This window comes from Jaculus jaculus, chromosome X (assembly GCF_020740685.1).
Source record: "Jaculus jaculus isolate mJacJac1 chromosome X, mJacJac1.mat.Y.cur, whole genome shotgun sequence".
Classification (NCBI taxonomy): domain Eukaryota; kingdom Metazoa; phylum Chordata; class Mammalia; order Rodentia; family Dipodidae; genus Jaculus; species Jaculus jaculus.
Window position 1 is genome coordinate 152,249,895 of NC_059125.1, and position 72,089 is coordinate 152,321,983.

At 43.1% G+C, this 72,089-nt stretch overlaps 1 protein-coding gene across 2 annotated transcripts; it reads left to right on the forward strand.

The window, feature by feature from the left end:
- The first annotated feature begins 2,322 nt into the window (after positions 1 to 2,322).
- On the forward strand, positions 2,323 to 55,050 carry Tktl1 (transketolase like 1). 2 transcript variants are annotated; one of them, XM_004672103.2, is made up of 13 exons: positions 2,323 to 2,456; positions 8,120 to 8,240; positions 10,863 to 10,960; positions 12,749 to 12,931; positions 13,010 to 13,137; positions 21,250 to 21,443; positions 26,658 to 26,822; positions 31,234 to 31,390; positions 33,053 to 33,183; positions 38,159 to 38,242; positions 53,108 to 53,204; positions 53,346 to 53,465; positions 54,807 to 55,050. In XM_004672103.2, exons 1-13 carry the CDS (start codon positions 2,323 to 2,325, stop codon positions 54,977 to 54,979), a joined length of 1,785 nt encoding a protein of 594 aa, XP_004672160.1. In that variant the 3' UTR covers positions 54,980 to 55,050. The 2 variants fall into 2 exon arrangements, with proteins under 2 accessions (XP_004672160.1, XP_004672161.1); XM_004672104.2 differs by having other exon boundaries at positions 8,141 to 8,240.
- Positions 55,051 to 72,089: the final 17,039 nt, after the last annotated feature.

Genomic DNA, 72,089 nt, shown 5'->3' on the forward strand with positions numbered 1-72,089 from the left:
TACTACGCTAATGACAACTAACAGAGAACAAGTAAAACAGGGGCAAGGGGAGTAAAATGTTGTCAGCAAGGAAAACAATAATTGAAAGGAAAACAAATCACACTAATTACTCAGCTATGGCTGGTGTTGCCGTAGACCTGATCATGTAAACACTAAGAAATGACATAGCTGAAGTCATTGTGTGTTGTGAAGGAAGGGTGGAGGAATCTGAAGTTTATGTTGGCTAGGCAGGGGGAGGTGAAAGAGCTACATCATCACCTTTTATAGTGAAAAGTGAACCATCAGTTTCTAAAATATAAAAAATAAAACAGTACTATAAAAAGGCAGAGTAGAAAACTGGGCTGAAGAGGTGGCTTAACAGTTAAGGTGCTTGCCTGCACAGCCTAAGGACCAAGGTTCAATTTTCCAGGTCCCACGTAAGCCAGATGAACATGGTGGCGCATGTGTCTGGAGTTTGTTTGTAGTGGCAGGAGGCCCTGGCGCACCCATTCTCTCTCTCTGTTTCTAATAAATCAATAAAAAATAAATCTTTTACAAAAAGCAGCAAACTCTAGGTAAATGTGAGGAGAAACAGCTAAAAGTGTTGAAAATTGTTGATTCTGGGAAATGGATGGGAGCCTGGGCATTGCTAATGTTTTTGTTTAATCATATTTCTTTCATAAATTTCTTTGTAATAAGCCTTGTAGAAACATGTTGTTCTCAACAAAAAAATTAAGAACTAACAATATTAAAGAATAAGTTGTAGGCGTGGTGGTGCATGCCTTTAATCCCAGCACTTGGGAGGTAGAGGTAGGAGGATTGCTGAGAGTTTGAGGCCAGCCTGAGACTACATAGTTAATTCCAGGTCAGCCTGGGTTAGAGTGAGACCCTACCGTGTGTGTGTGTGTGTGTGTGTGTGTGTGTGTGTGTGTGTACGTACATAGATTGAATGGGTGGACCAAGACCTCCAGCCACTGTAAATGAACTTCAGATGCATGCACCATCTTGTGCATGTGGCATCTGTGGGTAATAGAACATCAAACTTCGGTCCTTAGGCTTTGAAGGCAAGTGCTTTAACTGGCAAGCCATCTCTCCAGCCCCGTAGGACCCATTAAATCAGGCAAGAACACCAGGCAAATGATACTCTGGTGACATTTTAGAGCTTCTACAGAAGAGTTCAGAATATTTGGGTCAATTAATATGTAGCCTTTGAACCCCCAAGTGATTGAACCTCGTCACACCATTGGGCACCATGCTGTAGTAGAAAGACCCTTTCAGAGGCAAGAGCTCTATGAGACTTAACACCGTTACCCAAGATTTCAAACAGAAAGTGAGCACTTTCTGCCACTAGGGAGACTCACCTGAGTCGAGCTCCCAGGTCAAGTGAGTCATACGGGGCTGGACAGAAGGTTCTAGAAAGGGAAATGACTTAGAAACATTATGGTGTGCAGTCTGACCATCCTACGCTATCTGCTGAGACGTGACTGGATTGCTGTTTGTGAGAGATGGCTATCCACAGACTTTGAAGTTCTAGTGTGGACTTTTTAATATGGCGACAAAACGCGCGCATCAACTTTGCTGTTACAACTATTTTAAAGTGCGTGATTCACTTTCTCTAATCCCCACTACCCTCTAGAGAACATTTTCCATCGGCCCTCAAAGGAACCGCTGTACCTGAACATCTGAACATGGAGGAAGTCCCTTGGGGGAAACGGATAACATGAGGAACACTTTAAAAACTGGAATTACACGGAATACTATTGAATACGCACACTACAAATGTTCACCATCCATTAAAACGGGCACACGGAAGAAGCGGAGGGCGTGACGAGGAGGAAAGCGGGGGCGGGGTGGGCAGCGTAGGCTGGGGACCACTGATGGGCAGCAGAGGGGTAGAAGTGAACAGAAGAACAGGCTTGTGAGTGGCGGATGGATACATACACAACAATTAAAAGACACATGTGTGCTCGAAGGATACACGTGCCACAATGGTAGACTACACGTGTGATGCAGGGATAGTCATGTGACTGAGAAATGGATTTGTGGAGGAGGAACTGATATGTGACCAGTGGCCTCATGGTGCAGGGACTAGATGGGCCACAGAGGAGTGGACTTGTGGCGGAGGGATTTGATGGGCCACATAGGTGAAACATCATGGCGGAGGGATTAGATGGGTCACAGAGGAATGGAGGGATTTGATGGGTCATATAGTTTTGAGGAATAAACGTATGTCATTGGGCGGAGGGATCAGCTCGTGCTAAGAGGGGAAAGTGAGGCGTTTTAACAGCCCGCTGCACAGCGGAAGTGACCCCTGAGTCTGTAAACGTCAACGTGGCTGTGATCATGTCGGAGGCTGAGGCGGGTGCTGGGGTGTTTGGCGCGTCCAGGCCAGATGAGATGACCGTGCAGGTGCTGCGGGACATGGCCAACCGCCTGCGCATCCATTCCATCAGGGCCGCATCTACCTCTACCTCAAGGTAAGGTTCCCCGGGAAGCCTTTTAGTCTCTAGGAGGTGGCTTTTTCGTCCCCTCCATGCCTGCGAGGTGTGCTTCTCAGCCCCATTGCCCAGTGCGCCAGCTGCTTGGCTTCCAAGGTTCTGTAGGCCTTCCAGTGTATCACTGTTTGCTAGAGAAAAGTCTAGAAGCCGTCTAGGGTGGGAGGACGGATATTGTTCCGGGATGGGTGTAGCTTGGTGGTAGAGTTCTGGCCCAGTATACATGGAGCTCACTTTCTTAGCCGGTTTGAGTAAGAGTGCATGCATTTGGACCTCGGAGGAGGCACTCCAGAGCGTCAAGGGATGGGGCAAACACTTCCGTTTGGGGCACGAGGTGCCCTGAGGGCGGAGCCAGAGAGCTTTGCACCAAGACTTCCGCTGGGGTGGGGCCAGAGAACTTTGCTCTCGGACACGGTGGGACTCCCCAGTGCACCTTGGGGCGGGGCCAGAGCGCTTTGGGCCAAGACCGCGAATGGGGGCGCTAAGCGCTGGAGGAGCGGGGCGAGAGGTATTGCGTGAAACATCAGTGGGCAGGACCTGGGGGGACCTTCCCAGGTGAGCGCGCACCTAAAAGTGGGTGACAAGTAATAGAACAAACGTGGGTAGTGGGTTTGCTGATATATTGTTGACATGTTATTTGAGATAAATATGTTGACCAAGTTGGTTCCTAACCCCTAGATACAAGCGATTTTCCTGTCTCCCAAGTAGTTGACATTAAAGTGCATAGCACTTCTTGTCGACCATTTTTCAACTACTACTTAAATGCTAGTTGTGCCCATTCAGACTCGGTAGCCAACTGGTGGATGTTGTTGGCTTTTGTTTCTAGAATTGGTTCATTTCTTTTCATTAGCTGGTTGAGAAAGAGGCAAAGAGAGGGAGAGGATGGGGCATGCCAGGGGCTCCAGCCACTTACAAACGAACTCCAGCCACCTTGTGTGCATCTGGTTTACATAAGTCCTGGAGACTTGAACCTGGGTCCTTTGGCTTTACAGGCAACAACCTTAACCACTAAGCCATGTCTCCAGCCCTGTGCTTTTGTTTTCTTTCATCTGTTTTTAACTTGCCTTTTTTTAAAATTACCTTTGGGTTATGTAAGAGTTCATTGTTTAATTTCTACAAATTTGTTGCTTTTTTTTCTTTATCTGTTGACTTCTAATGTCATTTCATTACAGTTGTGCAAAGTATCTGGTATGATTTTTTAAAATCTTGTCCTGGGACTGAGGTGTAGCTCAGTGGCAGCCCATTTGCCTAACATGCACGTGGGTTCCATCCTCAGCACTGCAAAAATAAATAATAAGTCTTGCCCAGACACATTGGCTGACATGAAGATAAGTGTTGTTGCGATGAAGTGCATATATTGTTAGCCAGGCGTGGACACCTTTAGTCCCATCTCTCCAGAGGCTGAAGTAGGAGGGTTGCAATTGGTTTGATGCCAGCCTGAGAGTACAGAATGAGTTACAGGTCAGCCTGAGCTAGAGTGAGACCCTGCCTCCAATATCTTTTTTGTTTGTTTTTTCTTTTTCAAGGTAGGGTTTCACTCTAGGCTGGCCTGGAATTCACTCTGAATTCTCAGGGTGGCCTCAAACTGACAGCGATCCTCCTACCTCTGCCTCCCGAGTGCTGGGATTAAAGGCATGCGCCACCACACCCGACTGAGTATCTTTTTTTTTTGGGGGGGGGGCTGCTTTTTATACCCTTAAACTTCAAAATTTGTAACAGGTTTAGATTTTCTCAAAATACTTCTAATAGCTAATCAATCTTAAGCCATAAATTTAAGGGACTATTTCTTAAGACAAGAAGTTAAGTCCCCACTTTCTGTGTTGTGAAATTTGTAATGACAGATTGTTCATATGGATGACTTGAGCCAAAATTTTCTGACAGTTGGCAAGGCTCCAGGTCATAGAGGTTTATCTTTTTATTAACACATTAATGTTGCTGAGGTTTGTGTTATATTGCTATATGTGCAATGATGAAACCTAGCCTGCCTTAATTTGTCCCTAAAACCTTTCTTTTATTTATTTATTCATTTATTTGAGAGTGACAGACAGAGAAAGAGGAAGATAGAGAGGGACAGAGATTGGGCACGCCAGGGCCTCCAGCTGCTGCAAACGAACTCCAGACCCATGCACCCCCTTGTGCATCTGGCTAATGTGGGTCCTGGGGAATCGAGCCTTGAACTGGCATCCTTAGGCTTCACAGGCAAGAGCTTAACCGCTAAGCCATCTCTCCAGTCCCCCAAAACCTTTCTTAACCTCTATTCTCTTAATCACTAGTCTCTTAACCTTCTGAGAAAGAATATGTTGTATTTGTCCATTTTGCTACAAATGATGAGATACTTGTGTGTTTGTGTGTGTGTGTGTGTGTGTGTGTATGTGTGTGTGTGTTGTCAATGCTGGGAAGCTAACCCAGGGACTCTTGCATGCTAGGGAAGCACTCTTAACACAGCTGTATCCCCCCATCACTTATTTATTGTTGAAGAATACTACACTACTGTGTATATGTACTACATTTTCTTTATAAATGCATGTCTTAATAGCGATCTGGGCTGAGTCCATAGCATGGGTATTCTGGATAGTGCCACAATAAACAGTGTGCTGATTTCATTTCCTTTTCATTTATGTGTATCCAGAAATGGGATAGCTAGAGTCTATATTTTTTAGTTTTTTATAAATATTTTTATTTATTTTTGAGAGGGGGAAGAAGTGAGAGAGATTGGGTATGCCAGGGCCTCTTGGCACTGCAAACAAACTCCAGATGCATGTGCCACTTTGTGCACCTTGCTTTATGCGGGTACTGGGGTTATCAGGCTTTGCAAGTAAGCACCTTTGAATGGTGAGCTATCTTCCCAGCCTCTAGTAGGGTTGTTTTTTGTTTGTTTGTTTTCTTGGGTTTTTTTTGGAGGGGGTGCTGGCCTGGAAATCACTGTTTCCCAGTATGGTCTCAAACTCATAACTCTCCTGACTCCATCTCCCAAATCGTGGGATTACAGGCCTGTGCCACTACAACAGACTGTTGATAGATTTTTTTTAAGCTTTTTTTAAAATTTTTTTTATTTATTTATTTGAGAGCGACAGACAGAGAGAGAAAGACAGATAGAGAGAGAGAATGGGCGCGCCAGGGCTTCCAGCCTCTGCAAACGAACTCCAGACGCGTGCGCCCCCTTGTGCATCTGGCTAACGTGGGACCTGGGGAACCGAGCCTCGAACCAGGGTCCTGAGGCTTCACAGGCAAGTGCTTAACCGCTAAGCCATCTCTCCAGCCCTGTTGATAGGTTTTTAATGTGTTTTTATTTATTTATTTGAGAGAAAGGTGCACACACAGAGAGAAAGAGAATGGGCACACCAGGGCCTCCAGCCACTGCAAATGAACACACATGTTCCACCTTGTGCATCTGGCTTACCTGGGTCCTTTAGCTTTGTAGGCAAGCGCCTTAACTGCTAAGCCATCTCTCCAGGTCTGCTTTTAGTTTTTTGGGTTTTTTTTTTTTTTGTTTAAGACAGGGTCTTTTGTGCAGCCTGGGCTGTCCTCTGGTATCATACTCTCCCTAGCCTTGGCTTTTATAATTTGTTGAAGAGCCAGTGGTTCTCCAATATGATTGTACTAATTTACATTTGCACCAGCAGTTCCTTTCCCATGATATCTTTGCCAGCATTTTGTGGTGGTTGTTTTGATTTCTTGAAGCAGTCTTGTTCTAGCCCAGGTTGACCTGTAACTCAGTCTGTATCTCAGGCTGGCCTTGAATTCATGAGGATCCTCCTACCTCAGCCTCCCTGGCTGCCAGCATTTAAAAATATTTTTATAATTTAGTTGAATATGAATGGTTCCTTGCCAACATTGTTCCCAATCTTGAAGGGAAAGCATTTCATTTCTGCAATGAAGTATCACCTGATATATAAGTATTTTGTAGATTCTCTTATCAACTTGACAGCTTCTTTGTTATTTCTATTTTTAAGATTTGTTTATTATAAATGGTTATTGAAATTTGTCCATTTTTAATGCACCAATTGATATACTGGTGTGGTTTTCCTTCTCTCATCTGTTTATATGGTGAATTATCCTGATTACATTTAGAATATTTCATCCCAGAAATAAACACTACATGGTAAAGTGAAAAAAAATAAATAAAATATTTTTACAATTTATTTGAGAGAGAGTGGGGGGTGCATGTAGGACCTCTTGCCACTGCAAACAAACTCCAGATGCATGTGCCACTTTGTGCATTTGGCTTTATACAGCTACTAGGAAATTGAATTCAGGCTGTCAGGCTTTGTGATAAAGTGCCTTTAATCACTAACCCATCTCTCTGACCAAATTTTTTGAGACAGGGTTTCATGTAACCCAGGCTAGCCTTGAGCCCTCTATGTAGTAGAGGTTGCAGATGATTGATCAGTCTAGCCCAGGCTGACCTGGAATTCACTATGTAGTTCAAGGGTGGCCTCGAACTCAGAGCTGTCCTCCCTCCTCTGCCTCCCAAGTGCTGGGATTAGAGGCATGCACCACCATGTCTGGCCTAATGAGTTCCTTATATTTTCTGGATATTAATGCTTTATCAAATGAATAGTTGGGAGCTGGGGAGATGGCTCAGTGGTTAAAGGCACTTGTTTGCAGCCTTGCAGTGTGGGTTTGATTCCCTAGTAACCATGCAAAGCCAGATGCACAATGTGGCCCATGCATCTAGAGTTTGTTTACAGCAGCAGGAGTCCCTAGAACCCATCCTCCCTCCTGCTTTTTCCCTCCCCCCACCCCTCCCCTCACAAATACATAAATAATTTTTTCAAAATTTTTTTTTGAAATTGAGTATTTGGGAACATTTTCAGATAATACTTTTTGTTCACTGTCCTGGCCTTCTATTTTAAATATTTTTTGTTCATTTTTTATTATTTATTTGAGAGCGACAGACATAGAGAGAAAGACAGATAGAGGGAGAGAGAGAGAATGAGCGCGCCAGGGCTTCCAGCCACTGCAAACGAACTCCAGACGCGTGCGTCCCCTTGTGCATCTGGCTAACGTGGGACCTGGGGAACGGAACCGGGGTCCTTAGGCTTCACAGGCAAGCGCTTAACCGCTAAGCCATGTCTCCAGCCCCCTTTCTTCTATTTTAATTATTTAGAAACTGGCTAGACTCATGTGCAGACCACTTTCTAAGGGTGGCTATTAGTTTGGCATTCACGAAGGACCCAAGTACTTGGTCATGAGAAATTTCTGTCTGTCACCATTACTTGTTATAAAAAGTTCATCTTGGGAAGTAGAATGGAATGTATGTGGCATTTCTGATAAGAGTGATGCTCCTGAAATTTCCTCAGCAAGTGCAAGTACTACAGATGCAACCACGGAAGTAAAAGTATGCTCATCAGGATGACAAGGTGAACCTGGCCCAAGTGCATGGTGCTTTTCTGGGAGGGGCAGCCTCAGAGCATGTTACTATGGAGTTAGGCTGCTGAGCCGTAAAGCGGCCTTCTGAGGCACAAGCTTGGTAGCCTGTGGCTTTGCGGGTTTTGTCCTTGCAGGATTCTTCCAGGGTAGGGGAAGTAACCCGGCTGCTTCTGGTTCAGGAAGATGGGGTAGTGCTGCGCCATCTCTGCACTCCCTGTCCCTTGGGAACCGTTTGCTGGCAAGCACTGACTTGTGTCATGTCGGCCTTTCAGCCTCTCCACGTCCTCGTGCAGCAGCGCTGCTGAAATCATGTCTGTGCTGTTCTTCTACACGATGAGGTACAAGCAGGCAGATCCCGACAACCCAGACAGCGACCGATTTGTCCTGTCAAAGGTGCGTACATGAGGAAATTTGCGAAAGGGGGGGCCGGAAACAATGGCAGAGCCACACATTGGGTCATGATACACAGAGACATTGCCTTCTACTCATAACTGCTGGCTAACCCCACAATGCATGACCCATATTCCCCAACGAGGAGGGTCCCTGAGGAGGGGGGCAGTCAGGGAGGAGGCTAACGATGGCATCAACTTGACTGTAGTCACTGAGTACAAAACTAATAAAAATAAATAAATAAATAAAGGTACAATGGCAGGGGAGACCCGCTGCCTGGTGTTTTGAGGAGGAGATTGTTTTGTTTTGTCTTTTAATTTTTTGGTAATTTCATGTATGTGTATGTATAAAATGTATTTTGATTATATCCATTATCCCATTACCCTTCCTCTTCCCAACTAGTCCTCATACTTTCATGTCTTGTGTGTGTGTGTGTGTGTGTGTGTGGTCCAATGTATTTTAATTAGGGCTGCATACAGTAGCATTTTCTGAGACATGTTCTCATGTAGCCCAGGCAATGTTCCAACTTCCCATGTAGCCAAGACTGACATTGAATTTGCTTATCCTCCTTTCTCCACATCTCAAGTGCTGTGATCACAGGATACCCTGACTTGATGCTTACTTTTTTTTTTTTTTTTTTTTTTGGTTTTTCGAGGTAGGGTCTCACTCTAGCCCAGGCTGACCTGGAATTCACTATGTATTCTCTGGGTGGCCTCGAACTCACAGCAATCCTCCTACCTCTGCCTCCTGAGTGCTGGGATTAAAGGTGTGCACCACCACGCCCAGCTCTGATGCTTACTTTTTAAAAAAAATATTTTATTCTTATTTATTTGAAAAAGAGACAGAAAGAATGGGTGCAACAAGGCTTCTAGCCACCACTAATGAACTCCATACTCATGCACCACCATGAGCATCTGGCTTATTTGGGTACTGGGCAATTGAACCTGGGTCCTTGGGCTTCACAGGCAAGTACCTTAACTGTTAAGCCATCTCTCCAACCCTAGATGCTTACTTCTTAACCCACCTTTTTTTGTAGTAGGTTCTCACTCTAGTCTCTGGAACTCACTTTGTAGTCCCAGTCTGGCCTCGAACTCACAGCAATCCTCCTAACTCTGCCTCCCAAGTGCTGGGATTAAAGGCGAGTGCTACCACGCCTGGATTAACCCACTTTTTAAAGTCACCACGTGGCAACAGGTCTGAAATGAGCTGTCTGTTATTTTGGTTCTTTATTTGTAGCAGAGATCTAAACTGTATTTGAGTAAGGCTGACGTGTGACGGGTGGTACCCTCAGAGATTAAAGGCTCTTGCTCACAGAGCCTATCGGCCTGGGTTCAGTACCCCAGTACCCACATAAAGCCAGACACACAAAGTGTTTCTTGTGTCAAGAGTTTGTAGCAGCAAGAGGCCCTGGCATGCCAGTCAGTTAATTAACAAAGAGTAAATGTGGTGATGCCCTGAAAATTGGTGATGAGTCAAGAAGGATTTGTGGGAGCTTATTATACTAGTCTGAACTTGTTTGTAATAATAATAAGAATTTATAATAAGAATTTTTTTATAATAATAATTATAATTTTTTATAATAATTATAATTTTTATAATAAGAATTGGGTGTATAAATTGGGTGTTCATATTTCTGGTTTTAAAAAGGTAAAAAAAAAAAAGGGGGGGGCTGGAAATATGCCTTAGTGGTTAAGCACTTGCCTGCAAACCTGGTTCGAGGCTCAATTCCCCAGAACCCACGTCCAGATGCACAAGGTGGCACATGCGTCTGGAGTTCGTTTGCAGTAGCTGGAGGCCCTGGTACACCCATTCTCCCTCCTCCCTCTCTCTCTCTCGCTCGCTCGCTCGCTCTCAAATAAAAAATTAAAAGAAAAGTAAATTTAGCCGGGCACATGCCTTTAATCCCAGCACTTGGGAGGCAGAGGTAGGAGGATCACCACGAGTTCGAGGCCACCCTGGAGACTACATAGTGAATTCCAGGTCAGCCTGAGCTAGAGTGAAACCCTACCTCAAAAAACCAAAAAAGAAAAAAAAGAACAGAAAAGTAAATTAAAAAAAAAATAAAAAGGTAAAAAAGCTAGGCATTGTGGCATGCACCTTTAATCCAAGCCCTTGGGAGGCAGAAGTAGGAGGATAGCTGAGAGTTCGAGGCTCGCCTGAGACTATAGGACTACAGAGTGAATTCCAGGTCAGCCTGTGCTACAGCAAGATCCTACCTAAAAAAAAAAGGAAACCAGTATCTACACTACCATATAACTTACTGCTCCTTGAAAGATTGGCCTTCAGAGAATAAAGGGGCTTTCTGGTGTGTGTTCATAAAATTCGAGCAGTAGATAGAAGTGGGAGGAAAAGGAAGAGGAAAGCACACAAGAGCACAGTCTCTTGTTTGGCTGGAAATAAAGGAAATGGTCACACTGGGCAGAGCAGACAGGGCTTTCATTGCTCTCCCTGAAGTGCCATGTCCGTCGACAAGCAATTTTGTCACTATTGGAGTGCATTAAAGGGGCAGTTCCAGTGGGACAATGCCCTGTGGTCAATAGGGATAGCCTGCACTCCATACTGGAAATCTGTCTGACACCCGTGTCCTGGACCGTCTATGTTCATTGGGTCCCTTCTTTCCCACAGAGACTGCCATATATTAATGTGGCAACAGGATGGCCTGGACAAGGACTGGGAGCTGCCTGTGGGATGGCATATACTGGCAAGTACTTTGACAAGGCCAGGTAAGGCACTTACCCAAATTCATTTCATTGCCCTCCCCCGGACTCCGGCTTATTAATTTGAGAAGACTGATGATGGTTACCAAGTATCAAAGCAGTAAATAAATCACATTTCTAGAAACTATTCTAGCGTCTCTGGTTGAGTAGTCTAAGTGATAGCTGCTCTATTAGAATGCTGGGCCGGGTGTGGTAGCACACGCCTTTAATTTCATCACTCAGGAGGCAGAGGTAGGAGGATCGCCATGAGTTCAAGGCCACCCTGAGACTACATAGTGAATGCCAGGTCAGCCTGGACTAGAGTGAGACCCTTCTTTGAAAAACCAAAACCAAAACAAAACAAAAGATTTCCTGAGGCAGCTTCCTGTTCCATCTTTGCTGAGGGTCTCTGGAATGAACAAATGCATGCATTTGCCTTTGCATAGCGGACCCCGAAGTGTTAATTACAAAGGTGGTTTTCCTAGGTTATTTCACCCTTCCTGAAGACAAAATCAATCTCTAGAGCCTTTGCTCAGCTGCTGCTGGTATCAGAATAATAACAAAGTGACATGCCTGCAAGCAAGTGCCTTTAACCACTGAGCCATCTCTCTAGGCCCACATGCCTGCTTTTGACTCTTGAGTTTCTGCTGTATGTAATTGGCCTGAGTCCAGAGGCCCTCCAGTTCAGTTTCTCCAGGGTGTGATGCTTCTCTTTCCTGGGGTCTCAGGAGACAGCCACCTAGATATGTGGAGTAGAAAAGAGCCCTTAAAGGGCCATTCCATGTTTTAGCTCATGGCAGTCCCTTGGGAAGCACTTTGCTATGTATGCTTCTTCCCCTCCTTCAACAGCCTTCCTACTTTATTTTTATTTTTATTTATTTGAGAAAGAGAAAGAGGCAGAGAGAGAGAGAACGGGCGCGTCAGGGCCTCTAGCCACAGCAAATGAATTCCAGATGCATGCGCCACCTTGCACATCTGGCTTATATGGGTCCTGGGGAGTTGAACCCAGGTCCTTTGGCTTTGCAGACAAGTGCCTAAATGCCAAGCCATCTCTCCAGCCCAAGCCATCCTACTCTTGTTTCCCATACATCTGCTGAAATGTTTCACCTACAATTGCCTCTTAGTTCTTTCTTAACCCTATATTATCTAGTGAAGTGTGGGGTGCAGTTATTGGTATTAATGGTCTTTCTGGTTCAGAGTTTGCTGTTTGTGGTAGAGCATAGATCCATAGGTAGAATGTTTCCATTGTTGAAATTGATGAGAAATAAAAAGTGGCAGTACTTAAATATGGGTTTTACTGGGCTGAGAGAGATGGCTTAGTGGTTAATGCATCTGCCTGTGAAGCCAAAGGACCCAGGTTTGGTTCCCCAGGACCCATGTAAGCCAGATACACAAGGTGGCACATGTATCTGGAGTTCATCTACAGTGGCTAAAGGTCCTGGCTTGTCCATTCTCTCTTTCTCTCTCTGAAATAAATAAAATAAATTTTAAAGAAACTTAAAAAATGGATTTTACTGAAAAATGTTATGTGTAACTTGTTTAGGTATTTGGGGAGCTGCTGCTTTCTAGTTCCCCCTCTTGATGGCTGAACAGGAGAAGCGACAGATGTAGCTAACAATAATCTTGCAGCTGTACTGAGAAAGCTAGCCATTTCATCAGCTGTTGAACTTGGGCAGAGTTGAAGAAAATAGTCTTAAGGGACATGAGGGTCTGAAAAGCAGCTTCATAGTCTGCTCTTGTTTCATGCCCTGACGTGTATTTGCCTGAGTGGCCCAGATGAGCCCCAGCAGGGTACTGACTCTTTCTTTGTTCCAGCTACCGGGTGTTCTGTCTGCTGGGAGAAGGCGAGTCCTCAGGAGGCTCTGTCTGGGAGGCATTAGCCTTTGCCTCCTACTACAATCTGGACAATCTCCTGGTGATTTTTGATGTGAGCCGCATTGGACATTGCAGCTCCGAGCACTGCATTGATGTCTATCAGAAACGCTGTGAAGCCTTTGGGTAACGGTGCCTTTTCTTGCTTGACCTTATTTCTGCCCCATCCTCTTCTTCTCTGTAACTTGGCCTCCTCATTGGCAGGTGGAATACTTATGTGGTGGATGGTCGTAATGTGGAGATCCTGTGCCAGGTGTTCTCACAGGCAGCTCAAGTGAGGGGCAAGCCCACTGCTGTAGTTGCCAAGACCTTCAAGGGCCGAGGCATGCCAAGTAAGTGGTTCTTTCCTGTGAGTGTTTAAAACATTTGTATGTGAAGCAGGAGAGGTGAAAGGAATCTCTGACTGACCAGGCAGGTGGCTTCCTTAGCAAACAGTGGTAACTCCAGTAATGCATGCTTAGAGGGCCCACTCTCTTGATCTCACTAGGTAACATGACTAGTTAGAATAGGAGAGAAAGGCTAAAGTCTTAGCAAGTGACTAGTACTTCTCTACATGTGTGAGCGAGTATCTAGGGGAACAGTTCATCAGAGGGTTGACCACGAAGGAACTCTCCATGGTTAGTAGTCAGAAAGCATACCATATTTATGAGCAAGCCTGTGAACAAGGTGGTGCATAAATACATACTTGTCCTACACCCAAACCATCTGGAAGAATGCATGGGGGTCGGGCAGCAGCTGTGGCCAGGAGAAGGAGGGACTTGAAAGAGTAACTCCTGGCACATTTCAGTGCTGCCATCTGGAATTACTCAAGTTTAAATAGTTGCAAAAGGGAGACTTCCGGTTAAGATGGCGGCGTAGGTACCACGCCAAAGCAGCCTAGGGGGGAAAAAGACCACAAAAACTCAGCAAAATACACACTTTTACTAAAAAGTGAGGTGTATAGGAAATTGAAGCTGCAGCAGAGAAGTAGAAGAGTTCCAGAGCATCCAGAGCCTGCACAGGCGGGAAAAGCGGCTCTGGCAGCTTGGCCAACTGCCGCGCTGCACACCAGAAAGCCGCCAGACTCGGCTCGAGCCGCAGGACAAGCCAGGTGCGGGATTTTCCCCTCACACCGCGCTCTCCGCAACTCGGGAAACGTGAGGGGAGAGCGGCAGCGAGCAGCGGAGGAGCAGACCGCGAGGTAGAAGAACGCGTGGAGCAGCGAGAGAACCAGAGCAGCTGCAGCTCCCTCCCCTCCCCCACCGCCTGAGCCCAGCTCCGGTGAACAGAGCAGCGGCCTGGGACCCGGCCACACCAACTTGGGCTGACAGCAGGACCCAAGCAGGAGCAGAGTTCGGCAGCAACATCAGCGGCTCCAGCACTGGTACCAGCGGCCCCAGCAGCAGCAGACCCAGGAGTGGCAGCAGCGGCAGACTCGGCAGCAGCAGCTTCAGGGCGAGCAGCGGCAGTGGACACAGCAGCAGCAGCTTCAGCAGCAGTGGTGGCTCCAGCAGTGGCAGCTACAGCAGCAGCAGAGGCAGCAGCAGCGGCTCAGTTTGCCCCGCAGGAAAAGCAAGTGCCCAGCTCCAGAAATCAGAACAGCAGCCTGACGACCCAGGCAGCAACTTGATTGAGACCAAAATCATCCAAGGTAACTGGGATTGCACTAGGGAAGGGTCTCACTTGGTCACAAGCTGACTTGGATCCCTCAACAGACCAGAAATCTTAACCTCTTTGTTGATAGAGGATCTGGTCGTTATAATAACTACTCTTGCATACATACTCGGGGCTGTTTTTGATTGAATGTGTACAGTGTTTAGTTAAATTTTAGAATCTACCTGTATTTTATTCCACTCAGCCTGCTTGAATACTCCTATAGCAGGGAAACTCAACCCCTAAGAACATCTTTGTAGATACTCTGAGAGTCTTAAGAGCCACACCTAACACCTTAAGGTCCTACCCTGAAAATATATTACATCAAATCAATTGATACAGCTAAGAATACACAGCTAGCTAGAAAATCCAAGCATTAACTTAATCCAAGATGCAAAAATATATACATTATAACACAAGAAACACTAAAAAGCAAGACGATATAAATCCACCTAAAAGTATTAATGCATCAGAAATGTCCTCCAGTGAGAAAGAGTTAGAGGAAATGCCTGAGAAAGAGTTCAAAAGAATAATTATAAATATGTTCAAAGAGGTCAAAGAACACATGAAAACAATCAAAGAGGAAATCAAAGAGGAAATCAAAGGAATCAAAGAAGAGGCAGGACACCAATTTAATGAAATAAAGAAGGCAATACAAGACATAAATAAGGAAATAGAAATAATAAAGAAAAACCAATCAGAATTACTAGCAATGAAGAACACAGTTAATGAAATAAAAAACTCTGTAGAAAATCTCACCAGTAGGATGGATGAGGGAGAGGACAGAGTATCTAAGCTAGAAGACCAGGTGGCAGACCTAATGCAGTCCAACAAAGAGAAAGACAAACTTATAGAAAAGTATGAATGGGAATTTCAAGATATTCGGGACACTATGAAAAGATCCAATATAAGAATTCAGGGCATAGTAGAAGGAGAGGAACTCCACTCCAGAGGCATAGTAGGCGTCTTCAACAAAATCATAGAGGAAAATTTCCCCCAAATTGGGAAAGAGGTGCCAATACAGATACAGGAAGCCTTTAGAACCCCAGCCAGACAAAACCCAGAAAGAACCTCTCCTCACCATATTATAATCAAACTTCCAAACACGCACACCAAAGAAAAAATATTGAAAGCAGTTAGACAGAAAAATCAAGTTACCTACAAAAGCAAGCCCATCAGGATTACAGCAGATTATTCAACACAAACTTTTAAAGCCAGAAGGGCTTGGAGTGATATATTCCAAGTTCTAAAAGATAACAACTGTCAACCAAGGTTACTTTATCCTGCAAAGTTATCCATTCAAATAGATGGAGAAATAAAGACATTCCATAACAAAAGCAGGTTAAAGGAGTATTTGAAGACAAAACCAGCTCTACAGAAAATACTTGATAGAATCCTCCATGCTGAACAAAAGGAAAAGCACACATATAAGGAACCTAGAAAAAACAAGCTATACTCAAATACCAGTTAACAGAAGAGAGCACAGGTAGAACCAGAAACACACACACACAAAAAAATGGCAAACATAAATACACACCTTTCAATAATATCTCTTAATATCAACGGCCTCAATGCCCCAACGAAAAGACATAGATTTGCAGACTGGGTTAAAAAGCAGGATCCTACGATTTGTTGTCTCCAAGAAACTCACCTTTCTACAAAGGATCGACATTATCTTAGGGTGAAAGGTTGGAAGACGGTGTTTCAAGCAAATGGGCCTAGAAAACAAGCAGGGGTTGCTATCCTAATATCAGACAGGGTAGACTTTAGTCCGACGTTAGTCAAGAAAGATAAGGAAGGTCACTTTATATTGATTAAGGGCACACTCCAACAGGAGGACATTACAATCCTAAACATATATGCACCTAACATGGGGGCTCCCAAATTCGTCAAACAAACACTATTAGAACTAAGGTCACAGATAACACCAAACACAGTGGTGGTGGGTGACTTTAACACCCCACTCTCATCAATTGACAGGTCATCCAGGGAAAGAATAAACAGAGAGGCATCTGGACTAAATGAGGTCATAGAAGGAATGGACCTAACAGATATATACAGGACATTTCATCCAAAGGCTGCAGAATATACATTCTTTTCAGCAGCACATGGAACATTCTCTAAAATAGACCATGTATTAGGATACAAAGGAAATCTTAACAAATTCAGGAAAATTGAAATAATTCCTTGCATTCTATCTGACCACAATGGAATTAAACTACAAATCAGTAGCAAGAAAGGCTATAGAGCATACACAAAATCATGGAAACTAAACAATACACTACTAAATGATGAGTGGGTCAATGAAGAAATCAAAAAGGAAATCAAAAAATTTATAGAGTCAAATGATAATGAGAACACAACATACCAAAATCTCTGGGACACAATGAAGGCAGTTCTAAGAGGTAAATTTATAGCCTTAAGTGCCTATATTAAGAAATTAGAAAGGTCGCAAGTAAACGACCTAATTCTTCGCCTTAAAGCCTTGGAAAAAGAAGAACAAGGCAAACCAAAAATCAGTAGACGGGAAGAAATAATAAAGATTAGGGCAGAAATTAATGAAATAGAAACAAAAAGAACAATCCAAAGAATTAATGAAACAAAAAGTTGGTTCTTTGAAAGGATAAACAAGATTGATAAACCCTTAGCAAATCTGTCCAAAAGAAAGAGAGAAGAGACACAAATTAATAAAATCAGAGATGAACAAGGTAACATCACAACAGATTCCAGAGAAATTCAAAAAATCATAGGGACATACTATAAAAGCATATACTCCACAAAGTATGAAAATCTGAAAGAAATGGATGATTTCCTTGATCTATATGACCTACCTAAATTAAATCAAAATGAGATTAATCACGTAAATAGACCTATAACAAACATGGAGATCCGAACAGTTATCAATAATCTCCCAACTAAAAAAAGCCCAGGCCCGGATGGATTCACTGCTGAATTTTACCAGACTTTTAAGGAAGAGCTAACACCATTGCTTCTTAAGATTTTCCAGGAAATAGAAAAAGAAGGAATTCTACCAAACTCCTTCTATGAGGCCAGCATCACCCTGATACCAAAACCAGGCAAAGATAGAACAAAAAAAGAAAATTACAGACCAATCTCCCTCATGAACATAGATGCAAAAATTCTCAACAAAATATTGGCAAACAGAATACAAGAGTATATCAAAAAGATCATTCACCCTGACCAAGTAGGCTTTATCCCAGAGATGCAGGGATGGTTCAACATACGCAAATCTATAAATGTAATACATTACATAAACGGGTTGAAGGACAAAAATCACATGATCATCTCATTAGACGCAGAGAAAGCATTTGACAAAATCCAACATCCCTTCATGATAAAAGTCCTACAGAGACTGAGAATAGAAGGAACATATCTCAATATAATAAAGGCTATTTATGACAAGCCTACAGCCAACATATTACTAAATGGGGAAAAACTGGAAGCTTTTCCACTAAAATCAGGAACAAGACAAGGGTGTCCACTTCCCCACTTTTATTTAATATAGTTTTGGAAGTCTTAGCCATAGCATTAAGGCAAGAGACACACATAAAAGGGATACAAATTGGAAAGGAAGAAATCAAGTTATCATTATTTGCAGACGACATGATTCTATACATAAAGGACCCTAAAGACTCTACTAGCAAGCTGTTAGAGCTGATCAAAACCTACAGCAATGTAGCAGGATACAAAATAAATACACAGAAATCAGTAGCCTTCATATATGCTAACAACAAACACACAGAGGATGAAATCAGAGAATCACTCCCATTCACAATTGCATCAAAAAAAATAAAATACCTTGGAATAAACCTAACCAAGGAAGTAAAGAATCTATACAATGAGAACTTTAAAACACTCAAGTGAGAAATTGCAGAAGACACTAGAAAGTGGAGAAACATCCCTTGTTCCTGGATTGGAAGAATCAATATTGTGAAAATGGCAATCTTACCTAAAGCAATCTACACATTTAATGCAATCCCTATCAAAATTCCAAAGGCTTTCCTCATGGAAATAGAAAAAACAATCCAAAAATTCATTTGGAATCACAAAAAACCTCGAATATCTAAAATAATACTGAGCAACAAAAAAGAGGCTGGTGGTATCACCATACCTGATTTTAACCTATACTACAGAGCCATAGTAACAAAAACAGCATGGTACTGGCACAAAAACAGACATGTAGATCAGTGGAACAGAATAGAGGACCCAGATGTAAACCCAAGTAGCTATAGCCACCTGATATTCGATAAAAATGCCAAAAATACTCATTGGAGAAGAGACAGCCTCTTCAGCAAATGGTGTTTTGAAAACTGGATATATATCTGCAGAAGGATAAAAATAGAATCTTCTCTCTCGCCATGCACAAGAATTAAGTCCAAATGGATTAAAGACCTTAACATCAGACCGGAAACTTTGAAAAAAAGTAGGGGAAACCCTTCAACATATTGGTCTTGGCAAAGAGTTTCTGAATACAACCCCAATTGCTCAGGCAATAAAACCACAGATTAACCACTGGGACCTAATGAAATTACAAAGATTTTGCACCACAAAGGACACAGTGAAAAAAGCAAAGAGGCAACCTACAGAATGGGAAAAAATCTTCGCCAGCTATATATCTGATAGAGGATTAATATCTAGGATATACAAAGAACTCAAAAAGTTAAATAATAAGGAATCAAACAAGCCAATCAAAAAATGGGCTATGGAGCTAAATAGAGAGTTCTCAAAGGAAGAAATACGAATGGCATATAAGCATCTAAAAAAATGTTCTACGTCACTAGTCATCAGGGAAATGCAGATTAAAACTACATTGAGATTCCATCTCACTCCTGTCAGATTGGCCACCATCATGAAAACAAATGATCATAAATGTTGGCGGGGATGTGGAAAAAAAGGAACCCTTCTGCACTGCTGGTGGGAATGCAATCTGGTCCAGCCATTGTGGAAAACAGTGTGGAGGTTCCTAAAACAGCTAGAGATTGATCTGCCATATGACCCAGCTATAGCGCTCCTAGGCATATATCCAAAGGACTCATCTCATTTCCTTAGAAGTACATGCTCAACCATGTTTATTGCTGCTCAATTTATAATAGCTGGGAAATGGAACCAGCCTAGATGTCCCTCAACAGATGAGTGGATAATGAAGATGTGGCACATTTATACAATGGAGTTCTACTCAGCGGTAAAGAAAAATGAAGTTATGAAATTTGCATAAAAATAGATGGACCTGGAAAGTATTATACTAAGTCAGGTAACCCAGGCCCAAAAAGCCAAGCGCCACATGTTCTCTCTCATATGTGGATCCTAGCTACAGCTGACTGGGCTTCTGCGTGAGAATGAAAATACTTAGTAGCAGAGGCCAGTAAGTTAAAAAGGAGACATAAAGGGTAGAGAAAGGAAGGGAGAAGGATACTTAATAGGTTGATATTGTATATATATAATTACAATGATTGTAATGGGGAGGTAATATGATGGAGAATGGAATTTCAAATGGGAAAGTATGGGGGTGGGGAGGGAGGGAATTACCATGGGATATATTTTATAATCATGGAAAGTGTTAATAAAGTGTTAATAAAAATTTAAAAAATAAATAAATAAATTAAAAAAAATAAATTAAAAAAAAATAAATTAAAAAAAAACTAAAAAAAATAAATTAAAAAAAAATAAATTAAAAAAAAAACTAAAAAAAATAGTTGCAAAAGGTATTCCTTGATTTTTAGAAATAACAGACCTGACATTTTAGGATAAAACAGTCCTATGGCTCCTTGCCCAAACATAGTCTTATTCTGGTACCCACCACTATGCCCCTGGCAGAACCCTGCATATTTTTCTTACATCCATTTCTCCCTTACATGCCTCCCACATGCCCATTCCCTAAGGATTTATATCAGATTCATTCCCCGCCCCCCCCATCACTACTACCCTGACTTATCACCAAGCCCCCATTATCCTTGCTAAACTGCAACAACCTCACGAAGAGTCTACCTCCTACCCGCTTTCCTCCAAGCCAGGCTCCACACCTTGCAGTAACGATCTTTTCATAACACATATGATCATTCACTTCCCCATCCAAGCCTTGGAGTGGTTTCCCTTATTGCTTTAGGACTCCTTATTTTTTTTCTATAAGATTCTTTTTTTGTTTGTTTGTTTGTTCATTTTTTATTTATTTGAGAGTGACAGACACAGAGAGAAAGACAGATAGAGGGAGAGAGAGAGAATGGGCACGCCAGGGCTTCCAGCCACTGCAAACAAACTCCAGACGCGTGCGCCCCCTTGTGCATCTGGGGAACCGAGCCTCAAACTGGGGTCCTTAGGCTTCACAGGCAAGTGCTTAACCGCTAAGCCATCTCTCCAGCCCATATTTTTTTATTTATTTTTTGATGTAGGATCTCATTCTAGCCCAGGCTGACCTGGAATTTACTATGGAGTCTCAGGGTGGCCTCGAACTCACTGTGATCCTCCTAACTTTGCCTCCTGAGTGCTGGGATTAAAGGCATGCGCCACCACGCCCGGCTCCAGGACTCCTGATACTCAGGGTCCCACTCACCACACTTTCGGTCTCTCCAGCCTTACCTCCTCTATTCACCAGCATATGCCCCAGTGACCCTCTCAAGAGCCACAGGACCTTTTTTCAGGTTGTTATTTCTGACTAAAATGCTATTTCAGGACCTCTGTATTAGATTCTTGCTCTTGTGAGTCCCACACTGACATTACCTCAGGGTGTCTTTGAGATGGCCTGGTAGGCAGGGCTCATCAGACATTTGCAGTGAATGGTTTTTGTTTGGTTGCAGATGTTGAGGATGCAGAAAATTGGTATGGAAGGCCAATGCCAAAGGAAAAAGCAGATGCAATTATCAAATTAATTGAGAGCCAGATACAGACCAAGAGGAGTCTTGTGCCACTACCCCCTATTGAGGACTCACCTGCAGTCAGCATCATGGATATAAATAGGATCTCTCCATCTGTTTACGAAGTTGGTGACATGGTAGGCAAAAATGTGGCTAGTTGACTTAAGTCATACATCAGCATGCTTTGTTCACTGATTTCTTTAATATGCTGGATCCTTCATTTATTGATTTCTGTGAATATATCAATTATTAGATAGTGTGACACAATTGATTATAAGCAGTGAAGATAAGTTTAATGTCTCTTACTAGTTTGATTTTCATATTTTGGGTGAGTTGTTGGTGTTTTGGAGACAGGGTTTCACTGTAGACTAAACTTGAACTTAATATTTCTACTTCTTATATGGCTGGGATTACGCTTGACTTTTATTCTTTGCCCTCATACTGACCTAGACTGAACTTTCTTACTGATCAGTTGCTGTCATTAACACTTTTTTTGTTTTCTTTTTAAAATTTTTATTATTTATTTGAGAGAGAGGAAGAGAAAGACAGACAGACAAAGAATGGGCATGCCAATGCCTCCAGCCACTGCAAATGAATTCCAGACACATGTGCCACCTTGTGCATCTGACTTATGTGGGTACTTGTGAATTGAACCTGGGTCCTTAGGCTTTGCAGTCAAGTGCCTTTACCACTAAGCCATCTCTCCAGCCCAACTTCCTGGTTTTATTTTATTTATGAGAGAGAGAGAATGGGTGCACCAGGGCCTTCAGCCACTGCAAACGAATTCCAGATACATGTGCCACCTTGTGCATCTGGCTTATGTGGGTTCTAGGAAGTCAAACTTGGGTCCTCACACTTTACAGGCAAGTGCCTTCACTTCTAAGCCATCTGTCCAGCCCAACATCTGGTTTTATATGGCTGTTTCTTGCTTTCTAACTTTAGTTTCTGACCTGACACTGTACACATCATTGTGTGTCTGCTCCAAGAATGGTGACCTGGGTGGCTGATCTTTTGAACTTACTCTTTGGGTTACACAAGAAAGCAGTTCAGTTCCTCAAGAACCTTTTTTTTTTTTTTTCAAGGTAGGGTCTTACTCTAGCCCAGGCTGACCTGGAATTCACTATGTAGTCTCAGGGTGGCCTCAAACTCATGGCAGTCCTCCTACCTTTGCCTCCTGAGTACTGGGATTAAAGGCGTGCACCACCATACCTGGCTAAGAACTTATTTTTTTCTTTTTAAAAACTTTTATTTAGACTTAAATGGAAGAGGGGTCGGAAAGAATGTCAGAGCCACATGTTGGGTCATGACACACAGAGACATTTCCTCCTACCCGAAACTAAAGGCTAACCCCACAATGCACGACCCATATACCCCAACAAGGAGGGTCCCTGTGGAGGGGGGAAGGCAGGGAGGAGGCTAACAATGGTACCAACTTGAATGTATTCACAGACCACAGAAATAATATTAAAAAACTTATCTGGGCTGGGGAGATAGCTTAGAGGTTAAGCGCTTGCCTGTGAAGCCTAAGGACCCTGGTTCAAGGCTTGATTCCCCAGGACTCACATAAACCAGACGCACAAGGTGGCACATGCAATCTAGAGTTCATTTGCAGTGGCTGGAGGCCCTGGCGTGCCCATTCTCTCTCTCTCTCTTCCTCTTTCTCACTCTATCACTCTCAAATAAATAAATAAAAATGAAAAACAAACAAAAAACTTGTGCATGGTAGCACACACCTTTAATCTGAGCACTCGGGAGGCAGAGGTAGGAGGATCTCCGTGAGTTCAAGGGCACCCTGAGACTACATAGTGAATTCCAGGTCAGCCTGAGCTAGAGTAAAACCCTACCTCAAAAAGCAAAACAAACAAAAACCAAAACTTTCATTGGTAACCTCCATACATACACACAATATCATGTTCATAATGGAGGAGGAACAGAAGATATCTTTTAATATATAGGAAGTCAGCCAGGACCCAAAGACAACATAGATGCCACCTTGCCTGCTGTGGCAGGAATAGAACCCATATCTGATTCAGTCTCATCCAGGATGGCTATAAGCAATTCCTCAGCAAGAACAGTCCTGGCTTCTTCCTCAGCTTAGCATACCTGGGTGAGCTCCTGAGTCAGCCCCTTGAGTCAACCAGCCAGTCAAGTCTCTCCCTTACACACCTGGGCCTGAGATGCGACTCATCCTAATTGTATGTTTAATCCATAAATGGGCCTGACATGTATATAACTCTCTTGGACTTTTTTCCATTCTCCTGGCTCAGTCCTCTCTGGTCTCGTAGATGAGGAGGAGCCCTTGGCTTGAGCTCTCATGCTTTGCTTTCCACATGTGCGTATGCCTTCTCTAGAGGCTTTTTTCCTGGGAGATTTCTCTGTGAAAGATTAGCTGCTAGCCCCTGCCAACCTGGCAAGAGGATTAAAGGCATGCCCTACTATGCCCCACTTAATTTATTTATTTACTTAGGAGAGAGGGAGAGAATGGGCATGCCAGGGCCTCCAGCCACTGCAAATGAACTCCAGACTCATGTACCACCTTGTGCATCTGTCTTACATGATTACTGAGGAATTGAACCTGGGTCCTTAGGCTTCATAGGCTAGCATTTCAACCTCTAAGCCACCTCTCCAGCCCACACTTTTTATTAGTATATAAAGAATTGGGTTTAGCTACAGCATTTTTGGCAGTACTGGCAATTGAACTCAGGGCCTTGTGTATGCTAGGCAAGCACTGTCCCACTGAGCTATATATCTGGCCCCTCATTGTGGCTTTTAAATAAATAAATAAATATATAGAGAGAAAGGGCATGCCAGGGCCTCCAGCCACTCCAGATGAACTCCAGATGCATGCGACCCCTTGTGCATCTGGCTTACATGGGTCCTGGAGAGTCAAATCGAGATCCTTTGGCTTTGCAGGCAAATGCCTTAACCCACTAAGCCATCTCTCCAGCCCTCATTGTGGCTTTTTAAAAAATACTTATTCTTTTCGCAAGGGGTAGAGAGAGAGAGAGTGAATATGGTATGCCAAAGCCTCTAGCCACTGCAAATGAAGTCCAGATGCATGCACCACTTTGTGCATCTGGCTTTATGTGGGAACTGGGGAATCCATCCCTTGTCATTAGGCATTGCAGCAAGTACCTTCACTGCTGAGCCATCTCTCCAGCCTCCCATTATGCCTTCTTTAAATGAAAATCATTTTTATTTTTTTATTTTTATTTTTATTTTTTTGGTTTTTTGAGGTAGGGTCTCACTCTAGCCCAGGCTGACCTGGAATTCACTATGGAGTCTCAGGGTGGCCTCAAACTCACGGCGATCCTCCTACCTCTGCCTCCTGAGGGCTGGGATTAAAGGCGTGCGCCACCACGCCCGGCTTTGAAATTCATTTTTAAATTCATGTATGTAATTTATTGTGAGGGGAAAGGCAGGGAAGTATTGGTGTGCCAGGGCCTCTTGCTGCTGAAAACTAACTTGAAGTGTACGTACCATTTTGTGCATTTGGATTTCCATGGGTACTGGAGAATCAAATCCAGGCCAGCAAAGTTTGTAAGCAAGCCCCTTTAACCACTGAACGATCTCCCCAGCACCCAAAATTGAACTTTTAAACTGTCTTTTTTCTCTCCCTCTTTTCCCTTTGTGCTCTCTTCCCACCTCAGCCTCCTGTCTGCACACATTTCCTTATTTAATTCTTTTTTTTGGAGGTAGGGTCTCACTGTAGCCCAGGCTGACCTGGAATTCACTATGTAGTCTCAGGGTGGCCTCAAATTTATGGTGATCCACCTACCGCTGCCTTAAAGGCGTGTGCCACTATACCCGACATCATATTTATTTTTTGGAATAATGCCGCCACATCGCCAGTCAGCATCATTTATAGATCATAAAACTATTTTTAAGAAAAAGTTTCATGGTAGCTTATAATCCCCACATTCAGGAGGCTGAAGCAGGTGGCTCCTCAAGAGTTCCAAGGCCAACCTGGGCTACAATGAGACTCTGCCTTTAAATGCTCAAACACATAAATAAAAGGTTTCTTAGAATGTCTGAAAGAATGAAGACAAATTAAGAGCAAGATTTCTTTTCTGAAATATTTTATTTATTTATTTGTGAGAGAAAGGCAGAGAAAGAGAGGGACTAGACACGCCAGGGACTCCGGCCATTGCAGACTAACTCCAGACGCATGTGCCATGCCCCTTTGTGCATCTGGTCTTATGTGGGTACTAGGGATTCAAACCTGGGTTCTGGCTTTGGAGGAAGCACCTTAACTGCTAAGTCATCTCTCCAGCCTGAAGGCTTTATTTTTAACAGGTTTATTGTTTTATATAATTTGTGTAAAATATAATTCACCCAAGTGGATAGTACATAGCATGTGAAACCCTGGATTCAGTCTGCAGCCCCCAAAGAAAGTAAAGTGTACAAATAAGTGCTTTTTAGCATACTGACAAGGTTGTGTCAGCCATCATCAAAATCAGTTTTATAATGTTTCTATCCAAAAATAAATCCTATACCCAAGCCTGGCATGGTAGCTCATGCCATTAACCCCAGCACTTGGGAGGCTAAGGTAGGAGGACCACTGAGTTCGAGGCCAGCCTGGGCTTACAGAGTGAGTTTCAGGACAGCCTGATTCCATACTGTTCAGCAGTCATTTGCTTTTACTGCCTCTAGTTTCTGGAAGCCACTCATCTGTTTTGATGTCTCTGTGAACTTGCCTTTGGATAGGTCACGAAAATGAGATTGTGTAATCTATGTTCTTTCAAGTAGTACAACTTTTTGAGAGGTTCATGTTACAACATGTACCAGTTCTTCCTTTTTATGGCTGGAAAACCTTTCCTTCTAAGTATAAATCCTGTTTGTCCATTCATTGGTTTGATCAATATTTGGGTGGTTTCTGCTTTCTGGGACTAACACTGCTTTGCATGCTTGTGTGCCAGTTTTGTTGCGTGTGGTACATGCGCATGTTCTTGTGTGTGCTTAGATGCATGTGGAGATCAAGTCAATTGCTCTTCACCTTATTTTTTGAGATGGGGTGGAGGAGGGGTGTCTCAATGAACCTGGAGCTTGCCATTTTGGCCAGACTAACCAGCAAGCCCCCAGGAATCCACCCGTCCTTGCCTTCCTACCTCTGGGATTATGGGTACACACTGCTATCCCTGGCTTTTACATGGATGGTGGGGATCCAAATTCTGGTTTATTGGAGATCAGTCATAATTTGTAGTCTATGGCCATACCGCTCTGAACACATTTGATCTTAAAGCTAAGCAGGGTTTGGGCCTGGTTCGTACTTGAATGGGACAGAACAATTCGTAATTCTAGCAGTTTTCTTCTAAATGTACTTCAGAAAATTTACCACCTGACTCTTGTAGATGTCCACACGGAAGGCATGTGGTTTGGCTCTGGCTAAACTGGGACATGCAAATGACAGAATCATTGTGCTGCATGGTGACACCAAGACCTCTAACTTTGCTGAGGAGTTCAAGAAGGAGCACTCTGAACGTTTCATTGAGTGCTTTGTTGCTGAGCAAAACATGGTGAGTGTGCTGCACTGGTCTCTTGGGTCTCGGCATTAATCAGCAGTTACTCAGTGGACACAGGATGCCCTCCTAGCACATGGCTTTGCTTTCCATTTATAAACTCTTGGGAACTAGAGAAAAAACTCCAAGGAATCAGCAGACAAGTAGTCAGAGAGGAGGTTTCTAGAACTGATAGGAGTATGTTAAGACTGCCTAGCACTCTCTGGGCACCCTGTCTACATAGTGGAGGGCAGCAGCCTGAGCCACCCTAGTACCTCTTTCTGTCCTGTACAGCCCAGTTAGGCAGTCCTAGAGCCCCTCGGGGACATAAGTTGCAGAGCTACCATACATATTTGTCTCTGCACTAAAGCACAGAGCCTAATGCAGATACGCCAATGTTACACTCACTGCAGGCATAAGAATACTGCAATACGAGCCAGCGTGGTATCTCACGCTTTAAATCCAACAGTCAGGAGACAGAGGTAGGAGAATTGCCATGAGTTCAAGGCCAGCCTGGGCTAAAGAATTAAGTTCCAGGTTAGCTTGGGCTACAGTGAATTCCTACCTCAAAAAAAAAATGAAGAGCTGGGCGTGGTGGCGCACGCCTTTAATCCCAGCACTCGGGAGGCAGAGGTAGGAGGATCGCCGTGAGTTCAAGGCCACCCTGAGACTCCATAGTGAACTCCAGGTCAGCCTGAGCCAGAGTGAGACCATACCTTGAAAAACCAAAAAAAAAAAAAAAAAAAAAGAAAGAAAGAAATGAAGAACAAAATAGCGAGCCAGCCTGATGTGGTGATGTACACCTTTAATGCCAATACTTGGGAGACAGAGGTAAGAGGATCACTGCAAGCTCAAGGTCAGTCCAGGACCACAAGTGAGTGACCAGGTCAGTCTTGGCTAGAGTGAGACCTTACCTCAAAAAGAGAGAAAGAAAGAGAGGGAAATACAATAGTAAGCACAAACCTCTACACATAGGAGGTAAAGGCAGAAGGACCAGAAGTTCATGTTCATCCTCTACATAGGGAGTTTGATGTCAGTTTGGGTTACATGAGACCTTGTGTCAAAAAAAATACCAGGGCTGGAGAAATGACTTAGCAGTTAATGTGCTTGCCTGTGAAGCCTAAGGACCCAGGTTCAACTCCCCAGAACCCACGTAAGCCTGATGCACAAGGTGACACATGTACATAATATGGACCAATTCTGTGTCTGTTTCTCATTAAAAAAAGGACTGGGGGAATGGCTTAGCGGTTAAGGCATTTGCCTGTGGAGCCAAAGACCCAGGTTCAATTCCCCAGGACCCATGTTAGCCAGATGCTCAAGGGGACGCACATGTCTGGAGTTCATTTGCAGTGGCTGGAGGCCTTGGTGCACCCATTCTCTGTCTCTCTCTCCCTCCCCCCCTTTCTCTGTTAAATAAATAAATAAAAATAAAATAAAATTTAAAATACCAGGAGCTAGGGAGGTTGCTTTGTAGTTAAAGGTGCTTGCTTATAAAGCCTGCCCATCTGAGTTCAATTCCCCAGTACCCACATAGGGCCAGATGCACAGAGTGGTACATGCATCTGGAGTTTATTTGCAGTGGCAAGAGACCTTGGCACACCCATTCTCTCCACCCATTCTCTCTGCTTGCAAACTAAAAAAAAGAATTTTTAGGACTAGAGTGATGGCTCAGCAGCTAACCCAGGTTTGATTCCCCAGTGCCCCACAGAAAGCCAGATGCACCCAGTGTCACATGTGTCTAGAGTTCATGTGTAGTAGCTGAAGGCCCTGCTGTGCCTATTCTCATATTCTGTTTCATTCCCTCTCTCTCTTTCGCGCACTCTCTGCTTGCACATATTTTTTTTCCCATTTTTTGAGGTAGGGTCTCACTGTAGCCCAGGCTGATCTGGAATTCACTATAGTCTCAGGGTGGCCTCAAACTCACAATGATCCTCCTACCTCTGCCTCCCAAGTGCTAGGATTAAAGGCATGCACCACTATGCCCGGCTTATAAATAAATATTTTTTAAAAAACAAGATTTTTTTTGCTGGTTTTTTTTTTTTTTTTGGCTTTTTCTCCTCTAGGCTGCTTTGGTGTGGTTCCTATGCCACCATCTTAACCGGAAGTCCTAAAAATCAAGAGTTTTTAAACAAAGAATTCCAATAGCTCTAGCACCTTGGGTAAAGCTGCTCTGTTTATCTGTGCCTCCATCTCTGTCCAGAGTAATAACATGCAGGGAGTCTTTTATGTACATGGGCCCCTCTGGAAAGAGAATAAACCCTCCGAATTCCAAAGCTACATGCCAGTGTGCAGTAGGATAACACCTATCTCTTGTCTTTATATTGCAAAGGCTAGAAAGAGCTCTGAGGAGCTAATGATTTTTTTCTAGCCAGAAAACTGACCTAGCAGATCACATGTGAATTCTACAGATACTTGAAACAGACAGTATTTTTTTGTTTTTTTTAATATTTTATTTATTTATTTGATAGATAGATAGAAAGAGGCAGATAGAGAGTAAGAATGGGTGTGCCAGGGTCTCTAGCCACTACAAACAAACTCCAGACACATACACCACTTTGTGCATCTGGCTTATGTGGGAATTGGGAAATAGAACCTGGGTCCTTTGGCTTTGCAGGCAAGAGCCTTAACCACTAAGCCATCTCTCTGGCCCCATTAATGTTTGCTTTTAAATTAGTTGCCAGCATCTAGAAATCAGAAGATCCAAATTTCTAAATTATTTTGAAATTTGGAAAGAGCTGCCAGTGGGACTAGTATTAGCTCATGATGCCATTTGTTTGAAGTCAAGCAGCGGCTTTGTTGAGATGGGCACTCAGCCAACTCTCATGGGTTACTGTGACCTGCCAGCCTGCTTATTTTTTTATACTACCCTGACCTCACCAGTGCTGGATTTAGGCATTCCTGTTCACTAATAGGTCATCATTATTGTAAAAAGCTTGAAAAGGAATTGGAAACCCCTGACTTGGCAGAGTCTGTCATCTTATTTGAATTCTAAACTAAGTGCTGACATGATTTTTTTTTAAAGATTTTATTTATTTATATGAGAGAGAGAGGCAGAGAGAGAGAGAGAGAATGAGCACGCCTGGGCCTCCAGCCACTGCAGATGAACTCCAGATGTGTACGCCCCCTTGTGCATCTGGCTAACGTGGGTCCTGGGGACTCGAGCCTCGAACCGGGGTCCTTAGGCTTCACAGGCAAGTGCTTTAACTGCTAAGCCATCTCTCCAGCCCTGATTTCTTTTTGGTATTTTAAGGAGGGGTCTTGTGTAGCCCAGGACTTGGCCCTATTCTTACTATATAGCCAAAGATGACCTTAACCTCCTGTATCCACCTTCCAAGTACTAGGACCGTAGATTTGTGTTACCACATCCAGCTATCAGAGGTAAGAGGATTGCTGTGAGTTCAAGGCCACCCTGAGACTGCATAGTGAATTCCAGGTCAGCCTGAGCTAGAGGAAGACCCTACCTTGAAAAGCCAAAAAAATAATAATAAGAGGTGCACAATCCAACACCCCTAGTGAGGCAGGAGGACCTATCCTGTGGAAACATCACAGGAAACTATAACAGGCTGTGTCTTGAGGGCTGACTTGTGCTGACTGCTACTGAGATGAGAGGGCAAGTGAGATATCACTCAAGGTCAGGAAACCTCTTATAATTTTTATATTTTTATTTACTTGCAAGCAGAGAGAGAAGGGAAACAGAAAATGGGTATACCAGGCACCAGTGCCTCCAGCCACTGCAAACGAACTCCAGATGCATGCACCCCCTTATGTATCTGTCTTACGTGGGTCCTGGAGAATTGAACCTGGGTCCTTTGGCTTCACAGGCAAATGCTGTAACCACTAAGCAATCCCTCCAGCCCCGTGAAGTCTCTTACAAAAAGCTTGTGTCTTTGATGTTCTTCATGGGGATGGCAGCCTAGACGAAGTAGACTGAGAAGGAAGTGGAAAATGAGAAAGTGGGAGCAGTAACTATAGATGACTTAGAGACGTTTTCTGTAAAAATAGACAAACCTCTGGAAGAACAAAGTGAAATGGGAGAGTAGAGATATAAGGGATTGATGGAGTTGGGTGGTAATAGGATAATTCAAGAGGCATGGAGAGATTGTTTAGTGGGGAGTTATGATAGGATTTGGAGACACCACCTAGAGTAAAAGAAAGTGGTGCACAGTGGGCAGGCCATCCTCAGGAGGGAGGATCAGGCTAGTGGCACAGGTTGGGGCTGGGAATGGGCATGGAGGTGGGTGCTAGTATATTTCTTCAACTCTTGGTCCACAGGAGGTATGAGGTAAGGGCATACTTGAGAGGGGAAGGGCAGGTTAGAGGAAGAGCCCAGAAAAAACAAGGAAGGGTTGTCATGGGCCCAGTGAGGTCTAACCTGAGGAGACCAAGCCAGGGGCCTGCTCATCCATGGTCTTTGTTCTTTGTGTTGTAGGTGAGTGTGGCACTGGGCTGTGCCGCTCGTGATCGGACCATTGCTTTTGCGTGCACATTTGCTGCTTTCTTCACCCGAACATTTGATCAGATCCGCATGGGAGCAAGTTCCCAAATCAACATCAACCTTATTGGTTTCCATTGTGGTGTATCTGTTGGTATGCATTCTCATTACCATCATTTTGATCACTTTCACTTGCACCTTGCATTGTCTTACTGTTCTCTGAAGTTTAGTCAAGATTTTTTTTTTAAGTCCTGTCATTGTTTTAGATGTTTCAGATACTCTGGGTACCATTCTTTGAGACATATCTCTTGTGGGCACTGAGAAATATTTGTCTTGAGGCCGCTTAATTGTTATGTACTGGATATGAATAGGCACAACATAAGATCCCAAAATTATTTTCTGCAATCTTCAGTCACAGGCTAACTGGGATAAGCAGTGCAGGTGGGTAGAGGGAAGGAAGAGGGGAAGGATTCTGTGCAGCTGGACACCCACTCAGATGAAAGGTGGGCTAGGACCACTATGGCACCTTTGTATTTTGTGCAGGAATAGGATTCAGAGAAATATTCTGATGGAAACTCCATTCTAGGAACAACAACCAGCCAGAGAGGATTAGAAGTACACAGCAGGAAATGGGGAACCCTAAGACAGGAATGAATTAAGATAGGAGTTAACAATAAGGTGGAAAGCAGAGGGGCAGCCCTGAGAGTCTAGAAAAAGAAGTAAAGAGCTGTGTAAAACAGCAGAAAGCAAGAATCCAGGCATCTCACTTGGGAACTTTCAGGGAGTCTGTTCACAAATTGCAGAAATTACATGGGGAAGATAAGTGAGTTAACAGCCTGGTGGTAGGACAGGTCATTTAAGTTGTGATGACTTCTATTTGCTGCTAGAGTGCTGCTGGTAGGCATTAGGAAGCCATCTAGGTGACTCCCTGAGAGAAGAAAAATGGATGAGAAGTCTCTGGGTAGAACTGAGAGTCAGGACAGCTAGGTGAGTGGAGCCAGGGCACAGGTGGCTGGCTGGCCCAGGGGAAGGTACAGCTGACAGCCAAGGCATCCCAGGCTCAGCAGCACTGTGAGCTGGGGTAGACAGGGTGAAGAGCCGGAGACAGGACCCAGAGCTTTCCTCCAGAGTGGCCTCAATGTTTATTGGCAGTTCAAGGCAGCTGCAGGGACAAGTGCTTCTAGATCAACGCGGAAAGGAGCTAGGCTTCTGAAATGTGACAATCATAGGCAAGACGGTGTACACAGGGACTGTCCTCTTCCCATCCCTCTGTATGTACCTTGTGATTTCTCTGCATTGATACCTGAAAGGACCCTTAATTACAACCGCATTCTAGGGTGTCCCAAAGGTACATTACAAGATAATTGAAAAGCCTAGTAAAATGAGTAATACTCCTTAACCTGGGAACTCCATTATCTTGAAAGAGAGAAGGTAGAATAGAAACAGGAAGAAAAAGCCTTAGGGGACCCTCCTAAGGCAAGGAGGACAGAGTCGGATGTTTGCTAGGGCTGTGATAAGGCCAATCATGTTCAAGAAAGAGCATTGAGTCAACTTGGACAGTAATACTGAGTGGTCAAGCGATGGGGCTCAGATTATTGTTCTAAAAGGTCATTTGCTAACCTAACGCATGTAGATATGTGAAAGCTCAAGGGAAATTGTAATGAATTTTAGCAACTGTTGGACCATTTTTAGGACTCTGCTGCAGTTTTAGTGTAGCCTGTAACAATGAGGATTTTTCTTCTCAAGAAGGTGGGTGGGTTCCTGCTGGGGTTGTGCTTGTTGTTCTTTGTTTGATTTTGAGCTGTGGCTTTCTCAGGTGATGACAGCTCCTATCATATGGCTCTAGAAGACCTGGCCATGTTCCGAGCAATTCCCAACTGCACTATTTTCTATCCAAGTGATGCCATCTCCACAGAACATGCTGTTTATTTGGCTTCTGATACCAAGGTATATTTAAGGGGTTACCAGGCCAGACAGAAAGTTCTTCTGGGCTCTGCTGCAAGTTTTGGACTGATAAGATGATTTTCTTACATTTTAGCATAAAAGTTAATATCCGAAGTTGGGTGTGATGGTCCATGCCTTGAATCCCAGCACTCAGAGGCTAAGATAGGAGGATAGATACGAGTTCTAGGCCAGCTTGGGCTATAGAGTGAGACCCTGCTTCAAAAATAAAAAAGTTAAGTATTTATTATAGAAAATTTTGGTGATGGGGCTAGGGGTGTAGCTTAGGTGATGAGAGTTTTTGCCTACCATGCATTAGGCCCTGGGTTTAATCCATACCACCACATACACTAGGTGGGAAGAAACACCCCAGTAATCCCAGCACCCAAGAGATTAAAAAGTTCAAGGCCAGCCCAGGATACATGAGATCCTGTCTCAACAAAACCAAGAACCACACAGAAAATTTAGTGATAAAATTATTTTTAAAAAATAGAGATGAGGGAATTACCATGGGATATTTTTTATAATCATGGAAAATGTTTAAAATTTAAAAATTAAAAATAGAGACTTCTGCTGGGCATGGTGGCACATGCCTTTAATCCCAGAACTTGGGAGGCAGAGATAGGAGGATCACCATGAGTTCGAAGCTACCCTGAGACTGCATAGTGAATTCCAGGTCAGTCTGGGCCAGAGTGAGACCCTACCTGGAAAAAAAAATGATTTTAAAAGTAAATAAGAGGGCTGTCTGTCTGTTGCTCTCAAACAAATAAATAAAATACAAAAGAGCTTTTTAAAAAAATTAAAAAATAAGTAAGAGTTGGAGAGATGACTTAGTGATTAAGGTGCTTCATAGCAAAGCCTAAGAACTCAGGCTTGATTCCCCAGGACTCATGTAAGCCAGATGCACAAGGTGGCTCATGTGTCTGGAGTTCATTTGCAATGGCTGGAGGCCCTGGTGTGCCCATTCTCCCTTCCTCCCTCCCTCCCTCTCTCTGTCTCTCTCTCTGACTGACTGTCTTTTTCCTATCTCAAATAAATAAAATAAAATAAAATATAAAATAAAAAGTAAATAAATAGTTGGGTATGGTAGCACACACCTTTAATCCCGGCACTCGGGAGGCAGAGGTAGGAAGATGACTATGAGTTCGAGGCCACCCTGAGACTACATAGTGAATTCCAGGTCAGCCTGGTCTACAGTGAGACCCTACCTCGAAAAAACAAACAAACAAACAAAAAAGTCACATGCATCTGGCATTCATTTACAGCAGGCAAGAAGCCCTGGTGTGCCCAATATATACATATATGTACAAATAAAAAAACGTATTTTTATTGGGCTGGAGAGATGGCTTAGCGGTTAAGGCACCTGTCTGCGAAGCCTAAGGATCCAGGTTTGATTCCCCATTACCCACATAAGCCAGATGCATAAGGTGACACATGTGTCTGGAGTTCATTTGCAGTGGTTAGAGGACCTGATGCACCCATTTTCTTTCCCCCCTCTCATCTCCTTCTCTCTAATGAATAAAATTTTAAAACTTCAAAAATAAATTTTTCTGGAGCTGGAGAGAGGGCTCAGTTTAGGTACTTGCCTGCAATGCCTAATGACTCAGGTTCTATTTCTCAGTTCCCACATAAAGCCAGATGCACAAAATGGTACATGCATCTGGAGCTCATTTGCAGTGGCTGGAGACCCTGGCTCACCCATTCTCCACACCTCCCCCTCTTTCTCTCTCTCCCTCTCCCTCCCTCCCTCCCTCTCTCTCTTCATCTGTCTCTGCTTATAAATCAACAAATAAAATACAAAAATTTCTTTCAAATAAAAACAATTCCATTTCTTTTCAAGCAGAAAGGAGTGGGCAAGAGAGAATGGATGTGCTAAGGCCTCATACTGCATATGAACTTCAGATGCATGCACCACATTGTGTATCTAACTTTACATGGGTACTAGGGAATCAAACCCAGACCAACATCAGGCTTTGCAAAGCAAGTACCTTTACCTGCTGTGCCACCTCCCCAACCCCCTAAAAATGAGTAGATTAATTTATAGCCTTGACAGCAAGTGACTTATACAAGAACACATTGGTGTTATAAAACACTCAAGTAAAAGCCCAGAATACTGATAAATATGCTTGAAGATTATGTGTTCCATGCCAGCCTGGGCTACATGGCAAGATCTTGTCTCCAAAATCGAGAGAGAGAGAGAGAGAGAGAGGGAGAGAGAGAGAGAGAGAGAGAGAGAGAGATTGAAATGATACAGAGTCAAACAACCTGTCTCAGTCAGATCTTTGGGCAAGAAATGGCACTGTGGGTATTCTAAACAGGAAGAGGTTGAACAAAGTGTGGTTACTGAGTCATGAGTAGAGTCACAGACTACAAAGAGTTTACCCACCAGAGGATGCCATTTTGGAAGCCACCAGTGGGTCTGTGGGATTTAAAACACATCCTGTAGACAGGAGGGGAAAAAATGACTGCTACTGGGCTGGAGAGATGGCACTTGCCTGCAAAACTTAAGGACCCAGGTTCAATTCCCCAGGACCCACATAAGCTGGGAGCACAAGGTGGCACATATATCTGGAGTTGGTTTGCAGTGTCTAGAAGCCCTGGCGTGCCAATTCTCTCCCTCTCCCTCCCTCCCTCTCCTCCCTAATAAATAGTGAAAAAAATACTTACTTTAAAAAAAAGGATGAGGCTAGGTATAGTGGTGCCTGCCTTTAATCCCAGCACTCTGGAGGCAGAGTTAGGAGGATCACCGTGAACTTAAGGCCACCCTGAGACTACATAGTGAATTCCAGATCAACCTAGGCTAGAGTGAGACCCTACCTCGAAAAAACAGAAGAAAAAAAGATGACCACTACAGTTGACACCACTGCCTCTTGAAATCCGGAAAGCTACAGAAGGGGACAAAAGGCATGATTGCAGACAAACTCCAGACTACCAGACTGTACTGTACTGTCAAAAATTTCTCAGGAGCTGAAGAGATAGCTCAGAGAATAAGTGTGCTTCCTCTGCAACATGACGGCCTAAGAGTGCCTGAAACTTCATGAGTTTGAATCTCCATATTCCACATAGTTGGCTGGGTATAGCTTCATATGCCTGTAACCCAAGTCCTGCAAAGGGGAGCAAAGACCAGGGAATCACCCAAGATCATGAAAGACAGCAAGTTCTGGTATCACTAAGAGACTGGCTCAAGTAAAAATAGGTGGGGAAAAAAGCAGTGGAGCTAGAGTAGGAAACACAATGTTAGGCCATGGCCACTGCACACTAGTGTTACAAGGGCATGTACATGTGTACACCACATTACACACACAAGCAAAAATAAATACCTCAAAGAGTGGCTTTCGCTTCACCTGCCTGAGACCTCATACAAGGGCATCAGGTCAAATTTTTGTCCAGAGCCCAGCTGCAAGGCACCTGGGAACTGAGGGTTATCTTTCCAGCCTCTTCAGCTGGCCTTCACCGTTGCCCCTGCTGCACAAATAGCTTGGGAACACCGAGGGCAGATCATGCAAGCTCCTTGGGCATTTATAGCACATATGTATAGACAGGCATCTTTGATTGTTCTTATAAGTAGGTACAGGTTTATACATACTGTTCTGTAGTTGGGGTGTAGTTTTTTACTTGTTGTGGGTTTCTTTTTTTTTCTTTTTCTTAATGCTGGGAATGGAACTTAGGGCCTTTCATAAGCTAGACAAGTGCTCTGCCATAGAGTCGCATGCCCATATACATATACATACATACATTCATTCGTGTGTGTGTGTGTGTGTGTGTGTGTATGTATGTATGTGTACATATATATATATATATATATATATATATATATATATATATATATATATATATATATATATATATATACACACACACACATATGGTTATATAGTGTCACACTCTAGCCCAGGCTGACCTGGAATTCACTCTGCATTCTCAGGGTGGCCTTGAACTCATGACAATCCTCCTACCTCTGCCTCCTGAGTGCTGGGATTAAAGGTATGTGCCACCATGCCGGGCTTAGCAAATACTTTTAACTAGACATATGAGTATTCATTTATACTTATGAATATTTATATGTGCAAGTTGAAAATAAAGCTTTATTTACACCTCTTCAATAGAAAAAGAGTGAGTCATTTTGTATTTGGATTTTTAAGGTCTTTCTAAACCTGGATCCTTTGGCTTTGCAAGCAAATGCCTTAACTCCTAAGCTATCTCTTCAGACCCATAATTAATTTTTAAAATATTTTATTTTTATTTATTTGACAGAGAAAGAGGGGGAGAGAGAGAGAATGGGTGCACCAGTGCCTCCAGCCACTGTGCAGCTGGCTAACATAGGTCCTGGGGAATTAAACCTGGATCCTTTGGCTTTGCAGGCAAAGGCCTTAACCGCTAAGCCATCCCTTCAGCCCCATAATTCATTGTTTAATGTTATGTTCTGTACTTTGTAGTCAACAGAGGTCAGTATCTCTGCCCTGAACTTATGTTCCACTGAGACAGGACAAGTCAGTGTGATACGGGAAATCTCCTAAATCAGTAAATGGGACAGCATGGAAAACTTGTCATTGAGGACATCCACCAAGGTCCTTTAGGATTTTGACTGGCTCAGTAGTACAGTTAGACATGTGACTGTTCACTGGGGGTTGTAGGTGCTCATGCCTCACTGTAGATACACACCCTTTGTTGTTTGTATGGAGGGCTGTTCACTCCTCTCCCTCACTTATCGATGCTCTATTTGTTGGAAATTTATAGCTTGGTTTTCCTTTTTTTTATTTTTTTCTGTTTACTTATTTAATTGAGAGCAAGAGAGAGAGAGAGAGAATGGGCACACCAGGGCCTCCACAGCCACTGCATCTGGCTAACGTGGGTCCTGGGGAATCGAGCCTTGAACCGGGGTCGTTAGGCTTCACAAGCAAACGCTTAACCACTAAGCCATCTCTCCAGACCCTGTAGCTTAGCTTTCTAAGTGTGGTTCTCATTTGCATTTACACTGTAGGGAATGTGCTTCATTCGCACCAGCCAAGCAGAAACTTCAGTTATTTACGCCAGACAAGAAACCTTCCAGATTGGAAAGGCCAAGGTAAGGGCTTAAGTTCTCCTCTCCACTGTTGTACAGTATCCATTTTCCATTTACATGAAAAGACCTGTTTTACATTTTTTGGTGTGTGTGATATGAATGTGTGTGTATGATGTATGCATGTGTGTGCAGATACACATTCCCCATGCACATGTGTGGAGGCCAGAGGTGAACATTTGGTATCCTCCTCTATAAATTTTGGCTGTGATACTTCCTTGACAAGGTCTCTCACTGAATCTAGGGCTGCTGCTGTTCGGTTGGACATGCTGACTAGTGAGCCATAGTAATTATCCCATCTCCACCCCGTAGTGCTGAGTTTACGGGCATATGTGGTCATACCTGGATCTTCACTTGTACTCTAAGAATCACACCTGAGTCCTCATGCTTGCCCAGCAAGTGCTCCGACCACAGACCCATCTCCCCAGTGCCAAGAGAACTGTCTCAAACCTTGCATGCAATCCTTTCATGTTTTTTTCTTTACAAAATCAGTTGTAACATTTGCCTTCTCAATCTGTACTTTTCTGCAGATGGTCTCTTGAAATTTTTGTGGTTTATGTTGTAAGATAGCCTCGTTACAACTACACACTTCCCTCAAGCTTGAAAACATCCTGCATCAGCCTCCCAAATGTGGGAGATTATAGGAGTGTTGCAGGACACAAGTTTGTTTTGTTTTGATTTTTGTTTTGTTTTTGGTTTTTTGAGGTAGGGTCTCACTCTAGTATAGGCTGATGTGGAAGTCACTCTGTAGTCCCAGGCTGGCCTTGAACTCACAGCCATCCTACCTCTGCCTCCCGAGTGCTAGGATTAAAGGCATGTGCTGCCACACCTGGCAGCACACAGGTTTTGTTGAACTCTTAAAAGTAAAAGCACCTTGCAGGCACTTCAGCATCTGCCTGTTACTTTTTCACAGTCTTGAGGTAAGCACAATAATAGAAACCAGTTTAAATGAATAAGAGGTTCAGATTTTACAGATCTTAGGCCAAGCAGAGAGGAGAAGCATCTTGCTGCTGGAGAAGCTGTCGCTCTGAGATTGATTTTGTGTATGAGGCATAGTCAGTCACAGGCCTGCAGGTAAAAGTTGCCACTGCTGAGCATTTCCTATCTGTAGAGTTCTCACTAAAGCCTTGGGAAAGCTCAGATTATCAGCCTTGGTTATGGAGCTCCTGAGCACCAAGGCTAGGATTCAAGCCCAGCCTCTCTTGAGTCTGCACACCAGGCTGTCCACCTGCTCTGCCTGCCTACCTGTTGGAACCATATGTGAGGGAAGCCTGAAAAATCTGTATAGAAAGTTGGCCAATGTGCTTACCACCTGGTGTGAATTTTAAAATATATATATATTTATTTATTTAATTAATTTAGCAAGAGAGAGGCAGATAAGAGAGAATGGGTACGCCAGGGCGTCCAGCCTTTGTGAACAAATTCCAGGCACATGCTCCAATCTTGTGCAGCTGGCTTACTTATGTGCATCATGGAGAACCAAACCTGGGTCCTTTGGCTTTGCAGGCAAGCGCCTTAACCACTAAGCTATCTCTCTAGCCCCCATCACCTAGCATAGACTTGATGGATATTTGGGACATATATCTTCTGCCTTTTTTTCAAACATACATGTACATTTTACTTTTATATTTATGTTGTGTAGACAAGTTATTTGTCCTAATTTCATCTAATAAACAGTTTAAAGTGCCATCAGTAATTTTCTTAACCACATGGTACTAACAATGACTCTTGAAGGGCCATCATGTAATGTCCAACTTGGATATGAAAGGGAATTGTAGGTGCTTGTACTCAGAAAAATTGTCTCTGGAATATACCACTATTTATGTAAAGCATTCATTTCTAGAATAGTATACCTTATGTCATTAACTGGAAACCAGCACCAAAGGGAAATGGTATTGTGTTTCCCTCAACATTATAGGTTCTGCCATTTTCTGACCTGCCACACTTAGACTCAGAGCTAACATCTGATTTATGTAGAGGCAGGATGTCTTAGCATTCATGATTTTCAGAGCTTACTTGGTGGAGTCAGGAGAATCAGGAATTTAAAATCAGCCTAGGCTATATTTCAAAATAAAAACACAAGGAAAAAGGATCTGAATTAAAGCATGTGGGTAATTGAAGGACTGTGGATAAGCACTTGTTTTTGTAGATGTGTGTGTGTTTCTAGAAACTGAACCATGGCCTTGTACATGCTATGCCATTAATGATTCTTTTTTCGAGGTATGGGCCTCACTCTGGTCCAGGCTGACCTGAAATTAACTATGTAGTCTCAGGGTGGCCTTGAACGCAAGGCAATCTGCCTACCTCTGCCTCCCAAGTGCTTGGATTAAAGGCCTGTGCCACCATGTCTGGCTTGATTTTTTTTTTTTTTTTTGCAGTGCCAGAGATCAAACTCAGAGCTTTGCACATGCTAAACAAGTACTATACCACTAGGATTGTAACCCAGTCTTTCATTTTTTTTTTCCTTTTTTAAAATTTTTTAAATTTTTTTATTAACAACTTCCATGATTATAAAAAATCCCCCATAATGATACCTCCCAGTCTTTCATTTTTTTTAAAAAAATTATTTTTAAAATAATTTTTATTGACAACTTCCATAATTATAAATTAAACAATATCCCATGGAAATTCCCTCCCCCCACTTTCCCCTTTGAAACTGTATTCTCCATCATATCCCCTCCTCCTCTCAATCAGTTTCTCTTTTATTTTGGTGTCATGATCTTTTCTTCCTATTATAATGGTCTTGTATAGGTAGTGTCAGGCACTGTGAGGTCATGGATATCCAGGCCATTTTGTGTCTGGAGGAGCACGTTGTAAGGAGTCCTACCCTTCCTTAGGCTCTTCCGTTCTTTCCACCACCTTTCCCACAATGGACCCTAAGCCATGGAAGGTATGATGGAGATATTGCATTGCTGAGCACTCCTGTAACTTCTCAGCACCATGGTGCCTCCTGAGTCATCCCAAGGTCAATGCCATCTGAAAAGAGAAGGTTCTCTAGCCATAAATGAGAGTAGCATTAATATAAGGGTATGAGTATTAAGAGAAGTGCTTACCGGGCAGTTTGGTGAGCATAGCATATACTTTTAGCCAGACAGCAGCAGATGTTACACCCCTAGTGCTCATGACTACCCTTGTTGCAGGTTTTCAGTATCAGGGATATATTCCCTCCCATGGAGCAGGCTTCCAGTCCAATTAGAGGGCTGTTGGTTTCCACCATGACAGACATGCCAGTGTTGCACCTTTTGGCTCATTTGGCCTGGTTGACAAAATATAAGTCTTGAAGTGTCCACTGTTCTGTATTTTCACTGGTGATTTCTCTTTCTCCCATTGAACTTCATGCAGAATGGCTTCTTCCAGCTTTCTGTCAGCTGGTCTACATGGAGGAGGTTTTCAGCTCAGCTCCAGCAGGGTTTCTCAGTGACCTTGCAGCCCAAGTATGTGGAGTCTTCAGCAATAGGGTCTGACCATCTATTCCTGGTGGGAAGCCAAGGGCCTTGGCAATTGCCTGTAATGTTTGGGGGCATCAGGGATATCCCTGTCCAACAACTCACTGGAAGATATCCCATCACCAGTGCTGAAAATTTTCTAGTGACAATCTATGGCTCCTATGTGTTCCATTGTCCAAAAAAATAGGATTCTGTATGACTTACTTGTATCCTCTTAGATTTTGATTGGCCCTTCCTCCACCTTTCCTTACTCAATCTCTTCCCCTGACCTCACTTAGACATTTTCACCCTCATTAATCTGTTCTTTATTTACATATATACAATACCATCCTATTAGGTCCCCCCCCCTTCCCTTTTTCAATTACCTTTATATCTGCTTTCTAGCTTACTGGCCTATGCTAATGAGTTTTCTTCCTACTTACACAGAAGTCCAGTTATTTGTAGCTAGGATCCACATATGAGAGAGAACATGTGATGTTTGGTTTTCTGAGCCTGGGTTACCTCACTTAGTATAATCCTTCCCAGTTCCACCCATTTTCCTGTAAATTTCATAATTTCATTTTTCTTTACCCTCAGTAGAACTCCATTGTATAAATGTGCCACATCTTCATTATCCACTCATCAGTTGAGGGACATCTAGGCTGGTTCAATTTCCTAGCTATTTTGAATAGAACTGCAATAAACATGGTTGAGCAAGTGTCTCTAAGGTAGTGAGACAAGTCCTTAGGAGTGCCTAGGAGTGCTATAGCTGGGTCATATGGGAGGTCTATTTTTAGCTGTCTCAGGAATCTCCACACTCATTTCCACAATGGCTGGACCAGATTGCATTCCCACCAACAGTGTACAAGAGCTCCTTTTACAGCATCCTTGCCAGCATTTATGGTCATTTGTTTTCATGATGGTAGCCAATCTGACAGGAGTGAGATGGAATCTCAACGTAGTTTTAATCTGCATTTCTCTGATGACTAGGGATGTAGAACTTTTTTTTAGATGTTTATATTCCATCCGTATTTCTTCTTTTGAGATCTCTCTATTTAGTTCCCTGTTGTTTGGGGTTTTTTTTTTTTGTTGTTGTTGTTGTTTTTTTACTTTTTCAAGGTAGGGCCTCATGTTAGCCCAGGCTAACCTGGAATTAACTATGTAGTCTCAGGGTAGCCTTGAACTCATGGTGATCCTCCTGCCTCTGTCTCCTGAGGGCTGGGATTAAAGATGTGCGCCACCATACCCGGCTCCATTTTTTAATTAGGTTGTTTTGATTTCTTATAATTTAATTTTTTGAGTTCTTTGTATATCCTAGATATTAATCCTCTATCACATGTATAGCTGGCAAAGATTTTTTTCCCATTCTGTAGGTTGCCTCTTTGCTCTATTCACTGTGTCTTTTCCCATACAAAAGGCTTGCAATTTTATTAGATCCCAATGATTAATCTGTGGTTTTAGTCCCGGAGCAGTTGGGGCTGTATTCAGAAAGTTGCCAAGACCACTAAGTTGAAGGGTTGCCCCTACTTTTTCCTCTAGCAGTTTCAGAGTTTCGGGTCTGATATTAAGGTCTTTGATTCATTTGGACTTAATTATTGTGCATGGAAAGAGATAAGGATCTATTTTCATCCTTCTACAGATACGTACCCAGTTTTCCCAGAACCATTTGCTGAAGAGGCTATCTTTTCGCCAACTAATATTTTTGGCATTTTTTGTCAAAGATAAGGTGGCTATAGTTTCCTGGACTTAAATCTGGGTCCTCTATGCTGTTTCCATTGATCTACATGTCTGCTTTTGTGCCAATAACATGCTGTATTTATTACTGTGGCTGTGTAGTATAAGTTAAAATCAGGTATGGTGATACCACCAGCCTTATTTTTGTTGCTCAAATTGTTTTAGATATTCAAGGTTTTTTGTGCTTCCAAATGAATTTTTGGATTGCTTTTTCTTTTTGCATGAAGAATGCCATTGGAATTTTCACGGGGATTACATTAAAGGTGCAGATTGCTTTGGGTAAGATTGCAATTTTCACAATACTGATTCTTCGGATCCAAGAACAAGGGATGTCTTTCCATTTCCTACTATCTTCTGCAGTTTCTTGCTTGAGTGTTTTAAAGTTTTCATTGTAGAGATCCTTCATTTCTTGGTTAGGTTTATTCCAAGGTACTTTATTTTTTAAATTTTATTTATTTATTTTTATAATTAACTTATTTTTTATTAACAACTTCCATGATTGTAAACAGTATCCTATGGTAATGCCCTCCCTCCCCCCACTTTCCCCTTTTAAACTCCCCTCTCCTTCATATCCCCTCCCCATCACAATCAGTCTCTCTTTTATTTTGATGTCATGATCTTTTTCCTCCTATTATGATGGTCTTGTGTAGGTAGCGTCAGACACTGTGAGGTCATGGATATCCAGGCCATTTTGTGTCTGGAGGATCATGTTGTAAGAAGTCCTACCCTTCCTTTGGCCATTACATTTCTTTCCACCAACTCTTCCACAATGGACCTTGAGCCTTGGAAGGTGTGATAGAGATATTGCAGTGCTGAGCACTCCTCTGTCACTTCTTCTCAGCACCATGATGCCTTCTGAGTCATCCCAAGGTCACTGCCATCTGAAAAGAGAAGGTGAGCCAGGTGTGGTGGTGCACGCCTTTAATCCAGCACTCAGGAGGCAGAGGTAGGTGGATCACTGTGAGTTCGAGGTCACTCTGAGACTCCATAGTGAATTCCAGGTCAGCCTGGGCCAGAGTGAGACCCTACCTTGGAAAAAAAAATTTAATGAAAAGAGAAGGTTCTCTACCAAAAGTGAAAGTAGCATTAATATATGGGTATGAACATTAAGAGAAGTGCTTACTGGGCAGTTGATGAGCATAGTATGTACATTTTTCCAGACATCAGCAGATGTTACACCCCTAGGGCTCATGACTACCCCTGTTGTACGTTTTCAGTATCAGGGATGTATTCCCTCCCATGGAGCAGACCTCAAGTCAAATTAGAGGGCAGTTGGTTTCCACCATGACAGATGTGCCACTATTGCACCCTTTGGCTCATTTGGCCTGGCTGGCAAAATATAACACTTGTATTGTCCACCGTTGAGTATCTTCATTGGTGATTTCTCTCTCTCCCATTGAACTGCATGCAGAGTGGGTTCTTCCAGCTTTCTGTCTGCTGGTCTACATGGAGGAGGTTTTCAGCTCAGCTCTAGCAGGGTTTCTCAGTGACCTTATAGCCCAAGTATGTGGAGTCTTCGGCAATAGGGTCTTACCATCTACTCCTGGTGAGAAACCAAGGGCCTTGGTAATGCCCTGTAATATTTTGGAGGCATCAAGGACCCCCCCTGGCCAACCACTCACTGGAAGGTATCCTATCCCTGGCACTGAAATTTCTCTAGTAATTATCTATGGTTTCTGAATGTTCCATTGTCCAAAAAAAGTAGGTTTCCATATGATTGATTTATATCTTCTTAGATTTTGATTAGCCCTCCCTCCACCTTTCCTTCACTCAATCTCTTTCCCTGACCTTACTTAGGCCTTTTCACCCCCATTAATCTATTCTTCTATTCACATATGTACAATACCATCCTATTACCCCCCTCCCTTCCTTTCTATTCCCTTTATATCTCTTTTCTAGCTTACTGGAGTTTGCTACTGAGTTTTCTTCCTACTTACACAGAAGTCCAATCATCTGTAGCTAGGATCCACATATGAGAGAGAACATGTGACACTTGGCTTTCTGGGACTGGGTTACCTCACTTATTATAATCCTTTCCAGATCTATCCATTTTCCTGCAAATTTCATAACCTCATTTTTCTTTACCACTGAATGAACTCCATTGTATAAATGTGCCACATCTTCATTATCTACTCATCAGTTGAGGGACATCTAGGCCGGTTCCATTTCCCAGCTGTTGTGAATAGAGCAGCAATAAACATGGTTGAGCACATACTTCTAAGGAAATGAGATGAGTCCTTAGGATATATGCCTAGGAGTGCTATAGCTGGGTCATATGGTAGATCTATTTTTAGCTGTCTCAGGAATCTCCACACTCATTTCTACAATGGCTGGACCAGATTGCATTCCCACCAACAGTGTACAAGAGCTCCTTTTTACAGCATCCTTTCCAGCATTTATGGTCATTTGTTTTCATGATGGTAGTCATTCTGATAGGAGCGAGATGGAATCTCAATGTAGTTTTAATCTGTATTTCCCTGATGACTAGGAATGTTGAACATTTTTATAGATGTTTATATGCCATCTGCATTTCTTCCTTTGAGAACTCTCTATTTAGTTCCATAGCCCATTTTTAATTAGGTTGTTTGATTTCTTACTATTTAATTTTTTTGAGTTCTTTGTATATCCTGGATCTTAATCCTCTACCAGATGTATAGCTGGCAAAGATTTTCTCCCATTCTGTAGGTTGCCTCTTTGCTTTATTCACAGTGTCCTTTTCCATACAAAATCTTTGTAATTTCATGATGTTCTAGCAGTTAACCTTTGGTTGTATTGCCTGAGTAGTTGGGGTTGTATTCAGCAAGTCTTTGCCAAGACCAATATGTTGAAGGGTTTCCCCTACTTTTCCTCTAGCAGTTTCAGATTTTCACGTCTGATATTAAGGTCTTTAATCCATTTGGACTTAATTCTTGTGCATGGAGAGAAAGAAGGATTTATTTTCATCCTTCTACAGATACATATCCAGTTGTCCCAGCAGCATTTGCTGAAGAGGCTGTCGTTTTTTCCAATGAGTATTTTTGGCATTTTTGTCAAATATCAGGTGGTTATAGCTACCCAGACTTACATCTGGGTCCACTATTCTATTCCATTGATCTACATGTCTGCTTTTGTGCCAGTACCGTGCTGGTTTTGTTACTATGGCTGTGTAGTATAGGTTAAAATCAGATATGGTGATACCATCAGTCTTATTTTTATTGCTCAGTATGGTTTTAGAAAATCGAAATGTTTTGTTCTTCCAAGTGACTTTTTGGATTGATTTTTCTATTTGCTTGAAGAATGCCATTGGAATTTTCATGGGGATTGCATTAAATGTGTAGATTGCTTTGGGTAAGATTGCCATTTTCACAGTATTGATTCTTCTGATCCAAGAACAAGGGATGTCTTTCTATTTCCTAATTTCTTCTGCAATTTCTTGCTTGAGTGTTTTAACGTTTTCATTGTAGAGATCCTTCACATCTTTGGTTGGGTTTATTCCAAGGTACTTTGTTTTTTCTGTTGTTGTTTGTTTTGTTTTGTTTTGTTTTTATGCAATTGTGAATGGGAGTGATTCTCTGATTTCATCCTCTGTGTGTTTGTTAGTATATATGAAGGCTACTGATTTCTGTGTATTTATTTTGTATCCTGCTATGTGGCTGTAGGTTTTTATCAGCTCTAACAGTTTGCTGGTAGAGTCTTTAGGGTCCTTTATGTATAGTATCATATCATCTACAAATAATGATAACTTGATATCTTCCTTTCCAATTTGAATCCCTTTTATGTGTGTCTCTTGCCTTATTGCTATGTCTAAGACTTCTAGTACTATATTAACTAAAAGTGTGGATACCCTTGTCTTTTTCCTGGTTTTAGTGGAAAAGCTTCAAGTTTTTCTCCATTTAGTATTATGTTGGCTATAGGATTGTCATAAATAGCCTTTATTATGGTGAGATATGTTCCTTCTATTTCCAGTCTCTGTAGGACTTTTATCATGAAGGGATGTTGGATTTTGTCAAATGCTTTTTCTGCATCTAATGAGATGATCATGCAATTTTTGTCCTTCAGTCCATTAATACAATATATTACAGTTATCAATTTGCATATATTGAACCATCCCTGAATCTCTGGGATAAAGTGTACTTGGTCGAGATGAATGATCTTTCTGATATATTCTTGTATTCTGTTTGCCAATATTTTGTTGAGAATTTTTGTATCAATGTTCATGAGGGAGATTGGTTTGTAATTTTCTTCTTTTGTTGTTCTATCTTTGCCTGGTTTTGGTATCAGGGTGATGCTGGCTTAGTAGAAGGAGTTAGGTAGGATTCCTTCTTTTTTCTATTTTATGGAAAAGTTTAAGAAGCATTGGTGTAACTTCTTCCATAAAGGTCTGGTAAAAATTCACCAATGAATCCATCTGGGCCTGGACTTTTTTTAGTTGGGAGATTTTTGATAACCCCTTGGATCTCCATACTTGTTATAGGTCTATTTAAGTGGTTAATCTCATCTTGATTTAATTTAGGTAGGTCATATAAGTCAAGGAATTCATCTATTTCTTTTACCTTTTCAAGTTTAGTTGAATATATGTTCTTACAGTAAATCTGTATGAGAACCAACTCTTTGTTTCATTGATTCTTTGGATTTCTTTTTTTTTTGGTTTCTATTTCATTAATTTCTGCCCTAATTTTTATTATTTCTTCCCATGTACTAATTTTTGGTTTGCCTTGTTCTTATTTTTCCAAGGCTTTAAGGGAAGCATTAAGTTGTTTACTTGAGACCTTTCTAATTTCTTTTTTTTTTTTTTCTTGGTTATTCGAAGTAGGGTCTTACTCTAGCCCAGGCTGACCGGAATTCACTATGTAGTCTCAGGGTGGCCTTGAGCTCCTGGTGATCCTCCTACCTCTGCCTCCCAAGCGCTGGGATTAAAGGTGTGCACCACCATGCCCAGCTAAGACCTTTCTAATTTCTTTTTTTAATATATTTTTTGGCTTTTTTAAAATTTTTATTAGCATTTTCCATGATTATAAAAAAAATCCCACAGAAATTCTCTAATTTCTTAATATAGGCACTTAAAGCTATAAATTTCCCTCCTAGGACTGCCTTCATTGTGTCTCAAAGGTTTTGCTATGTTGTGTTCTCATTATCATTTGAGTCTATGAATTTTTTGATCTACTTCTTGATTTCTTCGTTGACCCATACATCATTTAGTAGTGTATTGTTTAGTTTTCATAATTTTGTGTATGCGCTATAGCTTTTCTTGCTACTGATTTGAAGTTTGATCCCATTGTGATCAGATAGAGTGTAAGGAATTATATCAATTTTCCTGTATTTGTTAAGATTTGTTTTGTGTCCTAATATATGCTCTATTTTAGAGAATGTTCCATGTGCTGCTGAAAAGAATGTGTATTCTGCAGCATTTGGATGAAATGTTCTGTAGATATCTGTTAGGTCCATTTGTTCTATGATCTCATTTAATCCAGATGCTTCTCTTTATTTTTTGCTGGGATGACCTGTCAATTGATGAGAGTGGGGTATTGAAGTCACCCACTACAACTGTGTTTGGTATTATCTGTGACCTTAGTTCTAATAGCGTTTGTTTGATGAATTTGATGAATTTGGGAGTCCCCATGTTAGGTGCATATATGTTGAGGTTTGTAATGTCCTCCTGTTGGAGTGTGCCCTTAATCAATATACTAATGTTGGACTGAAGTCTACCTTGTCAGATATTAGGATAGCAACCCCTGTTTGTTTTCTAGGCCCATTTGCTTGAAACACTGTTTTCCAACCTTTAACCTAAGATAGTGCCCATCCTTTGTAGAAAGGTGAGTTCCTTGGGGGCAACAAATTGAAGATCCTGCTCTTTAACCCAGTCTGCAAACCTGTCTTTTGGTTGAGGCATTGAGGCCGTTGATATTAAGAGTCATTTTTGAAAGGTGTGTATTTATTTTTGCCATTTTTCTTGTTTTGTTGTTCTGCTTTTACCTTTGCTCTCTTGTGTTAACTAGTATTTGAGTATGGTTTGTTTTTTTTCCAGGTTCCTTCTATGTGTGTTTTTCTTTCTAGTCAGCATGAAGGATCCTTTCAAGTATTTCTGTAGAGCTGGTTTTATCTTCAAATATTCCCTTAGCCTGCTTTTGTTGTGGAATTTCCTTATTTCTCCATCTATCTGAATGGATAGCTTTGCAGGATAAAGTAACCTTGGTTGACAGTTGTTATCTTTCAGAACTTGGAATACATCATTCCAAGCCCTTCTGGCTTTGAAAGTTTGTGTTGAGTAATCTGCTGTGATCCTGATGGGCTTGTCTTTGTATGTGACTTGATTTTTATGTATAACTGCTTTCAATATATTTTCTTTGGTTTGTATGTTTGGTAGTTAAGTTATATTATGACAAGGAGAGGTTCTTTCAAGTTTTTGTATTGTTAGTGTCCTAAAGACATCCTGTATCTGCATTGGCATCTCTTTTTCCCAACTTGGGGCAAGTTTTCTTCTATGATTTTGTTGAAAATGCCTGCTTTGCCTTTGGAGTGAAATTCTTCTCCTTCTACTATGCCCTGAATTCTTATGTTTGATCTTTTCATAGTGTCCCGAATATCTTGAAATTCCCACTCATACTTTTCTATAAGTTTGTCTTTCTCTTAGTTGGACTGTATTAGATCTGCCACCTGGTCTTCTCGTTTAGATATTCTGTCCTCTCCTTTATCCATTCTATTGGTAAGATTTTCCACAGAGTTTTTTATTTCATTGACTGTGTTCCTCATTGCTAGTAATTCTGACTGGTGTTTCTTTATTATTTTCATTTCCTTATTTATCTCTTTATTGACATTCTCATTTCATTAAATTGGTTTCCTGTATCATCTTTGATTGCTCTTATTTCCTCTTTCATTCCTTGATTTCCTCCCTGATTTCTTTGAACATATTTATGATCATTCTTTTGAAATATTTCTCAGGCATTTCCTCTAGATCAGTCTCACTGGAGGTCATTTCTGATGCATTAATACTTTTTGGTAGATTTATATTGTCTTGATTTTTTGTGTTTCTTGTGTTCCAATGTATATATTTTTGCATCTTGGATTAATTTAATGCTTGGATTTTCTAATTAGCTGCAGCATTATCAGATGTATCAATCAATCTGATTGTATATATCTTCAGGGTAGGAGCTGAGGATGCTAGGTGGGGCTCTTAAGACTATCAGAGTAACTACAAAAGTGACCATAGATGTTGGGTTTGCCTGCTTTGAAAAGAGTATTCAAGAAGGCTGAGTGGAACAAGATACAGGCAGATTCTAAAATTTCACTAAACATTGTACACATTCAATGAAAAACAGCACAGAGATGGGAAAGTGTGGGGGTGGGGAAGGAGGGAATTACCATGGGATATATTTTATAATCATGGAAAATGTTAATAAAAATTAAAAAAATAATAAATTCAAAAAAATTAAAAATCACAATATATCAAACCCACATCAGCTGCTGAGCCCTATACCTCTTGGAAATTTACATCCGTACATATACAGTCTTGAGTTTGCACCCCCCACACACACCCGCTCCTAATGTAAATCCACAGTTCACACTTCTAAGACAAAGTTCCCTGGCCTCATGTATTAAAATCACTATAAAAGTAATAAATACTTTTTTGAACCATATCACTGTTCAAAACAAGATAAAATCCCCTACCATTAGGCATGATAGTCATATGGGTAAATCAATGTGAGTCTTTTTTGTTTTCTGAGGTAGGATTTCTCTCTAACCCAGGCTAACCCGGAGTTCATTATGAGGTCTCAGACTGACCTCAAACTCACAGTGATCAGCCTACTGGGCCTCCTGAGTGCTGGGATTAAAGGCATGTGCCACCATGCCTAGCCAAATGTGAGTTTTGATCAGACCTGTCACTTCCCACTAGAACACAACAACCTAATGATCTCCTGGTTTGACTCCTAAAGGGTATGGACTCTGTGTAACACAATACTCGGTCTTCTGAAGAGATGGGTTCGGTGTAACCCAATACCCACAATACTCAATATTAACCCAAACTATTTAGAGGCTCATATTTTGTGTGACTTCTGTATTGTGGCTTCATGGCTAGGCATTTCAATAAATTCATATATCTTGAAAAAAAAAACAGCACAGAGTATTTATACAAAAGTAGGCATTATGATTACCAGATCCTTAAACAAAATCACAGTCCCTTAGGATGTGTCTTGCCCCAAACTCTTAATCCTGTCAACTAGGAGGCTAAGATTTCTGGTCTGTTGAGGGTTCCAAGTCAGCTTGTGACCATGTTAGACCCTTCCCTGGCATAATCCCAGTTATCTTTTGGGATAATTTTGCTCTCAGTTTTGCTGCGATCCTGCTTAGATTCCTCTTTGTTGCACTGGTTCAGGTAGGATTTCTGCTGTGATCACCTCTCGGGTGCTGTGCAGGTGAGCTCCCTTCCCCAGGTCTCTGGTGCTTGCTGGTGCTTCTGCTGACAGTGGGGGAGGGGAGGCTGTGGATGGTGGCTAATGTTTTCCTGCTGGTCCTCGCAATCGTCTTCCTCACGAGCTGCTCCTCCATTCTTCCCTGTCGTCCTCCCTTTACGTTTCTGGAGTTTGCTAGGAGCTCCGGTGTGAGTGGAGAATCCCCTCACCTGGCTCTTCCTGCAGCTCAAGCTGAGACTTATGGCTGGAGCCACACAAACCTGGTACCACTGCTACTGGAGCTGCTTCTGCCTGCCTATGTGGGATCTAGATGCTCTGGATCTTTCCTACTTCTCTGCTACCATTGGTAATTTCTTATCACCGCACTTTTTAGTAGAAGAGTGTATTTTGCTGGGTTGGTTTTTTTGGGGGTTTTTTTTTTTTTTTGGCTTTTTCTCCCCTAGAGCAGTTTTGGCATATGCCGCCATCTTAACCGGAAGTCCCAGTCCTTCATTTTTTGAGGTTGGTCTTAGCAGATACTCCAGGCTAGTCTCAAACTTGTGATCATCTTGCCTATGTCTCCCAGAGTGCTGGAATTGTGTGTGTGTGTGTGCGCGCGTGTGTGCACGCGCACCATTATACCCTACACGAGGTACTCTGTTATTATATTACATTAAAAACTTACTAATTTTGCATTATAAATCAAGAGGAAAGGTAGGTGAATTTGTAAAACAAATATAAAATGGGGCTTATCTAAAAGAACATGTCTGGGGTGGAGAGATTGCTTAGTGATTAAGGCGCTTGCTGGCAAAGCCCAGGGACCCAGGTTCAATTTGCCAGTACCCATGTAAAGTCAGATGCACAAGGTGATACATGTGTCTAGAGTTCCTTTGCAGTGGCTAGAGGCCCTGGCATGCCCATTGTCTGTCTGTCTCTCTCTCTCTCTTTCTATCAAATAAATATATTTTTAAAAAAGAATATTTCCAATGCAACTTTTATAGGCGAGAGGCTTGGTGATGATGCTACAGATTGAAACAAGGTCTTTACATATGATAGGCAAGCACTCACCACTGCACTACATTGCCAGACCTTTTTAAAGTTTTATTTTGAGATAGGGTCTCATCAAATTGCTCATGCTGTCCTTGAATTTAAAATCTTCCTGCTTTTGCCTGCATCCTAAGTAGTTAGGAATACAGGCATGTGCACCACTGCACCTGACTTGTACTGAATTATTTAAGCAGTGAAATGATTAGTGTTGGGAGAGTAGCAGTGTGCTGCGCTCTCCACTTTGTGATGTGCTCTGTACACAGTAACCATAGCATTTTATTTTGTTGGTGCTACATCAGGTCATCCGCCAAAGTGACAATGACAAGGTCACAGTTATTGGAGCTGGAGTTACTCTGCATGAAGCCCTAGTAGCTGCCGATGAGATTGCTAAGGAAGGTCAGTTGCTTGTGTGAAATTAAAGATCAAGCTGGGAAGAGGTAGAATTTCAGCTACCGTGTGTGTCCCTACTGTTCTTTGCATTTTTACCCCTAAGTCTGCTGTGCCAATACAATACCAAGCTATATTGCCTTTCTCTAGATATCTCTATTCGTGTTATTGATCTGTTTACCATTAAACCCTTGGACTCCACCACCATCATTTCTAATGCAAAAGCCACAGGTGGCCGGATTATCACTGTGGAAGATCATTACCCAGAAGGTATGTGGGCGCATTGGTATGGTTTTGAGATTTTCTTTTGGTGGAAAGTGTTAATTTATCTTGACTATTGATGTGGCCTGTTCTCAGACATCATGCCAGCCTACCACGTACCCAGCATACCTTTATCTATGCTTTTGGGAAGTACTTCAAGGGGTCTCAAAACTACCTAGAATGTTTGCCTGGGCATGGAACAATGTCCATATGTACTTACTTGTTTGTTGCCAGCATAGAACCCAGTCCCTAGGGTGAGTCAGTGATAAAATAGAAGTGGCTAACTCAGCACTGGACAAGAAACAATCATAAAAAATTTAGCAGGTTCTTTTGCAGTTTGAATGAGGAATGATTTGCTCTCCATGAACCAAAAAAAAAAAAAAAAAAAGTTTCTTGCAAGCGAAGAACACAACAAATGCTAAATAACAAAATGTGCTTCTGGGCCAGGCGTGGTGGCGCACGCCTTTAATCCCAGTACTCAAGAGGCAGAGGTAGGAGGATCGCCATGAGTTCAAGACCAAACTGAGACTACTTAATGAATTCCAGGTCAGCCTGGGCTAGAGTAAGACCCTACCTAAAAAAAAGCAAAAAAAAAAAAAAGTTTCAGGGAGAGAAAACTTGGGCTGTGTTTGGGCCTGGGAAGGTTAGGTGTAGAGCAGACCATGTGCTGTGATGAGGAGCATTCTGTTCTCATGACAGGCACCTAACACTACATCCCAGCGCATGGGTCTGTGGCAGGACTCCCAGATATGGGCATGCAGTTTCCCTGCAGGCTGAAGTTTAGCACAGGAAGTTCCTGCTGTGGACATTCAGAAGCCTTCATGAAGGGCACAGAGCACACTTCCTATAGGGGCATTTTCTGCCCAAACATACTAGAGACTTGGCATTCCATTTTCCGTTAGTAGAAGTTGGGCACATTGGCACCTTCTGCCAAACATCACAAAATCCCTGACTTTTAGCAGAAAGGCAGCAACAGTGCCAGAGCAGTGCACCAGCTGAGGGCTGCCCTGTTAAGCTAGAGGCCTCAGGCCTGCCAGTTACTCTCTTTTGCATGGTTCATTGGTTTGGGTGGTTTCCAGGTCACTGCCAGCTTTAAGAATCTCAGTTCCATGGACCCTACAAATCCTTGGAACTCAGAACAACCCTTCAGTAGGTGGGAGTGGTAACAATTTGGAGACTTGGTATTTAGAATGAAAACTCTTCAGAACAGTTGGAGCGTGACTATATGAAGCAATGACTAGTGAAAATATTTTTCCCTAAGAACGAGAATTTCAAAAGTCTCTATATCAAGTCACTTTTAAGGTTTATCCGCTACTTCCAGAAAAATCCTAACATTCTTTACTTCCCCAGGTGGCATTGGGGAAGCTGTCTGTGCGGCCGTCTCCATGGACCCTGACATTGTGGTTCATCAGCTGGCAGTGATGGGCGTGCCTCGGAGTGAGAGATCTAGTGAAGCACTGGATGTGTCTGGAATCAGCGCCAGACATATCATCGTGGCTGTGAAATGCATGTTACTCAACTAATTTAGCTACTAGCTTTGGTCTGAGAAGGCTAGCCTCTTTGCTGTACATTTATGCTTGTTCCAAAGCGATTGTTTAGTTCAGTGTGCTTTGTTTCCCTTAAAGTCACCTAATACTTTCACTGCTAACTCAGAAATTCCAGATAACTACTTAATCTGACTACGTATACAAGATTGCAGATAAGTTTCAGAATACTAGAACGCTGAAATATACACTGCCTTTCCCATTTTGAGATGCCATGGGCTGCCATCCTACCTGAAGCTTTCTGGATACTGTGTAACTTCAGCGGCCCTTGAATTTCCTTGGCAGTTTCTCTTCATGTCCCCTTCACAGTTGAGAGGCTGGTGAGGAGCAGAAAAGAGCTGTTGTGGGGTCTTGTGCTGTTTGTGGTGACAATTCTGTGAAGATATGAGGACAGAACTGGTCCTGATTGCCACACTCTGTTGTTCAAGTCAATGTTAATAAAGCATTTCAAAAGCAGCCACTTTATTTTGTGCCATCTATGTCATTCCTTTTATTCTAGCTACAGTCCTAATAGGGAGGAAGCTCCTGTCAACCAGAGAAGGGTAATGGGCTTCAGATAACAAGCTCACAGGAAAACAAGATTGCCAACGCCCCCTCAGCTGCAAGCAGCCAATAAACATGGGGCTGAGTTTCAAAATCATACTTGATAGGTCTAATATGTCACATTCCTTATTTTTATTACCCTGAGTGAACATCAGGGTTTTCTGTTTTTATGTATTTCACCTTGGGGGGTGGGCTTATCCCTTGCTCCTACAAACTAATGCCTATCTGGCTTTACGTGGATGGCTAGAGAATTGAACCTAGGCCAGTAGGCTCTGAAAACAACCACTTTTTACCACTGAGCCATCTCCCCAGCCCCAGTGTTTTGTTTTCTCAAGGTAAAGGCTCACTCTAGCTTTAGGTGGGTACTGCGGAATCAAACTCGGGTCATTAGGCTTTGCAGACAAGCACTTTAATTGCTGAGCAATCCAGCTCCTTTTCTAATTTGAGAGAGTGCCACTTTGCATCTAGTTTTATGTGGGTACTGTAAATTGAACACAGATCAGTAGGCTTTGCAAGCAATTGCCTTTAACCATCTTATCATCCCATGAGTTTTTAAAGACCTGACTGTTTTGCCTCTGGAATTGTGCTAGAATGTGTGTTAGAGACAGCCTAGACTGGAAATTTTCAGGGCCTGCTCATTCTACTGCCCTTTTAGGCCAGCTATAGTTTCCTGGCTTGTAAAAGGAAAACAAAAAGATTTCAGAGCTGAAGGGATGGCTTAGCGGTTAAAGTGTTTGCCTGCAAAGCCAAAAGGACCCAGGTTCGATTTCCCCAGGACCCACACTAGCCAGATGTACAAAGGGGCGCATACATCTGGAGTGTTTTTGCAGCGGCTGGAGGCCCTGGCGTGCCCAGTCTTTCCCTCCCTCCCTCTCTCTCTCCTTCCTCTCCCTATCTTTTCTCTGTCAAATAAATAAACTTGGGCTGGAGAGATGGCTTAGCGGTTAAGCGCTTGCCTGTGAAGCCTAAGGACCCCGGTTCGAGGCTCGGTTCCCCAGGTCCCACGTTAGCCAGATGCACCGGGGGCGCACGCGTCTGGATTTCGTTTGCAGAGGCTGGAAGCCCTGGCGCGCCCATTCTCTCTCTCTCTCTATCTGTCTTTCTCTCTCTGTCTGTTGCTCTCAAATAAATAAATAAATAAATAAATAATAAATAAATAAATAAATAAATAAAATTTTTTTTCGTTTATTTTGAGAGCAACAGAGAGAGAAAGAGGCAGATATAAAGAGAGAGAATGGGCGCGCCAGGGCCTCCAGCCACTGCAAACGAACTTCAGATGCGTGCGCCCCCTTGTGCATCTGGCTAACATGGGTCCTGGAGAATCGAGCCTTGAACCGGGGTCCTTAGGCTTCATAGGCAAGTGCTTAACCACTAAGCCATCTCTCCAGCCCAATAAATATTTTTTTTAATTCAAAATTTTGTAAAATTTGGCCGGGCATGGTAGTGCACACCTTTAATCCCAGCACTCGGGAGTCAGAGGTAGGAGAATTTGCCTTGGGTTCGAGGCTACCCTGAGAAATTACATAGTGAATTCCAACTCAGCCTGGGATAGAGTAAGACCCTACCTTGAAAACACAAGAAAAAATAAAATAAAATTTTGTAAAATTTGTAATTTTGCCAGGGGACTGGGAACATGGTCCAATAGTTAAAGGTACTTGCTTGCAAAGCCTGATGAACCAGGTTTAATTCCCAAGTTTCCCAGAAAAAATATGGCAAAAGCAACTGCCTTTATTTTGTGTGTGTATAAAATTTTTATTTTTTAGTTTTTTTTTTTTTTTTTTTGTTTCTCAAAGCAAGGTCTCAGTCTGGCCCATGCTGATCTGGAATTAACTATGTAGTCTCAGGCTGGCCTTGAACTCATGGCAATCCACCTACCTCAACCTCCCGAGTTCTGGGACTAAAGGCATGCGCCACCACACCTGTTCTAGTTTTTATATTTTTATTTGAGAGAGGGGGCCAGAAAGAGAATGGGCATGCCAGTGCCTTCAGCCACTGCAAAGAATAGATGCATGTGCTACCTGGTGCACCTGGCTTACGTGGGTCCTGGGGAATGGAACCAGGGTCCTTTTGGCTTTGCAGGAAAGCTTCTTAACCAGTGAGCAATCTCTCCAGCCCTTGGTTGGCTTCTTAAAAGTATTTATTGGTTTGAGAGATAAGGGACACTCCAGGGCCTCTTGCCACAACAAACTTTAAATGTGCCACATTTTGCAACTGACTTTATATAGGTACTGGGAATTGAACCCAGGCTACCCGTTTTCACAAGAAAGCACCATTAACCACTGAACCATCCCTCCAGCCCTGTGTCTGGCTGTTAAAGAGTATTATTCAGCTGAAGGTCGCATTCAGTACAGTGGGAGAGAAATCACCAGTGGAGATACTGAACAGTGGACACTGCAAGCCTTAAATTTGGCCAGCCAGACCAAATGAGCCAACAGGTATAATAGTGGCATGTCTGTTATTGGGGAAACCAACTGCCCTCTAATTGGACTGGAGGCCTACTCCATGGGAGGGAATAACATCCCTGATACTGAAAACCTCCAACAGGGGTAGTCATGAGCCCTAGAGGTGTAACATCTGCTGGTGTCTGGCTAAATGTACATACTATGCTCACCAAACTGCCCAATAAGCACTTCTCTTAATGTTCATATCCATATATTAATGCTACTCTCACTTTTGATTAGAGAAAGTTCTCTTTTCAGATGGCAGTGACCTCAGGATGACTCAGAAGGCACCATGGTGCTGGGAAGAAGTGACAGAGGAGTGCTCAGCACTGAAATACTCTATCTCATCATCCAAAGCTCAGGGTCCATTGTAGAAGAAGTGGTGGAAAGAATAAGAGCCAAAGGAAGGGTAGGATTCCTTTCAACATGCTCCTCCAGACACAAAATGGCCTGGATATCCATGACTTCACAGTGCCTGACACAAGACCATCATAATAGAAGGAAAAGATGATGACATCAAAATTTAAAAAGTGGGGCTGGAGAGATGGCTTAGCGGTTAAGCGCTTGCCTGTGAAGCCTAAGGACCCCGGTTCGAGGCTCGGTTCCCCAGGTCCCACGTTAGCCAGATGCACAAGGGGGCACACGCATCTGGAGTTCGTTTGCAGAGGCTGGAAGCCCTGGCGCGCCCATTCTCTCTCTCTCCCTCTATCTGTCTTTCTCTCTGTGTCTGTCGCTGTCAAATAAATAAATAAATAATTTTAAAAAAAATTTAAAAAGTGATTGAAAGGGGGAGGGGATATGATGGAGAGTGGAGTTTCAAAGGGGAAAGTGAGGGGTAGGAGGGAATTACCATGGGTTATTGTCTATAATTATGGAAGTTTTCAATAAAAAATAAAAGAAAGTATAAAATGCAGCTGGGTATGGTGGTACATGCCTTTAGTCCCAGCACATAGGAGGTTGAACTAGGAGGATCGCTTGAGTTTGAGGCCAGCAAGGGGCTACAGAGTGAGTTCCAGAATCTACTTACTAGAGAATGGGTGTGCCAGGCCCTCCTGCACTGCAAATGAACTCCAGACGCATGCACCAGTATGTGCATCTGGCTTATTTGGGTTCTGGGGAGTTGAGCCCAGCTCCATAGACTTCACAGGCAAGTGCCTTAACCAATAAGCCATCTCTCCAGGCCCGTAATGCTTTGTATTTTTAGGTTCATCCATAGCTTGTGTCAGAATATCGTTGCTTTGTGGGGAGTGATGGTCTTGCGTAGCCCAGACTGGCCTTGAACTTGCTGTGTAGCTGAAGGTGACCTTGAACTCCTGCCTCTACCTTCCAAGTGGTCACTCCTTTTAAGGATGTATAATCTGTTATGTGGATAATAGCCCTTTTTTTTAAAATTTTTTATTTATTTATTTGAGAGTGACAGACACAGAGAGAAAGACAGAGGGAGAGAGAGAGAATGGGCGCGCCAGGGCTTCCAGCCTCTGCAAACGAACTCCAGACGCGTGCGCCCCGTTGTGCATCTGGCTAACGCGGGACCTGGGGAACCGAGCCTCGAACCGGGGTCCTTAGGCTTCACAGGCAAGCGCTTAACTGCTAAGCCATCTCTCCAGCCCAATAGCCCATTTTTGATACCCCATTTTTTTTATCCATTTAATCAATGGGCATGCCTTTGTTTTGCATAATTTTTGGTCTATTGTGAATAGTGACATTCTAAATCACATAGATTTTGTGAGTATTTTCACTTACTGGGTAGTGTGTATATGATGAAGGAAAGTTAGGTGATATAATTGTGTTTACATTTATGTATTGTATGCGGAGTGTTCTTAAAGTCTTGTGGAAGAGTAAAGGAAACAATGGAAGGCGCCAAGCTAACACATAGAAAGCTATGCTTGCATGCATTCAGGTGGAAAGTGCTACCAGGTCTGGTCAGTCTGTAGCCCAGACAGTGCACATAAGCGCATTGTGACAACCTAAACGAGGTAATAGATATGTCCAAAGAAAGTACTATTTCAGCCAGGTGTGGTGGTGCACGCCTTTAATCCCAGCACTCAGGAGGCAGAGGTAGGAGGACCACCGCGAGTTTGAGGCCACCCTGAGACTAAATAGTAGTCAGTAGTGAGACCCTACCTCAAGAAACAACAACAAAAAGGCACAATTTCAAAAGGCAGGGAAAAGCCCCCAAATTTCAACTCTGGTCTGTAGAAGGTGCTGGGCAGAAAAGGACGAATAAGTAATCAGCCTCAGGAGCCATCATCATATTTGCATTTGTACACACACTCTCCCTCCAGCCCCGTCCGTCCACCAGGCTTACTCCCTGGGAGGAGTGTCCCTAGTCTGGTGTAGGCTCCCTAGCTGTAAACCCAGACCTGTTACTGGGAGGTGGTTGCCCAAGTAACCTCTGTCTCCTTTGTTTCTGTCTCTAAAAGGGATACTAGGGCTGTTAATAGTATATCTCAAAGCTGTGGTCAAGTTTTTTTTAATTTTTTTCCAGATATTTATTAACAATTTCCATGTTTATGAAGAATACCCCATAGTAATACCTTCCCTCCCCCCCCCATAATTTTTTTAAAATTTATTTATTAGAGAAAGAGAGAGGGAGGGAGAGATTGAGAGTGAGAATGGGCATGCCAGGGCCTCTAGCCACTGCAAGTGAACTCCAGACACACGCTCCCCCTTGTGCATCTGGTTAACATGGGACCTGGGGAATCAAACCCGGGTTCTTAGGCTTCACAGGCATGCGCTATAACCGCTAAGTCATCTCTCCAGCCCTGTGGTCAGGTTTTTACAAGTGCCACTTAAATGTCCCCATTTAGGCCTGTCCTGCTCATCTAGTGGGCTCCTACTTGCCAGTCGTACCCTCAACTCCAACTATCCTACCCTATCAGTTGATCCTGACGCTCCTTCCCATCATCAGGAGATGGGTATTGTGGTAGGCAGCTACGCCCATCTGCCTTTCCTCGCCATTGCTAATCCTCCTCTGCAGCCCCGCCTGCACACCTGCCCATCTACCCTCCCGAGCTGCCAGTCCCCTGCCAGGGCTCTCTACCCACCATTTGAGTTTGCCTGGCGCTGGTACCGTGCGCCTGCCTGTTCTTTCTTACTGCCCGCCCACTCAGCCCGCCAGTTCACTTGCAGCCAGGGTTTCATCATTGGGTTTTGTCCGGTCACAAAGCCTCAGTTCCTGTCACCTTGTAGGAACCATAGGAATCGAACTGTATGCTCCTGCACAGTCGCCACTCCCAACCACAACCGTGGAGCGGGGAGAGTGGAGGGAGAACTGCCAGGAGCCGAGGGTGGAAGGCTGAGCATGCAGCTGTGGCAGATGTAGGAATGGAGCGCATGGTGGCGGGGTACAGATCAGGCCGCCTGGACTCCTAAAGGTCACGGAAAGCTAACCTCCGAAGCCAGTGAGGTGGGGCAGAGGTCTCAGCTCAGCACGTGCATTGCAGAAATGGCAAATAGGGCTGGTCTGTCTTCCCTTGGGAAATCCTTGAGTTTCTTTCTCCTGGCCTCTGTGGTATCTTCCTTTGCCAGAAAGAAAACTTGTGGGTTTTGACTCATGAAGCCAGAAAGGATACCAAGTTTGATTCCTTGTACAGTAGAGAAACAAGTAATAGTTTAAAATACTCAGAGCCAGAACCAGGTACCAGAGTCAGATCACCTATAATCCCAGCAATCCAGAGACTGCAGTAGGAGGCTTGTGAGGTCAAAGCTAGCTTGGGCTGCAAAAATGCTGGGTTTTGTTGCTGGGTTTTTTTTTTTTTTTTGGTTGTTGTTTATTTTTATTTATTTATTCGAGAGTGACAGACACAGAAAGAGGCAGATAGAGAGAGAATGGGTGTGCCAGGGCCTCCAGCCACTGCAAACGAACTCCAGATGCATGCGCCCCCTTGTACATTTGGCTTAGGAGGGTCCCTAGGGATCGAGCCTCTAACCCAGGTCCGTAGGCTTCACAGGCAAACCCTTAATCACTAAGCCATCTCTGCAGCCCTGGTTTTTGTTGTTTTTTTTTTTAATATCTTATTTTTATTCATTTATTTATTTGACAGAGAAAGAGGGAGACAGAGAGAATGGGCGCGCCAGGGCCTCCAGCCACTGCAAATGAACTCGACACATGCAGCCTCTTGTGTATCTGGCTAACGTGGGTCTTGGGGAATTGAACTTGGGTCCCTTGGCTTTGCAGGCAAATGTCTTAACCGCTAAGCCATTCCTCCAACCCGGTTCCTGTTGTTTTTGAGACAAGATCTCACTATGTAGCCCTGGCTGGCCTGGAATTTGTGGTGGTATTGCAGGTGCTATATTACAGGCCTTGTACCACCATACCCTGTTGAAATACGCTGTGTTAAAAAAAAAAAAAGTATATACTTGTGGTATAGGAGCTGACAAGAGAAATGCTGCTCTCCTTCTGTGGACACATCTACATGGTTGGTTTGGGCTCTAGTGTATGGGCCTAATGGCAACATGGGGGAGTGGCAGAGGGTATCCAGAGAAAAGAGTGCTCCTTTCAAGGCTCCTGCCCAGGAAAAGCCTATGACAGATATTTCCAAGGAGCACCAGTCAGTCCTAGATGCAGGACTTCAAGACACTTCTATCCTCATGGGAGCCTCAGAGGAACTGGGGGCTCCCAAAACATCAGATTTAATTCAAGCCAACCATATATCCCAATTCCAGGTCTCAAAGTCCCACTTATTGGAAACTACTCTCTATTAATAATACTCCCTCTCACATGAGAAAGGTATCAGGCTGGAAACTCAGCATACTGGCATTCTGTAACCCCCAGTGAAACTGTAAATTGAGTCAGCTCTTCAGGTACAAGGAGGAAGAATGATGTCCTGGGAGCCGTCTGGTTCTCTTACTGTGATTTGAGCTGAAAGTTAAGCAACTAGGGCTGGAGAGATGGCTAAGTGGTTAAGGAGCTTGCCTGAGAAGCCTAAGGACCTAGGTTCAATTTCCCATTACGTAAGCCAGATGCACAAGGTGGTGCATGTGTCTAGAGGCCCTGGTGTGCTCATTCTCTCTACCTCCTTCTCTCTCTCAAATAAATTTTTTTTCAAATAAAGAGATATACTCTGGTTTCTCTTCCGATCGAATTAATCTTTAACCTTTTACTACTACTACTAATAATAATAAAGAGAAAGTTAAAAAACTATAAAAAGTCTATTACAGAGGAATCAATCAAGACCATACCTTATAGCCACCATGACCATGACAATCAGGCAGGAGGAACTTGAGCTCTGTACACACTGGCTTCAGTTGTCACATCATTGTACTTGGTGACATGCTGAAGGCTTCTTTCCAGGAGACCATCAATACTCAAGCACAGTGCTGGAGAGATTGTTCAGTGGTTAAAGACACTTGCTTGTAAAGCCTAATGGTTTGAGTTTGATTCCCCAGCACTCTCTGCTTGCAAATAAATGTTTTAAAAAATTAAAGTATATTTTTAAAAATGTATTTGCATATATGTATGTGTGTGGGCATTCCAGGGCCTCTTGCCACTGCAAACACTAGCCACTTGCACCACTTTTGCATTCAGCTTATGTGAGTGGTTTGGAAATCGAACCCCAGGCCAGCAGACTTGGCAAGCCAGCACCTTGAACTACAGACCCTTCACCTTAGATTTCGGCCCCTACCCCTGAAGGCCTGATGACCCCCCTCAGCCTTTTGTTCATGAAATAATTCAACAGGCATGATCTTGAGGGGCTCCTCCAGGTAGTCACAGGTGTTTTCATGAAGATGGTAACGGTTGGGGCTGGGGAGTCGGCTCTGTGGTTAAAGGTGCTGGCTGTATGTAAACCTGCCCCAGCTGCATGTGGTCTCTGGAGTTGCTAGAGTGTATGGTGTGTGGGAAAGTTAACGGAAGGGGGAACCCTATCTACACAGCTATGGCTATGGTAAAGTTGTCATCCATGCTGAGGTGAGGCTTTTTAGTGATATGGCTGTTTTGAGGTCACCCACACTCCTGTAAGTAACCCTTCACCCATGATCCTATAAGTAACTACAATAAACACATTGATTCATTTGGGCAGAATTGTGATTTTGGTCTGTTGTTAGTGCCCGATCTATGGTGAATAGATTTTATTTTTCGAGGTAAGGTTTCACTCTATCTAGCTCAGATTGACCTGGAATCCACTATGTAGTCTCAGAGTGGCCTGGAACTCTCGGCGATCCTCCTACCTCTGCCTCCCACATGCTAGGATTTAAAGACACTCACCACCACGCCTAGTGAATAGATTTTTTTTTATAAGTATTTTTATTTATTTATTTGAGAGCGACAGACACAGAGAGAAAGACAGATAGAGGGAGAGAGAGAGAATGGGCGCCTCAGGGCTTCCAGCCACTGCAAACGAACTCCAGACGCGTGCGCCCCCTTGTGCATCTGGCTAACGTGGGACCTGGGGAACCGAGCCTCGAACCGGGGTCCTTAGGCTTCACAGGCAAGCGCTTAACCGCTAAGCCATCTCTCCAGCCCTAGATTTTTTAAAAGTCTTGTCAAGAAAACTTTATGCAACACCAGAAGGAATAGATTGAGAGAAAGGGGGAGGGAGGGAGAGAGGACTCCTTCAAGACTCCAGCCTTACTTCTACTGTCAGGTGCATTTGGCTTCCTCCTGAGGATTGTCCTAATCCACCTTTGATGAAAATATGCATAGAAATTATGTACCTCAAAGTTTTATAACTGAACTGGGGATCCCTCCAGAGACAGGTACACCACCCTTAATCATTGCTAGTTATCACTGGTCCATGTGACCAAAGCCCATGGCCCAACCTGACTGGTAAGACAGGGCTGACCTGCCCAGACTGCACTAAAAGTCAGTCAATATCCCCCTCCCTCCTTCCCCTCCTCTTCTCCCTCTTCCTTCCCCTCTTCTTCTTCCTCTCTCTCCCTTTCTCTCTCTCTCTCTCTCTCTCTCTCTCTCTCTCTCTCTCCTGCACAAGTATGCCTTCTTTGTGAATGAAGGCATGGAAATTGCTCCTGTGTTTTCACCTCTACCTGGTACATACTCAGAGGGCAGAGTGCCTTTGGCTATCTTTTTAAATATTTTATTTATTTATTTATTTATTTATTTATTTATTTATTTGTTTGTTTGTTTGTTTATTTATTTATCAGAGAAAGAGGGAGAGAGAGAGAATGAGCATGCCAGGGCCTCCAGCCACTGCAAATGATCTCCAGACGCATGTGCCCCCTTGTGCATCTGGCTAACGTGGATCCTGGGGAATCGAACCTGGGTCCTCTGGCTTTGCAGGCAAATGCCTTAACCACTAAGCCATCCATCCAACCCCTTTTGATTAATTTGTATGTAGGCCTGTAGGGACTCATGGAGCCCTGAAGTCTATACAGGTCCCAGAAATTTTGTGTCTCAGACAGTGAGGGCAGGGGGACTTTCAGCTTTTTACCTGCTGGCTCTGCTCCCAGGGAGACCTGGCTCTTCTTTCTTTCCTAGCTACCAAAGAGTCACCCTTGAATCCTTCTAATACATGTATCTTTTGCACAAGAAAACTTAAGTGGGTTTCTCCACTGCTGCCCTCCTCATCTGAGACCTTTGAGCATGAAACTGGACCTGGTTAGCAGCCCCACCTTCATCCACTGCACTGTGGAATGAGTTGCTTGATGCAGTCTCACCATGAGGAATAGCCTCTCAGAGGCAAGATTCTAACTACTGGTTTTCTGTGCCCCTGGGCATGGCACTGCGCAACCAACAGGGAAAAGTTCTCTTCCCACCTGGACAATGTCCAAGGTGTTCTGGAACAAAAGAATGCTGACAATCTGCCCCTTCTTGTCTCACTGCTGTGATTCAAGGAAGCAAGAGATGGGAGTGTCTCATAGCCCTAGACAAGCTGGTGAGAAAGTTCACTCAGAGAAGAAATCTCCAAAATGGCTGGGGATGTAGCTCACTTGCTAGACTGCTTGCCTAGCATGCAAAAAGCTCTGGGTTGAGTGCCCATAAATCAGTTGTGGTTATGAGCCCCTGTAATCACAGCACTCACGGACTGGCAGTAGGAGGATCAGGAATTCAAAATCATTCTCAAACTCCATATGGAGTTTGAGGCCAGCCTGGGATACACCGGACCCTGTCTAAAAACAAGAAGAAGGGGTAACCAGGCGTGGTGGGGCACACCTTTAATCCCAGCACTTGGGAGGCAGAGGGAGGAGGATGGCCATGAGTTTGAGGTCACCCTGAGATTACATAGTGAATTCCAGGCCAGCCTGAGCTAGAGTGAAACTCTACCACAAAAAAAAAAACAAAAAAAAAAAGGAAAGAAAATCCTCAAGAATGACCGAAACCCTCTGAAATGCTATAGGGGTCTTCTGTGTCAGAGAATGTGTCAAATGACTACCCATTGTATGTGTTCACAGAAGGCGAAGCAAAATGCTCTATTCATAGGTGAGTGGGAGTTCAGTGTGAATGTGGCTGTTACAGTGGGTGAGAAAGAGCCACGGCATGTAAAAGAAACAAAACTCAAAAAGAGACTGGTGGGCTGGAGAGATGCCTTAGCCATTAAGGCACTGGCCTGCAAAGCCTAAGGACCCAGGTTTGATTCCCAAGAACCCATATAAGCCAGATGAACAAGGTGATGCATGCATCCGAAGTTCGTTTGCAGTGGCTGGAGGCCCTGACGTGCTCATTCTTTCTTTCTGTCTCTCTCTCTCCATCTTTGTCTCTCTCAAATAAATAAATATTTTTTAATTTAAAAGGGCTGGAGAGATGCCTTAATGGTTAAGGTGTTTGCCTATAAAGCCAAAGGACCTTGGTTTGGTTCCCCAGGACACATGGAAGTCAGATGCACAAGGTGGCACATGCGTCTGGAGTTCGTTTGCAGTGGCTGGAGGCCCTGACGTGCTCATTCTTTCTTTCTGTCTCTCTCTCTCTCTCCATCTTTGTCTCTCTCAAATAAATAAATATTTTTTTTAATTTAAAAGGGCTGGAGAGATGCCTTAATGGTTAAGGTGTTTTCCTATAAAGCCAAAGGACCTTGGTTTGGTTCCCCAGGACACATGGAAGTCAGATGCACAAGGTGGCACATGCGTCTGGAGTTCGTTTGCAGTGGCTGGAGGCCCTGGTGTGCCTATTCTCTCCCTCTCCCTCTCTCTTTGTCTCTCTCTCTCTCAAATAAATAAATAAAAATATTATTACAAAAGAGACTTGGGGGAGTAGCTCAATGTTAGAGCATTTGTCTCCTATATGTGAGGCCCTGAATTCCCATCCCCAGCTCTGGGGAAGTATATTGAGTATGATAAATGAGATAGAGGACACTGGCTGTCAGATGGAGAACATGAAGTCCTATCTTATACTCCCTGTTGTCATTAAGGCCAGCAGCTGAAAACCATAGACCATGCAATCTCGTTGATCCAGACAAAAGCCACCTATGGTTTTCCTCCAAGGCACTATTTCAGGAGATGACACAGGATTTAGACCACTTTGTGGCTCAACCATCTGGAATCTAGGTCTTTTTCATGTCAGGGAAGAAAGAGCTGGGTCCCCACCAATATGCTTGGAAAGCCCAGATGTCTTCTTCAGATCCTCCTTCATGCCACATTCAGAAGTTAAAGTGATGAGGGCTGGAGAGATGGCTTAGCGGTTAAACGCTTGCCTGTGAAGCCTAAGGACCCCGGTTCGAGGCTCGGTTCCCCAGGTCCCACGTTAGCCAGATGCACAAGGGGGCGCACGTGTCTGGAGTTCGTTTGCAGAGGCTGGAAGCCCTGGCGCGCCCATTCTCTCTCTCTCCCTCTCTCTTTCTCTCTGTGTCTGTCGCTCTCAAATAAATAAATTAAAAAAAATTAAAAAAAAAAGAAGTTAAAGTGATGAAACGGCTGAATATGATGGTACACACCTGTAGTTCCAGCACTTTGGAGGTGGAGGCAAGAGGATCAGGAGTTCAAGGTCATCCTCATCTACATGGAATGTTCAAGGGTAACCTAGACTGTGTGAGATCCTGCCTCAAAAAGGAGGACTGAGGGCTGGAGAGATGGCTTAGCGGTTAAGGCATTTACCTGCAAAGCCAAAGGAGCACGGTTCAATTCCCCAGGACCTAAATAAGCCAGATGCACAAGGTGGCACATGCATCTTGAGTTGGTTTGCAGTGGCTGGAGGCCCTGGCATGCCCATTCTCTCTCTCTCCCTCTTTCTCTCTCACTCTCTCAAATAAATATTTTTTTTAAAAGGAGGCCTGACACATTCATACAATGGAGTTCTACTCAGTGGTAAAGAAAAATGAAGTTATGAAATTTGTAGGAAATGGATGGATCTAGGAAGGATTATGCTAAGTGAGATAAACCAGGCCCAGAAAGCCATATGTAGCATGTTCTCTCTCATATGTGGATCCTAGATACAAATGATTGGACTTCTGTGTGAGAAGGAAGAAAACTCAGTAGCAAAAGCCAGTAAGCTAGAAAAGAGATATCAAGAGAATAAAGAGGAAGGGAGGGGGTAATTAATAGAATGGTATTGTATATATGTAAATAGAAGAATAGATTAACTGGGGTGAAAAGGCCTAAGTGAGGTCACGGGAAAAGATTGAGTAAAGGGAAGGTAGAGGAAGGGCTAATCAAAATCTAAGGGGATATAAATAAATCATATGGAGGGCTGGAGAGATGGCTTAGCAGTTAAGCGCTTGCCTGTGAAGCCTAAGGACCCCGGTTCGAGGCTCGGTTCCCCAGGTCCCATGTTAGCCAGATGCACAAGGGGGCGCATGCGTCTGGAGTTCGTTTGCAGAGGCTGGAGGCCCTGGCGCGCCCATTCTCTCTCTCTCCCTCTATCTGTCTTTCTCTCTGTGTCTGTCACTCTCAAATAAATAAATAAAAAAATTTAAAAAAAATCATATGGAAACCTACTTTTTGGACAATGGAACACTCAGGAGCCATAGATTGTTACTAGAAAATTTTCAGTGCCAGGGTTGGGATACCTTCCAGTGAGTGGTTGGCCAGGGAGGTCTCTGATGCCATTAAAGGCCATTGCCAAGGCCCTTGGCTTCCCACCAGGAATAGATGGTAAGACCCTGTTGCTGAAGACACCACATACTTTGGCTGCAAGGCCACTGAGAAATCCTGCTGGAACTGAGCTGATAACCTCCTCCATGTAGACCAGCAGACAGAAAGCTGGAAGAAGCCATCCTACATGTAGTTCAATGGGAGAGAGAAAAAAATCACCAGTGAAAATACTCAATAGTGGATACTTCAAGTGTTATAATTGGCCAGCCAGGCCAAATGAGCCAACGAGTGAATAGTGGCACGTCTGTCATGGTGGAAACCAACTGCCCTCTAATTGGACTGGAAGTCTGCTCCATGGGAGGGAATACATCCCTGATACTGAAAACCTACAACAGCGGTGGTCATGAGCCCTAGGGGTGTAACTTCTGCTGGTGTCTGGGTAAATGTATATACTATGCTCATCAACTGCCCAGTAAGCACTTCTCTTAATGTTCATACCCATATATTAATGCTACTCTCACTTTTGGTAGAGAACCTTCTCTTTTCAGATGGCAGTGACCTTGGGATGACTGAGAGGTATCATAATGCTGGAAAGAAGTGACTGGAGTACTGAGTAACATCTCGATCACACCTTCCAAGGCTCAAGGTCCATTGCAGAAGAGGTGGCAGAAAGAATGTAAGAGCCAAAGGAAGGGTAGGACTCCTTTCAACATGCTCCTCCAGACACAAAATGTCCTGAATATCCATGATCTCACAGTGCCTGACACTACCTACACAAGACCATAATAGGAGGAAAACATCATGACATCAAAATAAGAGACTGATTGAGAGGAGGAGGGATATGATGGAGAATGGAGTTTCAAAGGGGAAAGTGGGGGGAGGGAGGGCATTACCATGGGGTATTGTTTACAGTCATGGAAGTTGATAGTAAAAAAATTAATTGTTGTTTTAAAAAGGAGGCCTGAGAATGTATGTAGCTCAGTTGGTAGAGTGCTTACCAAGCAAGCATGAAGCCTGGGTTTGACCTGCAAAACATTAAAGCAGGTGTGGTGGCACATGCCTATAATCCCAGCACTCGAGTGGCTTAGGTAGGAGGATTGCTATGGGTTCCAGGTCAGCCTGGGCTAGAGTGAGACTTTGTTTAAAAAAAAAAAAAAAAAAGGAGGGGACTAATCTGGCTGTTGTGGTGCACACCTTTAGTCCCAGCACTCAGGAGGCAGAGGTAGGAGGATAACCATAAATCTGAGGCCAGCCTGAAACTACAGAGTGAATTCCAGGTCAGCCTGAGCTAGACTGAGATCCTACCTTGAAAAATATTCCAAAAATAACAAAAACAGGGATTTGACTGGGAATATGGCTCAGCAGTTAAAGGCTTTTGCTTGCAAAGTCTGCTAATCTGGGGTTCAATTCCCAAGCCACTCACAGAGCTTAACACAAAGTGGTGCAAGCATCTGGCATTCTTTTGCAGTTGCAAGAGGCCCTGGTGCATAGACACACACACACACACACACACACACACACACACACACACACACACAATTGTTTTTTAATTTTTTTATTTATTTATTTGACAGTGACAGAGAGAGCGAAAAAGAGGCAGATACATAGAGAATGGGCACCCCAGGGCCGCCAGTCACTGCAAACGAACTACAGATGCATGTGCCACCTTGTGCATCTGGCTTACATGGATCCTGGGGAATCGAGCCTCGAACCGATGTCCTTAGGTTTCAAGGGCAAGCGCTTAACCGCTAACCCATCTCTCCAGCCCACAGATAAGTATTTTTGAAGATGGTGAATTAGTTGGGCATGACAGCACACTCTTGTAGTTCCAGCACAGGGGAGAAACAGAAGGATTGAGCGTTTGAAGCCAACCTAGGCTATATAATGAGACTGTCTGAACAAAACAAGAAACAAAAGGTAAGACAGTGAAAAGTAGTATCATGACTCAGAAATTAATAGAAATGATGGAAGTAAACATAGAGTGGTATTGTGATGAGGGGCATCTTGACAAGATACATGACTGAGAAATCATAAAGAAATGGTTTAACCTCCTCCCAGTTGATTAGCTGTCAGAAAGCTAGAAAGAGCTATGCTGCATGCTACCTCTCTCTTTATATATAAAAATATAGGTCTGGGTGTGGTGGCGCACGCCTTTAATCCCAGTACTCAGGAGGCAGAGGTAGGAGGATCGCTGTGAGTTTGAGGCCACCCTGAGACTCCATAGTGAATTCCAGGTCAGCCTGGGCTAGAGTGAGACCCTACCTTGAAAAACCAAATATATATATAGATAGATAGATAGATAGATAGATAGATAGATAGATAGATAGATAGATGTATATATATAGATATATGTATATATATACATATATATATACATATGGCTGAAGGATGCTTAGTGGTTAAGGCATTTGACTGCAAAGCCAAAGGACCCAGGTTCGAGTCCCTAGGACCCATGTTAGCCAGATGCACAAGGGAGCGCACGTGTGTCTGGAGTTTTTTTGCAGTGGCTGGAGGCCCTGGCACACCCTTTCTCTCTCTCCCCCCAGCCTTTTCTCTGTCAATTAAATTTAAAAAAAAATTAATATAGTCCTGGATATATTGCTTAGTGGTTAAGGCACTTGTCTGCTAAGCCTAAGGACCCAGGTTCAATTCCCCAGTGCCCACATAAGCCAGATGTACAAGGTGGTATATGCATGCATCTGGAGTTCATTTGCAGTGGCTAGAGGCCCTGGCATGCCCGTTCTCATTCTCTCTTTCTCTCCCTCTCTCTAATAAATAAATTAAATTTTTAAAAAGCCAGTGGTGGCTCATGCCTTTAATTCCAGCACTTGGGAGGATCTCTGAGTTCAAGGCCAATTTGAGACTACAGAGTGAGTGTCAGGTAAACCTGGGCTAGAGTGAGACCCCACCTTGAAAAACCAAAAAAGAAAGGGAGGGAAGGAAGGAGGGAGAAACTGCTATGAAGAAAAGAGATTCTAGGATAATGCTGGTTGGGATATAAGCTACTGGCTGTTAATGAAAGCTGAGGGGAGGCATTTCTTGAAGTAAAGTATTTCAATTCCTTTTGAGGTGAGGATTCCACCCCTTGCTTTGTTTATTTTTATTTGTTTATTTAATTTGGTTTTTCGAGGTAGGGTCTCACTCTAGTCCAAGCTGACATGGAATTCACTAAGTAGTCTCAG

Bases quoted from the DNA above. Each gene is read 5' to 3' on its own strand.
- Tktl1 (XM_004672103.2), top strand. From the start codon at position 2,323: ATGTCGGAGGCTGAGGCGGGTGCTGGGGTGTTTGGCGCGTCCAGGCCA. The intron at 26,823-31,233 runs GTGAGTGTGCTG...TTTGTGTTGTAG, and splicing joins TTGTTGCTGAGCAAAACATG to GTGAGTGTGGCACTGGGCTG. The intron at 53,466-54,806 runs GTATGTGGGCGC...TTACTTCCCCAG, and splicing joins GGAAGATCATTACCCAGAAG to GTGGCATTGGGGAAGCTGTC.